Source organism: Muntiacus reevesi, chromosome 2 (genome assembly GCF_963930625.1).
Source record: "Muntiacus reevesi chromosome 2, mMunRee1.1, whole genome shotgun sequence".
Lineage (NCBI taxonomy): Eukaryota > Metazoa > Chordata > Mammalia > Artiodactyla > Cervidae > Muntiacus > Muntiacus reevesi.
The window spans coordinates 139052389-139124477 of NC_089250.1; the positions used below are offsets into that span (position 1 = coordinate 139052389).

General features: G+C 37.4%; 1 protein-coding gene across 4 annotated transcripts; it reads left to right on the forward strand.

The window, feature by feature from the left end:
* Nucleotides 1-22260: 22260 nt before the first annotated feature.
* LOC136158245 (cytochrome P450 2C9-like) lies at nucleotides 22261-56261 on the forward strand. 4 transcript variants are annotated; one of them, XM_065920034.1, is made up of 9 exons: nucleotides 22261-22344; nucleotides 35438-35600; nucleotides 35807-35956; nucleotides 40920-41080; nucleotides 42239-42415; nucleotides 49366-49507; nucleotides 52302-52489; nucleotides 55198-55339; nucleotides 56080-56261. In XM_065920034.1, exons 1-9 carry the CDS (start codon nucleotides 22294-22296, stop codon nucleotides 56259-56261), a joined length of 1356 nt encoding a protein of 451 aa, XP_065776106.1. In that variant the 5' UTR covers nucleotides 22261-22293. The 4 variants fall into 4 exon arrangements, with proteins under 4 accessions (XP_065776106.1, XP_065776103.1, XP_065776104.1 ...); XM_065920031.1 differs by lacking the exon at nucleotides 22261-22344 and adding an exon at nucleotides 33795-33962; XM_065920032.1 differs by lacking the exons at nucleotides 22261-22344; nucleotides 42239-42415 and adding an exon at nucleotides 33795-33962.
* Nucleotides 56262-72089: the final 15828 nt, after the last annotated feature.

The following is a 72089-nucleotide window of genomic DNA, read 5'->3' on the forward strand; positions in this document are numbered from 1 at the left end:
ACTGTAATGGTGTTTATCTTTCTGGCTTACTTCACTCTGTATAACGGGCTCCAGCTTCATCCACCTCATTAGAACTGATTCAAATGTATTCTCTTTAATGACTGATTAATATTCCATTGTGTATATGTACCATAGCTTTCTTATCCATTCATCTGCTGATGGGCATCTAGGTTGCTTCCATGTCCTGGCTATTATAAACAGTGCTGCGATCAACATTGGGATACTCGTGTCTCTTTCAGATCTGGTTTCCTTGGTGTGTATGCCCAGAAGTGGGATTGCTGGGTCATATTTCCAGGTTTTAAAGCAATCTCCACACTGTTCTCCATAGCGGCTGTGCATTCCCACCAACAGTGTAAGAGGGTTCCCTTTTCTCCACACCCTCTCCAGCATTTATTGCTTGTAGACTTTTGGATAGCAGCCATTCTGGCTGGCGTGTAGTGGTACCTCATTGTGGTTTTGATTTACATTTCTCTGATAATGAGTGATGTTGAGCATCTTTTCATGTGTTTGTTAGCCATCTGTATGTCTTTTTTGGAGAAATGTCTGTTCAGTTCTTTGACCCATTTTTTGATTGGTCGTTTATTTTTCTGGAATTGAGCTGCAGGATTTGCTTGTATATTTTTGAGAGTAATCCTTTGCCTGTTTCTTCATTTGCTATTATTTTCTCCCATTCAGAAGGCTGTCTTTTCACTTTGCTTATAGTTTCCTTTATTGGGCAAAAGCTTTTAAGTTTAATTAGGTCCCATTTGTCTATTTTTGCTTTTATTTGCAATATTCTGGGAAGTGGGTCATAGAGGATTGTGCTGGGATTTATGTTGGAGAGTGTTTTGCCTATGTTCTACTCTAGAAGTTTTTATAGTTTCTGGTCTTACATTTAGATCTTTAATCCATTTTCAGTTTATTTTTGTATATGGTGTTAGAAAGTGTTCTAGTGTCATTCCTTTACAAGTGGTTGACCAGTTTTCCCAGCACCACTTGTTAAAGAGGTTGTCTTTTTTCCATTGTGTATTCTCGCCTCCTTTCTCCAAGATAAGCTGTCCATAGGTATGTGGATTTATCTCTGAGCTTTCTATTTTGTTCCATTGATCTATATTTCTGTCTTTGTGCCAGTATCACACTGTCTTGATGACTGTGACTTTGTAGTAGAGACTGACGTCAGGCAGGTTGATTCCTCCAGTTCCATTCTTCTTCCTCAAGATTGCTTTGGCTATTCGAGGTTTTTTGTATTTCCATACAATTTGTGAAATTATTTGCTCTAGTCTGTGAAAAATACCGTTGGTAGTTTGATAGGGATTGCAGTGAATCAATAGATTGCTTTGAGTAGTATACTCATTTTCACAATATTGATTCATCCAATCCATGAACACGGTATATTTCTCCATCTGTTTGTGTCCTCTTTGATTTCTTTCATCAGTGCTTTATAGTTTTCTATATATAGGTCTTTTGTTTCTTTAGGCAGATGTACTCCTAGGTATTTTATTCTTTTTGTTGCAATGGTGAATGGTATTGTTTCCTCAATTTCTCCTTCTGTTTTCTCATTGTTAGTGTATAGGGAATGCAAGGGATTTCATTGTGTGTTAATTTTATATCCTCCAACTTTACTATATTCACTGACTTGTAATTTTCTGGAGTCTTTAGAGTTTTCTATGTCGTGGATCATGTCATCTGCAAACAGTGAGAGTTTTACTTCTTCTTTTTCTATCTGGATTCCTTTTATTTCTTTTTCTGCTCTGATTGCTATGGCCAAAACTTCCAAAACTATGTTGAATAGTAGTGGTGAGAATGGGCACCCTTGTCTTATTCTTGACTTAGTGGAAATGCTTTCAATTTTTCACCATTGAGGAAAATGTTTGTTGTGCCTTTGTCATATATAGCTTTTATTCTGTTGAGGTATGTTCCTTCTATTCTTGCTTTCTGGAGAATTTTTTATCATAAATGGCTGTTGAATTTTATCAGAGGCTTTCTCTGCATCTATTGATATAATCATATCATTTTTATCTTTCAATTTGTTAATGTGGTGTATTAAGTTGTTTGATTTGCAGATATTGAAGAATCTTTGCAACCCTGGGATAAACTCCACTTGGTTATGATGTATGATCTTTTCAATATGTTGTTGGATTCTGTTTGCTAGAATTTTGTTAAGGATTTTTGCATCTATGTTCATCAGTGATATTGGCCTGTAGCTTTCTTTTTCTGTGGCATCTTTGTCAGGATTTGGTATTAGGGTGATGGTGGCCTGATAGAATGAGTTTGGAAGTTTACCTTCCTCTGCAATTTTCTGGAAGAGTTTGAGTAAGATAGGTTTAACCATACACTCAATTTTTGGTAGAATTCAGCTGTGAAGCCATCTGGTCCTGGGCTTTTGTTTACTGGAAGATTTCTGATCACAGTTTCGATTTCCGTGCTTGTGATGGGTCTGTTAAGATTTCCTCTTTCTTCCTGGTTCAGTTTTGGAAAGTATACTTTTCTAAGAATTTGTCCATTTCCTCCAAGTTGTCCATTTTATTGGCATATAGCTGCTGATAGTAGTTTCTTATGATCCTTTGTATTTCAGTGTTGTCTGTTGTGATCTTTCCATTTTCATTTCTAATTTTGTTAATTTGGTTCTTCTCCCTTTGTTTCTTGATGAGTCTGGCTAATGGTTTGTCAGTTTTTTTACCTTTTCAAAAAACCAGCTTTTAGCTTTGTTGATTTTTGCTATGCTTTCATTTGTTTCTTTTGCATATATTTATGCCTTAATTTTTAAGGTTGCTTTCCTTCTACTAACCCTGGGATTCTTCATTTCTTCCTTCTCTAGTTGCTTTAGGTGTACAGTTAGGTTATTTATTTGATTTTTTTCTTGTTTCTTGAGATAAGCCTATAATGCTAAGAACCTTCCCCTTAGCACTGCTTTTACAGTGTCCCATAGGATTTGGGTTGTTGTGTTTTCATTTTCATTCATTTCTATGCATATTTTGATTTCTTCTATGATTTATTGGTTATTCAGAAGTGTGTTATTTAGCCGCCATATGTTTGATTTTTTAATAGTTTTTTTCCCTGTAATTTAGATTTAATCTTACTGCATTGTGATCAGAAAAGATGACTGGAATGATTTGAATTTTTTTGAATTTACCAAGGCTAGATTTATGGCCCAGGATGTGATCTATTCTGGAGAAGGTTCCGTGTACACTTGAGAAAATGGTGAAATTGATTGTTTCGGGGTGAAATGTCCTATAGATATCAATTATGTCTAGCTGGTGCATTGTGTCATTTAAAGTTTGTGTTTCCTTGTTAATTTTCTGTTTAGTTGATCTATCCGGAGGTGTGAGTGGGATATTAAAGTCACCAGTATTATTGTGTTATTGTTAATTCCCCCTTTCATACTTGTTAGCAGTTGCCTTATATATAGTGGTGCTCCTATGTTGGGTGCATATATATTTATAATTGTTATATATTCTTCTCGAATTGATCCTTTGATCATTATGTAGTGTCCTTCTTTGTCTCTTTTCACAGCCTTTATTTTAAAGTCTATTTTATCTGAAATGAGTATTGCAACTCCTGCTTTCTTTTGTTCTCTGTTTGCATGAAATATTTTTTTTTCCAGACCTTCAGTTTCAGTCTGTATGTGTCCCTTGTTTTGAGGTGGGTCTCTTGTAGACAGCATATAATAGTCTTGCTTTTGTATGCATTCAGCCAGTCTTTGTCTTTTGATTGGAATATTCAACCCATTTACATTTAAGGTAGTTATTGATAAGTACGGTCCCGTTGCCATTTGCTTTGTTGTTTTGGGTTCACATTCATACAATCTTTCTGTGTTTCTTGTCTAGAGAAGATCCTTTAGCATTTGTTGAAGAGCTGGTTTGGTGGTGCTGAATTTTCTGAGCTTTTGCTTGTCTGTAAAGCATTTGAATTCTCCTTCATATCTGAATGAGATCCTTACTGAGTAGAGTAATCTGGGTTGTAGGTTATTGTCTTTCATTACTTTAAGCATATCCTGCCATTCCCTTCTGGCCTGAAGTGTTTCTATTGAAAGATCAGCTGTTATCCTTATGGGAATCCTCTTGTGTGTTATATGTTGTTTCTCCATTGCTGTTTTTAATACTTGTTCTTTGTGTTTGATCTTTGTTAATTTGATTAATATGTGTCTTGGGGTGTTTCATCTTGGGTCTATCCTGTTTGGTACTCTTTGCATTTCTTGGACTTGTATGACTATTTCCTTCCCCATTTTAGGGAAGTTTTCAGCTACTATCTCCTCGAGTATTTTCTCATGGATTGTCTTTTTGTCTTCTTATTCTGGGACTCCTATGATTCGAATGTTGGGGCATTTCACATTATCCCAGAGGTCCCTGAGGTTGTCCTCATTTCTTCTGATTCTTTTTTCTTTTTTCCTTTCTGCTTCACTTATTTCCACCATTTTATCTTCTACCTCACTTATCCTATCATTTGCCTCTGTTATTTTACTGTTGGTTCACTCCAGAGTGTTTTTGATCTCATTGATTGCATTTTTCATTTTTTTTTAAAATATTATTTTATTAGTTGGAGGCCAATCACTTCACAACTTTTCAGTGGGTTTTGTCATACACTGACATGAATTAGCCATAGAGTTACACGTATTCCCCATCCCGATCCCCCCCTCCCACCTCCCTCTCCACCCGACTCCTCAGGGTCCTCCGAGTGCACCAGGCCCGAGCACTTGATTCATGCATCCCACCTGGGCTGGTGATTTGTTTCACCATAGATAATATACATGCTGTTCTTTCAAAACATCCCACCCTCACGTTCTCCCCCAGAGTTCAAAAGTCTGTTCTGTACTTCTGTGTCTCTTTTTCTGTTTTGCATATAGGGTTATCGCTACCGTCTATCTACATTCCATATATATGTGTTAGTATACTGTAATGTTCTTTATCTTTCTGGCTTACTTCACTCTGTATAATGGGCTCCAGTTTCATCCATCTCATTAGAACTGATTCAAATGAATTTTTTTTAACGGCTGAGTAATATTCCATGGTGTATATGTACCATAGCTTCCTTATCCATTCATCTCCTGATGGGCATCTAGGTTGCTTCCATGTCCTGGCTATTATAAACAGTGCTGCAATGAACATTGGGGTGTACGTGTCTCTTTCAAATCTGGATTCCGCAGTGTGTATGCCCAGAAGTGGTATTGCTGGGTCATATGGCAGTTCTATTTCCAGTTTGCATTTTTCATTTTTAATTGACTCTTTTTTATTTCTTTTAGGTCCTTGTTAAACATTTCTTGCATCTTCTCAATCCTTGTTTCCAAGCTATTTATCTGTAACTCCTTTTTGTTTTCAAGATTTTGGATCATTTTTATTATCGTTATTCTAAATTCTTTTTCAGGTAGATTCCCTATCTCCTCCTATTTTGTTTGGCTTGGTGGGCATTTTTCATGTTGCTTTAGCTGTTGGGTATTTCTCTGCCTTTTCATCTTATTTAGGTTACTGTGTTTGGGGTGGCCTTTCTGTATTCTGGTAGTCTGTGGTTCCTTTTTATTGTGGAGGTTTCCCCCAGTGGGTGGGTTTGGACAATTGGCTTATCAAGGTTTCCTGGTTAGGGAAGCTTGTGTTGGTGTTGTGATGGGTGAAGCTGGATTTGTTCACTCTGGAGTGCAATGGAATGTCCAGTAGTGGGCTTTGAGATTGGTCAATGCGTTTGGTGTGACTTTGGGCAGCCTGTATATTGACTCTCAGGGCTATATTCCTGCATTGCTGGAGAATTTGCATGGTATGTCTTGCCCTGGAACTTGTTGACTCTTGGATGGTGCTTGGTTTCAGTGTAGGTTTGGAGGCTTTTGGATGATCTCTTATTAATTAATGTTCCTGTAGTCGGGAGTTCTCTGGTGTTCTCAGGTTTTGGGCTTAAGCCTCTTGCCTCTTGTTTTCAGTCATTCTTCCAGTAGCCTCAAGACTTCTCCATCCATACAGCAGTGATAATAAAACTTCTAGGTTAATGGTGAAAAGATTCTCCACAGTGAGGGACACCCAGAGAGGTTCACAGAGTTATATGAAGAAGAGGAGAGGGAAGAAGGAGATAGAGATGAGCAGGAGGAGCAAAAGCAGGATTCAAGAGAAGAGAGACAGATCTAGGCAGTACTCTGTTCCCTAAGTGTTCTCTGCAGCCCAGAACACCCACAGAGATTCACAGAATTGGATTGAGAAGAGAAGGGGGAGGGAGGAAATAGAGATGATCTGGGGGAGAAAAAGGAGAGTCAAGAAAGGGGAGAGAGTAATCAAACCAGTAATCACACTCCTGAGTAAAAATGGGTACTGAAGGTTCAATTCTTAAATGTCCAAAATTGATATCAAATACTGAAAACAAAGATTAAAAATCTAGAGTAGAGGTTATACTCTTAAAAATACAATATTAAGTCACAAAGAGTTGGACACGACTGAGCAACTGAACTGAACTGAACTGAATACTTCAATAAAAATAAATAAAAAAGAAAAAAAATACAATATTAAAAAAACACAAAAATATTTGAGAAATATATATGAAGTTTGCTTTAAAAATAGGGTCCCCTCCCTTTTTTTTGCAAGGATATAGTGGGTTATAAAAATGAAAATTAAGGAGTAATAGAGGACTAATAGAGGACTTCAAAAAAGAAAAAAATTTTAAATAAAAAAAAATAATAGTAAAAATATATCCAGGAATTTCTCTGAAGCTGTTGTGGGCAGTGTGGGTTCAGTTCAGTTTCAGATAGCTCCTTATTCCAGCTTACACTTCTCGATATCTATAGGCCCCTTCCAGTGTATTTGGTGTTAACTACAGGGGTTTTAATCTGTTGCTCTTGTCACTTCTAAAGTGGTTCCATTTGTTTATTTGGCTTCTGTTTGCAGGTCTCTTCAGTGTCTAATTTCTGCCCTGACACAAGTGGGCGGAGGTGGTCTCTTGTTTAGGTTCGCTTGTTCAGTCGTGCTGTGGGGAGGGAGGGGCTCTGCAGACAAATATCACTGGTGTGTGGGGGGAGTACTCGCAGTGTTCTGGCCACACTAGGTTTGCCCCCACTCACAGCGTGTGTGCTTTCCCCGTCTACACTGCTCAGGCTCCAGGCTGCTCTACAGGGAGTGGGCCCTGAATTGCGTGCACTTCCCAGGCCTAAGTCACTCAGGTTCAGGTTTTTGGGTACTCCACAAAGGCACAGCCTCGGTTGGGCCTGCGTTTTGTGCCTTCCCTGTCCGAGCAGCTCAGGGAATCAGGGGCTTGACTAGCGCACTCTCCCCAGGTGCAGCATGATTTCACCCCTCCCCATCCCCGTCTCAGTTTCAGAGTGCACCAGTCTGGTGCGCCTTGTGTCTCTTCTGGGGAGCTGATCTCTTGCTGCGACCCTCCCAGCGGATGTCAACCATCCAGAATCTCAGGAAGTCTTTGGTTAGAGATTGGAAGCCAGTTTGCAGTTTGGTAGGGTATGCTGTCTCTGAGGCAGAGTTTGCCCCTTTCCCCTCCCCCTGCCCCCGGAGGCAGATGGGCCAGTCTGCAGTCAGTTAGCTCTTCTCTGGAATTGCTCAGTCCTTCCTTTCTTCTGCAAATGGCCAGCATTGCCTTTGGTTAGGGCTTTTCACAGGTTAATTCTCTCTCTCTCTCTCTCTCTTGCTATCCCACAGTTTAAGCTGCTATCTCATGCTAGCTCCCTCAGATTGCCCTCAGGGCTTTCTGGCCCGGTCCTTACCCTAAGCAATTCTGCCCACTCCTCTCCTTTCAGCCCCAACTTGCTTGTGGTGAATGAGAGCGTCTGGGGTACTTTTCTGCTGGGAGTTGCTTTTAGGCATGTAATCTGTGGGTTTTATTTATTTTTCCTCCCGGTTAGGTTGCCCTCTGAGATTCGAAAACTTCCCCTAGACCTGCCTGGTGAGAAGTTTTCCTGGTGTTTGGAAACTTTCTTTATTAGGACTCCCTTCCCTGGATGGATCTCCATCCCTAACTCAATTGTCTCTCTTTTTATCTTTTATATTTTGTCCTACCTCCTTTCAAAGACAATGGGCTGCTTTTCTGGCTGCCTGATGTCCTCTGCTAGCGATCAGAAGTTGTTTTGTGGAGTTTGCTCAGCGTTCAAATGATCTTTCGATGAATTTGTGGGGGAGAAAGTGGTCTCCCCGTCCTACTCCTCTGCCATCTTAGCTCCTCTCGCATTTTTCTTTTAAATAAAATAGAAAATTAAAAGCAGGTTTTGTATTAGAATATGATAATATTAACTTTTATATTTACCTACATGGTTATTTTTAACAAGGAACTTAGTCTGGCTTTGAATTATCATCTGGTGGCTTTTGCTTTTAACTGGGAAGATGATTACCATTAGCATTTCTTGTAGGGTCAATCTATTAGTCAGGAACCCCCTTAGCTTTTATTTTGGGAATGTCTTATATCTTCTATTTTCTGGAGAGATAATTGTGCAGATACAGACTTCTTGGTTGATATTTTTACATCCAGGATTTAAACTATATCTTTCCACTGATTACTGGTCTCCATTTGTATAGAAAATGAACTGCTATCCTATTACAAACCTTTGCATATGATGAAGGATTTCTCTGTTGATGCTTTAAACTTTCTCTCTTTTGCCTTGGCTTTTGACAGTTTGATCAAAATGTGTCTTGTTGAGACTCTATTTGAGTTTATAATTCTTGAAGCTTATTTAACTTCTTGGATTCATTGGTTCATGTATTTCACCAAATTCTGAAAGTTTTCAGCAACTCTTTTATTTTTTTTATAAAGATTTTTTGATGTGGACAATTTTAAAAGTCTATTTAATTTGTTACAACAATGCTTCTGTTTTGTGAGTTTTTTTGTTTTGTTTTTTTTTACTGGGAGTCATGTGGGATCTTAGCTCCCTGACCAGGGATTAAACTCTCACCTTCTGCATTGGAAGGTGGAGTCTTAACCATTAGACCAACAGGAAAGTTGCCATTCTTTTTTTTAATATTTATTTTTTATTCCTTTGCTCTCTCTTTTCTCAGATTCCCATTAAATGGATGGTGTACACTTGACTGAATTCCATATGTCTCTTCAGTTCAGTTCAGTTCAGTTCAGTTCAGTCACTCAGTCGTGTCCAACTCTTTGGGACCCCATGAACTGCAGCAGGACAGTCCTCCCTGTCCATCACCAACTCCCGGAGTTCACCCAACGTCATGTCTGTTGAGTTGGTGATGCCATCCAATCATCTCATCCTCTGCAGGCCCCTTCTCCACCTGTCCTCAATCTTTCCCAGCATCAGGGTCTTTTCCAATGAATCAACTCTTGCCATCAGGTGGCCAAAGTACAGGAGTTTCAGCTTCAGCATCAGTCCTTCCAATGAATATTCAGGATTGATCTCCTTTAGGATGAACTGGTTGGATCTCCTTGCAGTTCAAGGGACTCTCAATAATCTTCTCCAACACCACAGTTCAAAAGCATCAATTCTTCAGTGCTCAGCTTTCTTTATAGTTCAACTCTCACATCTATACGTGACTACTGGAAAAATCATAGCCTTGACTAGACGGACCTTTGTTGGTAAAGCAATGTCTCTGCTTTTTACTATGATGTCTAGGTTGGTCATAACTTTCCTTCCAAGGAGTAAGCGTCTTTTAATTTCGTGGCTGCAGTCACCATCTGCAGTGATTTTGGAGCCCCCAAAATAAAATCAGTCACTGTTCCCACTGTTTCCTCATCTATTTGCCATGAAGTAATGGGACCAAATGCCATGATCTTAGTTTTCTGAATGTTTAGCTTTAAGCCAGCTTTTTCACTCTCCTCTTTCACTTAGTCAAGAGGCTCTTTACCTCTTCTTCACTTTCTTCCATAAAGGTAGTGTCATCTGCATATCTGAGGTTATTTATATTGCTCTCATCAATCTTGATGTGCCCTGTGCTTCATCCAGCCCAGCGTATCTTCTGATGTACTCTGCATATAAGTTAAATAAGCAGGGTGACAATATATAGCCTTGACGTACTCTTTTTCCAATTTGGAACCAGTCTGTTGTTCCATGGCTAGTTCTAACTGAGGCTTCCTGACCTGCATACAGGTTTCTCAAGAGGCAGGTCAGGTGGTCTGGTATTCCCATCTCTTTCAGAATTTTCCACAGTTTATTGTGATCCACACAGTCGAAGGCTTTGGCATAGTCAATAAAGCAGAAATGGATGTCTTTCTGGAACTCTCTTGCTTTTTTGATGATCCAGAGAATGTTGGGAATTTGATCTCTGGTTTGTCTGCCTTTTCTAAAACCAGCTTGAACATCTGCAAGTTGATGGTTCATGTATTGCTGAAGCCTCGCTTGGAGAATTTGGAGCATTAATTTACTGACGTGTGAGAAGAGTGCAATTGTGTGGGAGTTTGACCATTCTTTGGGATTGCCTTTCTTAGGGATTGTAATGAAAACAGACCTTTTCCAGTCCTGTGGCCACTGCTGAGTTTTCCAAATTTGCTGGCATACTGACTGCAGCACTTTCACAGCATCATCTTTCAGGATTTGAAATAGCTTAACTGGAATTTCATCACCTCCACTAGCTTTGTCCATCGTGATGCTTTCTAAGGCCCATTTGACTTCACATTCCAGGATATCTGACTCTAGGTGAGTGATAACACCATCGCGATTATTTGGGTCATGAAGATCTTTTTTGTACAGTTCTTCTGTGTATTCTTTCCACCTCTTCTTAATGTTTTCTGCTTTTGTTAGGTTCATACCATTTATGTCCTTTATTGAGCCCATCTTTGCATGAAATATTCCCTTGGTATCTCTAATTTTCTTGAAGAGCTCTCTAGTCTTTCCCATTCTATTGCTTTCCTTTTTTTTTTTTTTTTTTTGGCATTGTTCACTGTCTCTTAGGTACTGTTAATTTGTTTTGTTAATTTGTTCTGTTACTATGTCTCTTAGGTTCTGTTAATTTTTCTTTTTTAAAAAATTTAAATTTATTTATTTTAATGGGAGGCTCATTACTTTAGAATATTGTATTGACTAGCAGTGGGATTGCTGGGTCATATGGCAGTTCTATTTCCAGGTTTTTAAGAAATCTCCACACTGTTCTCAATAGTGGCTCTAGTAGTTTACATTCCCATCAACAGTGTAAGAGGGTTCCCTTTTCCCCATATCCTCTCCAGCATTTATTGCTTGTAGACTTTTGGGTAGCAGCCATCCTGACTGGTGTGTAATGATATCTCATTGTGGCTTTGATTTGCATTTCTCTGATAATGAGTGATGTTGAGCATCTTTTCATGTGTTTGTTAGCCATCTGTATGTCTTCTTTGGAGAAATGTCTGTTTAGTTCTTTGGCCCATTTTTTGATTGTGTCGTTTATTTTCCTGGAATTGAGCTGCAGGAGTTGCTTGTATATTTTTGAGAGTAATTCTTTATCCATTGTTTTGTTTGCTATTATTTTCTCCCATTTAGAAGGCTGTCTTTTCACTTTGCTTATAGGTTCCTTTGTTGTGCAGAAGCTTTTAAGTTTAATTAGGTCCCATTTGTTTATTTTTGCTTTTATTTATTTCCTATACACTGGGAGGTGGGTCATAGAGGATCCTGCTGTGATTTATGTCAGAGAGTGTTTTGCCTGTGTTTTCCTCTAGGAGTTTTATAGTTTCTGGTCTTACATTTAGATCTTTAATCCATTTTCAGTTTATTTGTTTGTGGTGTTAGAAAGTGTTCTAGTTTCATACTTTTACAAGTGGTTGTCCAGTTTTTTTCAACACCACTTGTTAAAGAGTGTCTTTTCTCCATTTTATATTTCTGCCTCCTTTGTTGAAGATACAGTGTCCATAGGTGTGTGATTTATCTCTGGGCTCTCTATTTTGTTCCACTGATCTATATTTCTGTCCTTGTGCCAGTACCATACTGTCTTGATGGCTGTGGCTTTGTAGTAGAGACTGATGTCAGGCAGGTTGATTCCTCCAGTTCCATTCTTCTTTCTCAAGATTGCTTTGGCTATTCGAGGTTTTTTGCATATCCATACAAATTGTGAAGTTATTTGTTCTAGTCTGTGAAAAATACTGTTGGTACCTTGATAGGGATTGCATTGAATCTATAGATTGCTCTGGGTAGTATACTCATTTTCACTATATTGATTCTTCCATTCCATGAACAAGTCTCCATCTGTTTGTGTCCTCTTTGATTTCTTTCACCAGTGTTTTATAGTTTTCTATATATAGATCTTTTGTTTCTTTAGGTAAATATATTCCTAAATATTTATTCTTTTTGTTGCAATGGTGAATGGAATTGTTTCCTCAATTTCTCTTTCTGTTTTCTCTTTGTTAGCGTATAGGAATGCAAGGGATTTCATTGTGTGTTAATTTTATATCCTCCAACTTTACTATATTCACTGACTAGCTTTAGTAATTTTTGGTGGAATCTTTAGGGTTTTCTATGTAGAGGATCTTGTCATCTGCAAACAGCGAGAGTTTTACTTCTCTTTCTTTCTGATTTCCTTTCATTTCTTTTTCTGCTCTGATTGCTGTGGCCAAAACTTCCAAAACTATGTTGAATAATAGTGGTGAGAGTAGGCACCCTTGTCTTGTTCCTGACTTTAGTGGAAGTACTTTCAATTTTTCACCATTGAGGATAATGTTTGCTGTTCCTTTGTCATATATAGCTTTTATTCTGTTGAGGTATATTCCTTCTATTCCTTCTTTCTGGAGGATTTTTATCATAAATGGCTGTTGAATTTTATCAGAGGCTTTCTCTGCATCTATTGATATAATCATATGGTTCTTATCTTTCAGTTTGTTAATGTGGTGTATTATGTTGATTGATTTGCAGATATTGAAGAATCTTTGCATCCCTGGAATAAACCCCACTTGGTCATGGTGTATGATCTTTTTAATATGTTGTTGGATTCTGTTTGCTAGAATTTTGTTAAGGATTTTTGCATCTATGTTCATCAGTGATATTGGCCTGTAGCTTTCTTTTTCTGTGGCATCTTTGTCAGGATTTGGTATTAGGGTGATGGTGGCCTGATAGAGTGAGTTTGGAAGTTTACCTTCCTCTGCAATTTTCTGGAAGAGTTTGAGTAAGATAGGTTTAACCATACACTCAATTTTTGGTAGAATTCAGCTGTGAAGCCATCTGGTCCTGGGCTTTTGTTTGTGGGATGATTTTTTATAACAGTTTCAATTTCCATGCTTGTGATGGGTCTGTTAAGATTTTTTATTTCTTCCTGGTTCAGTTTTGGAAAGTTGTACTTTTCTAAGAATTTGTCCACTTCTTCCAAGTCGTCCATTTTATTTGCGTATAGTTGCTGATAGTAGTCTCTAATGATCCTTTGTATTTCTGTGTTAATGTTGTGATTTCTCCATTTTCATTTCTAATTTTGTTGATTTGGTTCTTCTCCCTTTGTTTCTTGACGAGTCTGGCTAATGATTTGTCAATAGCTGCTTTTAGCTTTGTTGGCTTTTGCTATGGTCTCTTTTGTTTCTTTTGCATTTATTTCTGCCTTAATTTTTAAGATTTCTTTCCTTCTACTAACCCTGAGGTTCTTCAGTTCTTCCTTTTCTAGTTGCTTTAGGTGTAGAATTAGGTTGCTTATTTGACTTTTTTCTTGTTTCTTGAGGTAAACCTGTATTGCTCTGAAGCTTCCCCTTAGTACTGCATTTACAGTGTCCCATAGGTTTTGGGTTGTTGTGCTTTCATTTTCATTTGTTATTATGCATATTTTCGTTTCTATTTTTATTTCTTCAGTGATTTGTTGATTACTCAGCAGTTTGTTGTTCAGCCTCCATATGTTGCAATTTTTAATAGTTCTCTTTTAATTGACATCTAATCTTACTGCATTGTGGTCAGAAAAGATGCTTGAAATCATTTCAATTTTTTTGAATTTACCAAGGATAGGTTTATGACCCAGGATGTGATCTATCCTGGAGAAGGTTCTATGCACACCTGAGAAAAAGGTGAAATTCATTGTTTTCAGGTGAAATGTCCTGTAGATATCAATTAGGTCTAACTGGTCTATTGTATCATTTAAAGTTTGTGTTTCCTTGTTAATTTTCTGTTTAGTTCTATCCATAGGTGTGAGTGGGGTATTAAAGTCTCCCACTATTGTTGTTTTATTGTTAATTTTCCCATTCATACTTGTTAGCATTTGCCTTACATATTGCAGTGCTCCTATGTTGGGTACATATATATTTATAATTGTTATATCTTCTTCTTGGATTGATCCTTTGATCATTATGTAGTTCTCTTCTCTGTCTCTTTTCATGGCCTTTATCTCAAAGTCTATTCTATCTAATATGAGTATTGCCACTCCTGTTTTCTTTTGGTCTCCATTTGTGTGGAATATCTTTTTTCACCCTTCACTTTCAGTCTATATATGTCTCTTGTTTTGAGGTGGATCTCTTGTCAGTTCAGTTCAGTTCAGTAACTCAGTCGTGTCCGACTCTTTGCGACCCCATGAATCACAGCACACCAGGCCTCCCTGTCCATCACAAACTCCCAGAGTTTACTCAAACTCATGTCCATTGAGTCTGTGATACGATCCAGCCATCTCATCCTCTATCGTCCCCTTCTCCTCCTGCCCCCAGTCCCTCCCAGCATCAGGGTCTTTGCCAATGAGTCAACTCCTCGCATGAGGTGGCCAAAGTACTGGAGTTTCAGCTGCAGCATCAGTCCTTCCAATGAACACCCAGGACTGACCTCCTTTAAGATGGACTTGTTGGATCTCCTTGCAGTCCAAGGGACTCTCAAGAGTCTTCTCCAACACCACAGTTCAAGAGCATCAATTTCTTGGCGCTCAGCTTTCTTCACAGTCCAACTCTCACATCCATACATGACCACTGGAAAAACCATAGCCGTCCAAGAAAATATCAAATATGATGTGTAATCATAATTGTCTTACCAGGGAGGATTGTTTATTTAGTCAAAATGATGTTAAAATGAATATTCTAACAGCCAAATTTGTGGTGTAAATATATTGGGGAAATGGACTAAGGGGATTTGTGTGTGAATGTGTGCGTGATTTTGTATGAGGGGGGATGCAGATGTAAATTCTTATCTTTCATACCAGGACATCACATATTGCTTAAAAATCTGTAAGTAAGAAAGAGAAACGGAGAGTCATTATTCAGAAGTAGGACAAGAATTTCAGAAGAAATTGCTAGAGCTTTGAAAGTGTGTCATTTGGCAATTGGAGAATGAAGAGTAGCTTTACGAATTGCACACATATTTCACAAATACAATAAAACGCATTTATTATAATTTAACTTTACAACCCACACTCTTATGTATTATGACAAGTACTTTTATTTCAGTAGTAAGATAGTTTCCAAAAAGAAAAAGAGCTAAGTTTCTTACAAGCAAAAGTTTTTTAAAATGTGTATAGTTTTCTTTTTCTACCCACTCACCGTTTTCCCAGTGAATGTTACAAAGAATTGTCAAGTATCTTATTAAACATATAATATACCATCGTTATCATAATGCCTAGTGATCCTGCATTAAAACATAATTCAAAAAAAGTGCTATTACCATAATTACAATGAAATAGTTTTCCTTATCATTTCAATATCAGTTATTACTGTACTATAATTACAGCCCAATAGCTCAGTTGAAAAATAAAATCCGCCTGTAATTCAGGAGACCCCATTTCAATTCCTGGGTCGGGAAGATCTGGTCCAGAAGGGATAGCCTACCCACTACAGTGTTCATGGGCTTCCCTTGTGGCTCAGCAGGTAAAGAATCCACCTGCAATGTGGGAGACCTGGGTTCGATCCCTGGGTTAGGAAGATCCCCTGAAGAAGGAAAAGGCTTCCACTCCAGTATTCTGGCCTGGAGAATTGCATGAACTAAATAGTCCTTGGGGTCCCAAAGAGTTGGACATGACTGAGTGACTTTCACTATCACTACTATATGTGTGTGTGTGTGTGCATAATTTTGATACAAAATCAATATTAGATTTCTGTTTTCTTTTTGCAAGGACTACAGTTTCTTGTGTTTTTGTTCTGTTTATATTTTGAAACATTTCATCATTTCTGTATTTATTACTATGTATGCCACGCTTAGTCGCTCAGTCACGTCTGACTCTTTGCAACCCCATGGACTGTAGACGACCAGGCTCCTCTGTCCATGAGGATTCTCCAGGTGATAATACTGGAGTGGGTTGCCATTCCTTTCTCCCGGGGATCCTTCCCAACCCAGGAATGGAACCCAGGTCTCCTGCATTGCAGGTGTATTCTGTACCATCTGAGCCACCAATATAGAGATATTTATTGATATATTCTAAGCCTAGCTTGTAGGAGTCTTACGCTGTCTCTATATTATAGCCTTTCCCTTTATATATTTAGGTGCATTCCTAGGCATATAATTGATGTTTAAAATGATATTGGGATTTCTTCATAATGCCCATTTATCTCTGAATTTGTATGGAAATGTGGTGTGCCTTTTTCTTTTTCCATCAGTCTGAATCGTCTCTTATCAGCTAAGGTCCAGGAAGAGACTGACTGTGTGGCTGGCAGACACTGGAGTCTCTGCATGCAGAACAGGGGCTACATACCCTACATGTATGCTGTGATCCACAAGATCCAGAGATAAGTTGACCTGACTCCCATCAGTCTGCCCCATGCGGTGACCCATGACATTAATGTCAGAAACTACCTCATCCCCAAGGTAAGATTGATTTCTCTTATACTGGCCTCAGTGGTAAATTTCTCCTTTTAAGTATGGGTGCAATTTTCTATGACTACAATATGAGAGAAGTTAAAAAAAAAAAAACACCCATATTTGTGGCAGCTTAATGGGTTCTGTGCTGTTTTTAGTTTAGTCTATACAACTTTAGAACAGGTTTTGATGGCTGGTGGTATAAATATTCCAAATTTATTCTGCCTCTTTAATCATGTTTGGCTAATCTTAGCTGTTGACATTTCCAAATGAATGTTAGTATCAGTTTGTAATTTATCAGAACACTCTGCTGGGATTTTTAATCAGAGTGACAGAAGATGAAATTGGAAAGATTTATGACATGTTGAATCTTTCAACTAATGAATTTGATAAATGCCCCCAATTTTGAAGGGGTTCCTTTAATTTTTTCAGTAATGGTTTTCTTTTGGTGATGTGACTTGCAAATCTTACATTTATTTTTAATTGCTACCTGTTATTGTTGCTATAAATTTTTTAAAAGGCCTCTTCCAGTCTTTTATCTAAAATCTAAAATTATAACAAGTGTTATGATTTTGATGACTTATCTGTAGCAACCTTGCTAAATTTAATATCATTGCCAAAAGTTTCTCTCTAGATTAATTGCAATTTCTCTATACATTGTCCTGCTTTGTGGATTAATACCTTTGTTTTGTCCTTGTTTCGTTTCTAATCTGCAGTAGAGCAGAGGTAACATCTCACTACTGAGAATGATTTTTATATACATTTTGTTATAAATTTAAAAATCAGATTAGGGAAACCTACCTTCTCATTTTTAATGCTTTCTTTTAGTCATGAACATGTATGTAGTTTTTTCACTTGACAATTTTATCTACTGGTATGTGTGAAGATATTGGCCTCATATTCCCACTAAATACACGTATTGTAAGTATATACAGCTGGATTCGATATGCCACATTTGTTCAGTACTTCTCTGTTTACAGTCATTAGAAATTTTGGTTCCACAATTTTTCTTCCTCAAAATTTTCTTGTCATATTTCTGTTATCAAGGTAATTCTGGTATCATAAAATTAGATGAGAAATATTCCATAATATGGGTGTATTTTTATTGTCTTCCCCTCTTCTACTTATGGTCAATTAGTTGTGTCTCCAAAATGCTTGGTTACTTTTGGTTAAATATCCATTATTATAAACAAAAAAATGCTTGGTTTTGGATGGTATTTATTTTCTTCCAGAAAGGGTTCATCCCTCTTCTCCTTGGCAGACAGAATGATACAACCTCTCCCATTTTGAGTAAAATTTGGAGATTGACACACACTAAAATTAACTTTAGGTGTCAGCTTACTTCTCTGAGATTCTCCCAAATATGGATTATTGAGATGGATTTTTGTCTTAGCAGATTTCTAATGCTTTCTAACATACAATTTCTGTATACATTCAGACTTTCTAGTTGGTGTGCTGAAAACTACTCTATTCCACTTGAAGCCAAGACATGTTGGTATTCATATTAGAATAGGTTATAACCAAAATTTATATTTTGTTGGGGAATATAAGTAATAAGATTGGTAAGGCTGCAAGTACTAATGCCAATTTTTGGAGAAGACAGACTTGCTGATTTACCAAGAAGTTATGGGACTTGTCTCAGTGACCACCAGTTTTGTACAAGGGTTAGGACTTCAGGTCAACTGTTTTTTCACCAAAGGATATAATAAGAAAAGACTTTTTAAAAAATATTGAGTTTAAGGTAATAAATAGTCAAATTTGGTTTTTCTTTTATTTCCAAGTAAATGGGAAACTATACACTAGAAATCAGAATGGAATGACTCATCTTTCACATCTATTGTAATAGGAAATAACCAATATATTGTCTCATGTATAGTCCCAAGTGTACATTGAAAATGACCTTTCCCTTCTGTATGGCCATCTCAGAATATTGGCAGGCTGATTTTACTTTTTTACCAATCAGATAAGTGATTTCTTTTATCCAAGGTTGGAGCCACCGAGATAATTGTCTAAGACAGGAGTTGGTAAACTTTTTCTCAAGTATACCACAGTGTAAATATTTCAGACTTTGGGGCCTTGGACTATCTGATTCCAGTATTCACTTCTGCAGCTGCAGCACGGAAGCAGTCACAGACATATTGAAACAAATGTGAATGGCTGTATTCCAGTCTTTATGGAAACTGAATTTGAGATTTCATATAATGTTCATGCGTATCAAAATGTTTTTCTTCATTGATGTTTTTCAATTTAAAATATACAGCTTATTGTACAAAAACAGATGGTAGGGTATATTTGCACGTGGGTTGTCAGCATCTAAGAGTGTCTGTCTAATAGAACACTTTGCAGTGCTATGAGATTGGTTTGTAATAGTTTTGTTTGGGTTTTTTGTTTGTTTGTTTGTTTCTCTAAAGAACATTTCCTAGCTCAGGGTCCCAAAGATTTACTCTTAACTATTGCTAAAACTTTATAATCTTAGTTTATACGTTTAGATTATTGAGTCAGGGCTTCCCAGGTGGTGCTAGTGGTAAAGAACCTGCCTGCCAATGCAGGAGACATAGATTATTGATTCATTCAGTTAATTTTTATTCGTGATGGGAAATAATGATTATGTTTCCCTTTTAATGAACATGAATCTTATCCAATTTCTGGAGCAACATTTGAAGAGAGTATATTGGTTTTTGTATCTTTTAAAAAGATTTTATTCATTTATTTATATATGACTGTGCTGGGTCTTTGTTGCGACAAGGATTTTTCTCTGGTTGCAGCCAGCGGGGGCTACTGTCTAGTTACTGTGTGTGGGCTTTTCTTTACAGTGGCTTTTCTTGTTGCAGAGCATTGGCTCTAAGACGCTTGGACTTGAGTAGTTGTGGCAAGTGGGCTCAGTAGCTGTCGCTCCTGGTCTCTAGAGCACAAGCTCAGTAGTTGCAACACATGGACTTAGTTGCTCCACAGCACATAGGATCTTTCTGGATCAGGGGTCTATCCCGTTGGTGTCTCCTGCATTTGCAGTGGATTTTTACCCCTAAGCCACCAGAGAAGCCTCTTTTTTTGTACCTTATAAAAATATACAAGGGAATAATAAAAGAGTTGCAGACCTTTTATATAATAAAATTAGGGGATGGAAGCCTTCCCCAAGTTTGCATTAATTATTTTTTAAACATGAAAAACCTGTTTTATGTATATGTAGTACATGAATTTGTATGTATATCTGCTTTGCAATGTCAGTGGAAATCATCAATAAACAATCTCTAATAGGAAGAGAAAAGATTTTTGAGTCAAACTGAGGGCTATAAACGAGAAGGCAACCTCAGATAACTCTGAGGAACTGCTCTGAATTTTCCACACAGTTTTATACCTTGTCAGAACGAAGGACATCAAGAAGTCAGGGATACATTCTTTTTTTTTTTTTTTTTTTTTTAATTTTTTTTTTATTAGTTGGAGGCTAATTACTTCACAACATCTCAGTGGGTTTTGTCATACATTGACATGAATCAGCCATAGAGTTACACGTATTCCCCATCCCGATCCCCTCTCCCACCTCCCTTTCCACCCGACTCCTCTGGGTCCTCCCAGTGCACCAGGCCCATGCACTTGTCTCATGCATCACACCTGGGCTGGTAATCTGTTTCACCATAGATAATATACATGCTGTTCTTTCGAAATATCCCACCCTCACCTTCTCCCACAGAGTTCAAAAGTCTGTTCTGTACTTCTATGTCTCTTTTTCTGTTTTGCATATAGGGTTATCGTTACCATCTTTCTAAAATCCATATATATGTGTTAGTATGCTGTAATGTTCTCTATCTTTCTGGCTTACTTCACTCTGTATAATGGGCTCCAGTTTCATCCATCTCATTAGAACTGATTCAAATGAATTCTTTTTAACGGCTGAGTAATATTCCATGGTGTATATGTACCACAGCTTCCTTATCCATTCATCTGCTGATGGGCATCTAGGTTGCTTCCATGTCCTGGCTATTATAAACAGTGCCGCGATGAACATTGGGGTGCATGTGTCTCTTTCAGAGGGATACGTTCTTTGAGGTTTAAAACAACACCAACAAAATATCAGCATTGACACAGAGAGTTAAAATGTCTTTGGCGGCTGGGAGGGGAGACTCATCATAGGAGTTCCAGCATTGGTGTCCCAGGAACAGGACATTTAATCTTTATATTTAGTATGGACATTTCTGGTCAGTGCATCTTTTTCTTCAATGATTAAACAAATGTACAGTGTGTTTGATAGCCTACAAACTGTTTTTATTTTAGTTAACATAATATTCAAGTTAAACTATGTATAAGCCAGAATGACTTCCCCATACCTCAATATGTGAAAATTTCTTCCATTAGTATCCATTTAACAATCTGTTCATTTACACATCATTACCTCCCTACTTCAGTATGTATTCCTCAATAATTTTTATATACAGAGCAGTAATAGCATGTATACATAAGAGTTGTCACTGATTCAACAATATTATCTAATATATAAGTTATATGTAAAATTTCCCAGTTTTCCTCAAATAACATTTTTTTCTTTTTTAAAAAGATTTTCTTTATTGATTTTTTTGGGGGGAATAACCTTTATAACTTTTTTTTTTCATTGCAAATCAATATCCAGCCAGGAACAAGCCTAACATTTGGTTATCGTTCCCTGTTTTCTCATGTTATCAGTTCTCTTTGCCTTGTTTGTTTTCTTTTAGTACATTTAACTTTGTGAAGAGTTCAGTTTAGTAGTCATGTAAAATTTTCCTCAGGCTGGTTTTATGTGATTGTTTTCTGGACACAGATTCCAGTTATGACTTGGTAAGAGAATTACATGGGTGCGTTGTGTGTCCCACTGAAATTCATTAGGGAGGTGGAGCATGCCGCGTCACTTATCCCATTGTTAGTTATGCAATGTGTTGTTCACATGATAAAGTGGTATCTGCCAGATTTCTCTACGGCAGAAGTGTTTTTTATATTCAATTAACTGAATGTTTCTTTATGGCTTTCTGAATATCTGCTTCTTATTCATTTACCTAGCAGTTTTTAGCATTAATAGATACAATTTGCTTTAATTAATGATCCTATGTTGAATCGCTTTAAAATAATTTTTCTAATTTTGTCATCCTTCCTGAATTTCAAAGCTAGGATTAATCTGCAATAAAGTCTACTCTATATTTTAAAATTAAGACAAATAATTTGTGTGGCAGTGGTAAACACTAATATTTATTACTGTGCTCAGTGTTGTTATCACAAAAGAGGTTATAACTCCAGATATTTCAAATTAACAATAATGATTTGTTTTAAATCATAAACCACATATGAGATTAAGTCATAAACCACATATGAGATGAGTGAAAATTGGCATAATAAAATAAAGCAGCTGGTGGGGACTTATACCAGTATGATAAGTAGATTGGATTAATAAGGTCTGACACCCTAGGACCCAGGTACTGAGTATTTCAGATGTTGTTGAAGTTCATGTTAGCAACATCACTGCCACTTGTCTTAAACTTATCCTTGTTTGCTACCTGTTTCTTCTGCCTCAAAATGCCACTGCTCTTCTTTGGACCTAAGATCATTCATCTATATCATAAGACTGGAGTAAATAATTTGCAACATTTCTTCCAGCTCCATGATTCTTCATAGTTCAGTGTGTCTTCATCTGTTCTTTCCAGGGTACAGATGTATTAACATCCCTGGCTTCTGTGCTACATGATGACAAAGAATCACCAACTCAGAAGTGTTTGAACCTGACCACTTCCTGGATGAGAGTAGAAACTTTAAGAAGACTGACTTCTTCATGGCTTTCTCAGCAGGTAACTTAAATTTATTTTCTTCACTACTTCAGAGGACAAGATTAACTTTTGGTGATCAGTGGGAACTTACATAGTTCTCACTCTGGGGCTGGTAAAAATGTTCTTTGTCTATGGTAAGGGGCAGCAGTCCCAGGGCCACACACTTTCACTGCTCATGATACATCCTCATTCTTGGGCTAGGTTACCGGAACTTTGGAAAGGTGACCCAGTTATTTCAAACTCAGAAGGAAAATTTGAGCTGGGTACTGAAAATGTCCAAGAAGTTAATCTTAACCAAAAGGAACCATGTATTATAAAACTTGAAACTTCAAGGTGTTTTGGAGGTTGATGAAGAGTAGATATACTTACAGCAGAGAAAAGGCTGTGAAGAAATAAAAGTAACTTATTGGGACCATCAAGCCAAGAACAAAAATACAACCAAGGTATGAGTGTTTCTAGAAAAAAATTTATGAAAACTTGAAAATATTAAATTGCAGCTATAATGTATGGATACTTGGTATAGTGCTGATACTCAGTAAATATTTGTTGAAAGAAGGATGCCTGTTAAGGTAAAATGTTACATGGATAACATGTGTGTCCACTTTTGTCCATCTGTCTATCCCGCCTTCCATCCATCCACTCAAACATTCATCAAATGGTTACTACATAGTCTCTTTCTGACAACCCGCAACGCAGTGTTCAAGAAGTATGTGCTCACTATGTTTGTTATTTTCAGGAAAACAGATTCGTGGGTGAGAGTACCTGGCATGGTGCTGTTTTTATTCCTGAGCACAATTTTAGAAAAAATTTACCTTTAAATCTGTAGTTGACCCAAGGGACATTGATACCACCCCAATTGCCAGTGGGTTTGCTTCTCTGCTGCCTCCTTACCAGCTCTGCTTCATTCCTGGGTGAGGAATGTGTTAGATCATTTGACTTCTGTTGTGTTGTCTTCAACTCTCTCTTATCTTGGGCATCCTTCACCTGTTTCTCATCAAGCTTTCCTGAGAATAGCTTCTCTGACATCTCCTCATTCATTGTACAGTCAGAAATGTGTCTGCTGTTCTTCATATTCTGTAACATTTGTATTGGAGACCATATATACAAATACTTATCTAACACTGTGTAGTATTCCAAACGTGGGCTTTCCCAGGGGGTGCTAGTGGTAAAGAATCCGCCTACCAATGCAGGAGACTTAAGAAACGTGGGTTTGATCCCTGGGTTGGGAAGATTTGCTGGAGAAGGAAATGGCAACCCACTCAAGTATTCTTGCCTGGAGAATCCCATGGACATAGGAGCCTTGCAGGCTACAGTCTATAGGATTGCAAAGTGTTGGACATGAATGAAGAGACTTAACACAAACATGCACACTCCATACTTCATACTAGCTGCACACATGCGAAGTCACTTCAGTCCAAATATTTGCAACCATACGGTCTGGAGCCCACCAGGCTCCTCTGTCTGTGGGATTATCCAGGCAAGAATACTGGAATGGGTTGCCATGACCTCCTTCAGGGTATCTTTCCAACCCAGGGATTGAACCCAAGTTTCTTACATGTCTTGGATTGGTAGGTGGGTTCTTTAACACAAGCAACAACTGGGAAGTCCACATAGTACTAGGCACTCCAGATAAAATAAGGTGATTAGTGTATATCAATGCAGATCCATTTCTCCTGTATATGTTCCTAGTGAAAAGCAGAGCTTGATAAGTCATTTCTCAGATTTGTGCACACTGTAGGTAAGAAAAGAAAGGAAAAAGTGCAAAGATATCATGCTGGGTTGCCATGCCCTCCTCTAAGTGATCTTTCCAACCCAGGGACCGAACCCAGGTCTCCCGCATTGCAGGCGGAGTCTTTATTGTCTAAGCCACCAGGGAAGCCCTGGTTGCATGTTCCCTAGAGTTAATTCTTTCTGGGTTTGATGTGGCTGGATTCACATTCACTAAGGGTGTAGAAGTCTTTCAACTAGGTTTTGGATTATTTTTACAAAGAGAAGTGCTCCACATGTTGCTCTGAATCAGTGTGGCCATTGGGGGATGAAAAGTTCAGAGCTTCCTATTATGGCATGTTACTAATGTTATATCCTCTTGTGTGAGTTTCAGCGGATTGTATGCTTACAAATTGACCCATTTCAACTAAGCTATCAAATTCATGGATGTACAGCTGTTAATAATACTATTTTATTATGCTTTGAATGTCCATGGCATCAAAGGAATGACCCCCCATTTTAACTACAATTTGTTTAATTTGTGTCTTCTTGACTTAGCAGGTGAGGGTAGCCCTGGGTATAGGTGTATCAATTCTATTCTAAAGAACCACCTTTGGTTTCATGGATTTTTTTTTTCCTGGTGATTTCTTATACACAATCTCATTAATTTTTATTCTGATTTTCATATGTAGTTTCCTGTGGCTTAGTTTGAATTTGAATTTCTCACCATTACTGATCTCAATATCCCTACCCGGGAAAACTGCCCCTGGAAGCAATTGTTCTCCCTTTCAAATGCAAACCTCAGTTAACCTTTGGTTGCATGTTACCTAGAGTTAATATAGTAGTAGAAATTCTTCCTGAAGCATTTGATGAGGCTAGTATTTTATGAAGCTAGTATTTCATGAGGCTAGTATTACCCTAGTTCAGACAAAGGCATTACAAAAGAGGAAAAGCACAGACCAATATTTCTCATAAACATAGATGCAAAATTCCTCAGCAAAATATTAACAACCCAAATCCAACAATGTCCAATAAGATTTATTTAAGGTGTCCATGACTGGTTCATGCACTGGTTCAGTATTTGAAAACCAATCAGTGTAAACCGTCACTTCAACAAATTAAAGACTAGAAATCACAAAATTGCATTTTTGTTTATGTGTAAAAATCATCTGACAAAATCCAAAACCCACTCATGATAGAAACTCTCAGCAAACTAGGAATGGAGGTGCAACTTCCTTAACTTGAGAAAAAACATCTGCAAATTAGTCACAGCTAACATCATTGTCATTGGTGAGAAACTAGAAGCTTTCCTGCTAAAATGAGGGGTAAGGCAAGGTATCCTCTCTCATCATTCCTATTTGATCTTGTAGTAAGACAGGAAATGGAAATAAGAGGAGTATGCAGACAGAAAGAAACAAAACTGTCTTTATCTCAGACAATGTGATTTTCTGTGTAGAAAATCACCCAAAAGTTTTTTCAAAAACTCCAGGAACTACTACTAATAAGCAATTTTAGCATGGTTTCAGTATATAATATTGTAAAGTGAAATTTCTCAGTGGTGTCTGACTCTCCATGCCTGAATACTGGAATTCTCCAGGCCAGAATACTGGAGTGTGAAACTTTTCCCTTCTTCTGTGGATCTTCCCAACCCATGAATCAAACCCACGTCTTCCACATTGCAGGCAGATTCTTTACCTGCTGAACCACAAGAGAAGTCCATAGTGTTAACATAGAGCCATCAGTTTCTTTCCTATATACTAGCAACTAACAATTGGAATTTGACATTAAAAACACAATATTATGTACATTAAAACAAAATTGAACTACTTAAATCTAAATCTGACAATACCTCTACAAGTTCTATTCAAATAAAACTATAATACTCTGATTAAAGAAACCAAAGAGGCCCTAAATAATAGGAAGTATATTCCATGTCCAGCAAATAGGAGGTCTCAGAATTGTGTACTATTTAGTTCTCCCCAATTTAGTGTTCTTCCCTGGTGACTCAGTTGGTAAAGAATCTGCCTACAATACAAGAGAATCAGGTTTGACCTCTAGGTGGGAAATATCACCTGGAGAAGGAAATGGCAACCCACTCAAGTATTCTTGCCTGGAAAATCCCATGGACAGAGGAACCTGGTAGGTTACAGTCCATGGGGTCGCAAAGAGTCAGACACGATTGAACATCTGAGCAATTTAGTATAAGATTCAATGCTATCCTAATCAAAATCTCAGCAAGATTTTTGTTAAGATATGGACAGTCTTTTCTAAAATCTGTGTGAACAGTTTAAAGACCCAGAATAGCCAACACAATATTGAAGAAAAAGAACAAGGACAGAGCACTGATACTATCTGACTTAAGACTTACTGGAAGCTACAGTGTTTAAGACAGTGTGGTATTGATGAAAGCATAGAGATATGGATCAGTGGAACAGAAGAGGGAGGCTAGTTATTGTTGTTGTTTATAGTTACTCAGTCATGTCTGACTCATTGTGACTCCACGGACTGTAGTCCACCAGGCTCACTACTGTCCATGGGAATGTCCAGGCAAGAATACTGCAGTGGATTTCCACTTCCTAGATATAAATATAGAAAACTGAGCTTTGACAAAAGAGCCAAGCAATCCAATGGAAAAATATAGAGGCTAGTTTTTTCAGCAAAGGTTTCTCCCAATATGGAATATTCTCTCCCCCAATCCCGTCTCTCTTTTCCACACACACACAAGATCTTATACCCTTTGCAAAAGTTAACTCAAGTAGATCATAGCCTTAACTGTAAAGAAGATATATTCAGTGGAATATTACTCAACCATGAAAAAGAATGAAATAATGCCATTTGTAGCAACATGGATGGACTTAGAGATTATCATACTAAAAATGAAGTCAAACAGACAACAACAAATATATGATATTGGTTATGTGTGACATCTTAAAAAAATGATACAAGTGAACTTACATACAAAACAGAAATAGACTCACAGACAGAGAAAACAAATATGGTTTTCCAAGGGGAAGGGAGACAGAGGAATAAACTAGGAGTCTGAAATGAACATATATATCACACTGTATATAAAATAGATAATCAACAAGGATCTACTATATAGCAGAGGGACCTATATCAGTATTTTGTAATAACCTATAACTGAAAATAATCTAAAAAGGATATATATATATATATATATATATATAAATGAATCACTTTACTGTACATCTGAAACATAATACAGCATTGTAAATCAACTGTACTTCAATTTAATATAAATAAATATCTGTACATGAATCTTTATAATTGCTTTATTCATAATTGCCAAAACTCAGAAGAAACCAAGATGTCCTTCAATAGGTGAATGGATAAGCAAACTGTAGTATATGCAAACAATTGAATATTGCTTTTTTCCCTTAGAAAAGACCTATCACGCCATGAAAACACATGGAAGAACTTAATGAGAATTACTGAGAGAAATCAATCTGAAAGCTACATTGCAAAATTATGAATACAGTGAAAAGATCATCAGTTGCCAGGGGCGTGGTGGAGGGAGGGACTAATAAGTGTATCACAGGGTACTTTTAAGGTAATGCTGTTGTTCTGTATGATACTACAGCATTAGAGTTATCATACAGAATAGCAGAGACATGACTCTGCCGACAAAGATCCATATAGTCAAGGTTGTGGTCTCCCCAGTGGTCATGTATGGTTGTGAGAGCTGGACTGTAAAGAAGGCAGAATGCCAAAGAATAGATGCGTTTGAACTCTGGTACTGGAGAAGACTCCCGAAAGTCCCTTGGACAGCAAAGAAATCAAACCAGTCAATCTTAAGGGAAATTAACCCTGAATGCTCGCTGGAAGGACTGATGCTGAAGCTGAAGCTCCAGTATTTTGGTCATCTGATGTGAACAGCCGACTCAATGGAAAAGTTCATGATGCTGGGAAAGATTGAAGGCAGAGGAGCAGAAGGCATCAGAGGATGAGATGGCTGGATGGCATCACCGATGCAATGGACACGAACTTGAGCAAACCTCAGGAGTAGGTGAAGGACAGGGAGACCTGGCGTGCTGCAGTCCATGGGATCACAAAGAGTAGGACACGACTGTGCAACTGAACAACACGACTATATACCAGAAAGAAAATGAAAACACTAATTCAAAATGATAAATGCACCCCAGTGTTCATAGTAGCACTACTTACACTTGCCAAGATAAGGAAGCATCTCATGTGTCCATCAATAGATGACCAGTAAAGAAGATGTGTCTGTATATTTATACTGGAATATAATATAATTTTCAATAAAATAACTACTCAACCATTAAAAAGAATGAACTTCCACCAGCTGCAACAAAGTGGATAGTCCTAGAAAATATTATGCATAGTGAAATATGTCAGACAGATAAAAAATTATTGTATGATCACTTATATCAGGAATTGAAAATCTAATGAAAATGAATGTATATGCAAAACAGAAACAGGCTCACAAATATAGAAAACTAAGTAGTGCTTACTAGATGGGTGAAGGGAGGGGTGTGTGGCAAGTGAAGAGTATTAAGAGATACAAACTACTATATATAAAATAGATTAGTAATAAGGATATATTGTACTGCACAGTCAATTATAGCCATTATCTTTTAGTAACAGTGGAGTATAATTTGTAAAAATACTGAGTCACTAGGTTGTACACCTGAAGCTAATATAATATTAGAAACCAATTGCATTGTGCTTCAATAAAAAATAAAATAATTTCTATTAATTAAAAAAAAACACTAATTCACAACTCTAGCCAAACTGAAGTTTGCATTATTCAATGACAATGAAGGAGTTAATGATGATGACCTCCTGATCATTAGGACAGTCAGAAAAATGCTATTTGATGTGAGACTGTATTGAATTGGGAGATGGAAAACTTGGATTTTCACTCAAGGCTTTGAACTAATGCAATGAGGAAACATCATCCAAGTTGATTTTCTAATTGCCCCTTAGAAAAAAGAAAGACTGGACTAATTGATCTCAGAGATTCCTTGAATCTTTAAATTATCTTTGTTTCTATTATTCTATAAAAAGCAATGAGCTTTTAACAGAAGGAAAGTGGAACAAAGCAGGCACACTCATTTCTCAAAGAATAAAAGGGAAGCTCTAAAGAAAGTGACCAAATAGATTTCATCCACAATAAACTGTTCAGTTATTTTAGGGTTTAGAGCTACCTGAGTTAGGCAGCAAATTACTGCTTCTCTTTGTTGTAAATAAAAGCTACTCTGAGTCTTAGACTCAATCAAGTTCACAGGTTAGAAAACTAAACTCTTCTGACCCCCATTTTAATCAACTGGTACACTAATTATTAACCAAGTCAACATATTTGGAAATTCACTGATTAGGATGAATCACAAAATATTGAATCATGCCACATACACAGGTAGTGGGGTGACCCTGGTGAACTGAATATTTGGTTTGGGGGAAGCACACATGATTTAAGAGATGTGAGTTCCAGTCTCACCTCTACCACATGCAGATACTGTGTCCTTGGCACAAGTATTGATTCTCCAAGGCCCAGTTTCTTCATTCCCCAAATGGAAATAGTTTTACCTTCAGCTAAGGTAATTGAGAGAAAATCATGGGTGTGAAAATCCTATTACATGGTGAGTAAAACATGAATCCATGTAAACATGAGGGATAAAGGATGAATGGAAGAAGATAGATAGCCCCAAAATAAACTCATGCAGTTTTGGTCAATTAATCGGCAACAAAGAGGGCAAGAATGGACAATGGAGTAAAGACAGTCATTCCAATAAGTGGTTCTGGGAAAACTGGACAGCTGCATGTAAAAGAATAAAATTAGAACATTCTCTAACACCATATACAAAAATAAACTCAGATGGATTAAAGACCTAAGTGTAGGACCAGATACTATAAAACTCTTAACACATAGGCAAAACACTCTTTGAGATAAATCGCAACAATATCTTTGTGGATCCACCTCCTTGAGTAATGAAAATTTTAAAAAGTAAGTAAATAGGACCTGAATAGTTTTTGCATGGCAAAGGCAACCATATACAAAATGAACACACAACCCACAGAATGGGAGAAAATATTTGCAAATGATGCAACTCACAGGGGATTAATCTCCAAAATATACAAACAACTCATGCAGCCCATTACTAAAAAAAAAAAAAAAAAAAAAACCAAGCATCTCAAGCTAAAAGTGGGCACAAAATAGAAAAAAATAGAAATAGACATCCCTCCAAAGAAGAGGTATAGATGGCCAAAAAGCACATGAAAAGATGCCCAAAGTCACTAATTATTAGAAAAATGCATAGCAAAACTCCAATGAGAAATCACCTCACACCATACTGAATGGCCACCATCAGAAAGTCTACAAACAGTAAATGCTGGAGAGGGTGTGGAGAGAAGGTAACCTTCCTGCACTATTAGTAGGAATGTAAATTGGTACAGCTACTGTGGAAAACAGTATGGAGGTTCCTTAAAAAACTAAAAATAGAGTTACCATATGATCCAACAGTCCCACTCCTGGGCTTATATCTGGAGAAAAACATACTTCGAGATAATACATGCACCCCATTGTTCACTGCAGCACTATTTACAAAAGCCAAGACATGGAGTAGATCTAAGTGTTTATTGACAGATGAATAGACGAAGAAGGTGTGGTACATATGACAATGGAATGCTACTCAACCTAAAAAATGAAGGAAATAATGTCATTTCTAGCAACAAGAATAGACATAGAGATTATCATAGCAAGTGAAGTCAAAAACAAATATCATATGATATCACTTACATGTGAAATCTAAAACGTGATACAAATGACTCATTTACAAAACAGAAACAGACTCAAAGTTATGGCTACCAAAGGGGAAAGGGGGAGGGGGAGATAAACTAGAAGGTGGGAATAACCTACACACACTACTGTATAAAAACAGATAGTAAACAAGGACGTACTGTATAAGACAAGGAACTCTACTCACTATTCTGTAGTAACCCATATGGGAAAATAATCTGAAAAAAAATAGGTATGTGTATAACGAAATCGCTTTGCTGTACACCTGACAGAGAAGACAATGGCGCCCACTCCAGTGTTCTTGCCTGAGAATCCCAGGGGCGGGGGAGCCGGTGGGCTGCCGCCCATTGGGTCGCACAGAGTCGGACACGACTGAGGTGAATCAGCAGCATCAGTACATCTGAACTTAACACAACACTGTAAATCAACTATGTTCCAATATACTCCAATATAAACTATTGGAGTAGTTTATATAGTAGTTATATATACTCCAATATAAACAATATACTCAACTATACTCCAATATAAAATAAAATTTTTAAAAAGTTAAAAAAAATTTTGTAATTGGGTCTTGACAAAAACTTATTTCTCCCTGCAAAAAGATCTTAGAAATAACTGCACTAGTCAATCTAAACAAATAGGATATCTTTGTAGAATATGTGATTGTAAAGGACTGCTATTAGTGATCTAGTGATGTTCACCCCTTCAGTGATATTTAGATCATCATGACCACTAACTGTCTTCTGTTTGGATCTGCATGTACTGGTGGTTCTGGGTTTAATAAGTCTATGCCTCTGATCCTCCACTGAATCCACACCTGTTGTTCTGTGTAAAATCTTCCTTGCTCTTGATGACAAATTGGAAATATACTGGAGTAATCACAGTTCAGACATACAAAAGTGGAGTCAGCAGGCCATTGAGGATCCAGTCTCAGGGTTGTCTCCACACCTCTGAGAACTTGGTGTTTCTTTGACCTGTACCAGACCCAAGGAGAGGGCTAGCCCTATTCAGAGAACACTTACCAGCACATCCTTATATTCTCAAGGTCTCCCATTGTAACTGTGCAACCATTTTGGACCCCAGCCAACGATTACTTAATAGGAACCCTTACTTGCCAGCTCCAACAGTGATTCTTGACAAACACTTTTTGTAATTTTGTGAATTTTGCCCTCATAAGCCTCCATATTTTTGTAGTCCAGCAGAGTGTGATTCAGTTGTTTCTTGAATCTCTGTCTCTTGGGCTGCAGTCCTAACAAACTCCCAGTAAACACCTTTTTATATCAGTCAAGTCTGCATTTTCCGTGTATTCTTAATTTCATTATTTCTGACAAAGACAGACTCCAAAAGGCAACAGAAACCATTGTGTCTGGAGGCAAGTAGGAGGCTTGAGTCATAGTTTCTCAAGCCTTCCCCACTAAATTCTGGAGACTGTCTATTCCCTCCATTGCCTGAGCAAGTTTTGCTCTTTGATGTTGGAGAAGGGTGAATATCTTTTTAGAATTTCTTGTCTTAAGAAGCTATAACTTTTCCCCTCGAAGTCCAGGGACATGTGTATCCTGTGATGCCTGTTATTTATGAACAATCAATGAACAATCAGTGGGGTGCATATTCAGAGTAATATTTTAGGCTATTTGGTTTTGTTTTTCTAAAATTGTTCTTGAGGCAGCTGAGGTATATATGAGAATGCATCACAATGGGAGTCAGATCTCAGTTTAAATCCTAATTTTATTTATTATGAGCCTTGTGATGCTGGACAGTTCTCTTGTCTCAGAATCACCTTTTCCCTCATATAAAAAATATCAAATTACTATCTCTTCCTTCCTTTTTTTTTTTTTTGCTAAAGTAGATGTGAGATTTCAAGGTAAAAATCATGTAAATTTACTTAGATAATTACTGTATATGTCTTTGGTCATTTAAGAGGTTTGAATTATGTTAATGTTAAGCATGAATTCCAAGAATGACGATCTGGTTAAAATCAAGAGGTGTTTATTTGGACCTTGATAGGACTGTAGCTCAGGAAGCACAGATCCAAGAAGGTCTTAAATGATGTTCTTCTAGGCTACAAAATGGGGAATTTAATAAAGACAAGAAATCACAAGAGTAGGTGAAGTTTTTGTCAAGAACTAGACTTGTAAGCAAAATTGGTTGGACTTAGAAATGACTACAGAGTTGTGAAGGAGTGGATGCAGGGATGGGGGATCAGAGGCAGGAGAGTCTGGAGAGGACTTTGAAAATACAAAATTGTAGCAAGTACCTGCTAACATATATTGTTTTGAAAATGGTTGGTGGAGTCCTTGAGTTTGACACAGAAAAGAATTCAAGTTCTCAATGATACAGGAACACTTATGTCTAAAAACCACATCCACAATGACCACCAAACTTCATTTTGGATGCCAGAACCATAGTTACTCTATTCTGATTTTTAAACTATCTGAAATATGTCATAATTAATTATTTTTTAATAACTGTAATGGTAGTGCAGTACATTACAAATTTTAAACACATACATTTTTAAGGACAAATTATCCTATATTGCATTACAAGATAATTTTTTTTTTTTAAATAAAAAAAGGCACAGAATACACCGATTTCCCTCAAAGTCATACATTTGCAACTGGTCATTGACTAGAATCCAGAGTTTTGAGCTGTTTGGGGCATCAAGTTATTTATTTTAGTGGTTCTAATTCTTGGCTGCACAATGGAAATACTTTTTATTTGTTGTTGTTAGCAAACCTGATCCCAACCCAGTGCAATTAAATGACAGTCTCTACAGTCGTCATTGAACAGAAGGAAAACAAGACTAAAGGACACTTTAATTTTATCTTTATCAATGGCCAAAGTCCATTCAGAATAGAGTACAAAGTGGATGTGATTGAATGGTATCTTTATTCCTCAGGGAGGCCCAAGTTGAATTAGCAGGGCCTGTTACAAAAGCTCTCGATTTCAGGTTCACAGTTGTCTTGAGTAAGAAGAGACGGCGTCAATGGATCTGGTTGTGGCCCTGGTGCTCTGTCTCTGCTCTCTGCTTCTCCTCTCACTCTGGAAACAGAGCTCTGGGAAAGGGAAGCTCCCGCCGGGCCCCACACCTCTCCTGATTCTTGGAAACATCCTACAGTTAGATGTTAAGGACATCAGCAAATCTTTAACCAATGTAAGTAGGTTTTATGTTCCTCCAGCGTCTTGTAAAAGGTAAGTAAAATAAGCCCAATTTAAAAAATAATATATATTCTTATGAGCACACTGTTAAAGCAGGTCAGTTTGAAGCAAATTACTCCCTGTAAATTTGATATTTTTCTTGCCTTTTCAGGCCTGTTATTATCATAAATAGAGGAACAAATTAATGTGTTTTGTGAGTAGAGAAGTGTTTATGTCTTTGTAAGGTAGAATCAAAATAATTAAGTTTTAAAAGCTGGGAGTGTTACCTCCTTTCTTTATTTCACATGGGACTGAAAGTAAAGGGTAAGTAAAATGTTTTGTGATTAGTGATTTCTTCCCAGAAATAATTTACTATATTGTTGATCAGTCGCTCAGTTGTGTCCGACTGTTTGTGACCCCATGGACTGTAGCACGCCAGGCTTCCCTGTCCTTTACCCCCTCCCAGAACTTGCTCAAACTCAGTTCCACTGAAGTCAGTGATGCCATCCAGCTATCTCATCTTCTGTCGTCCTCTTCTCCTGCCTTCAATCTTCCCCAGCATCAGAGTCTTTTCTAATGAGTTGGCAGCTTCAGCATGTGATTAGCGATTTCTTTCCTGAAATCATTGACTATATAAGTTGTGTGTTTTGTTCATATGACCAGGAAAACAGAACTTTTCTGAAGAAGAGCATTGTGCCTGGTGTTAAGGAATTAATTTAGGATTAGGATGATCACGGAGGAATGAAAGAAACAAATCATCAGTTAGAGTCCCACTGGTGGCAGCAGCATTCATTTGGATTCTGCAGGAAACTGCCGTCTGTACCCTGTGAATGCTGCCGCATAGAAGGTGTTGTTCTTCCATGAGATGCTGCATGTCCTGGCACTGCCTCTATGATGCTTCCTCTCTTTCTGTGTTAGTGATACCAGAGGATCTCAAACTAGGCTGGGCCTTAGAGTTATATGAACTTATTTTTTAAATTATCAATTTCTAGTATTCATCATAGGGCTACAGAATCAGAATTCTAATGACTGCTCCATGGGTGATTCTGAAGCAGCGAGCTGGCTGTTGGTCCAAAAGGTGGGCCTTGAGGATTGCTACATTGCTCTCAAGGATCAGAGGGTGACTATGATCTTCAAATTTGAATCGTCTACATATTAGCCCTGGGGTGCTGGACATGGAACAGAATTCTGCAACCTCAGTTTCCTTATTTATAGTGGGGAAAATAAACCCACTAAAAGTGCTGATCTGAGGATTAATTATAATCTGTGCACCAGCTACTTGGGCCATTACCCAGCATTTCAGGTCATCTGTAAGTAGAACCTATAACAATTACCACCATATTTATGCATTAAATTCTGAATTTAATACATAATTAGGCTCTCTCTGGCAGAATAAAAACATAATAGCAGGATGATAATACATTCAGCATCAGGCACAGCATAGTATCTCATATTGACTTCTTTTGTTGTTACATGCCTCTTCATTCCCAGCTCTCAAAAGTCTACGGCCCTGTGTTCACTCTGTATTTTGGCATGAAGCCCACTGTCGTCTTGCATGGATATGAAGTAGTGAAGGAAGCTCTGATTGACCTGGGAGAGGAGTTTTCTAGAAGAGGCAGTTACCCAGTGATTCAAAGAGCTTCTAAGGGATACGGTAGGTGTGTGTGTGTGGGTGTTCAGCATTGGCAAAGGGTAGGAGTGGTGAGGATGGAAAAGAGGAATTTGAAAACGCCGCCCCCCCACCCCCGCCCCCGCACCGTGGCTCCCCAGCAGATCGTGTTCCCTCTCTGAGGCTGCCATGTGTCAGCTCACTCCTCCCTCCCTAGAACTTCCCTCCTAGTTTGTTTCCCTTCCTGGTAGGAATCATTTTCAGCAATGGGAAAATATGGAAGGCGACCCGGCGCTTCTCCCTCATGACCCTGCGGAATTTCGGGATGGGGAAGAGGAGCATTGAGGACCGTGTTCAAGAGGAAGCACGCTGCCTGGTGGAGGAGTTGAGAAAAACCAACGGTGGGTGATTCTATTTTCTAAGTCTGACCTTAACAGGCTGCTCTCTCTCCAGTGACATCCTTGGAAATATTTCAGGGACGGCTGCATCTTTCATATGGGTATTGACTGTCAGCCCTCAGATGGGGGAGGGGATTATAAAGCATAGGCAGCCAAGGAGCCTTTGTGTATCTGTGCTTATTGTGTGTGTACTCCCATTACTGTGCACGCAGTGTGGGCATAAAGATCATTTAATCAAATTATCTCCTGAACGTTGTTTGTTTTCAAACCAGAAATCACAAAACATAGTTTTGAGTCATTTCCTAAAAATATTAAAGAACAGAGAAGGGTAGAGATAATGTGGTTGTCTATTCTGGAATATTTTACCAGGGAACACTTGTTAATTGGACAGGGTAGGAATAACCATTATGGGGCATGAAACAAGCAACATGTGTGTTCACTTAAGTGGGCTATATTTATATATTCAGCCTTACAGACACTTTTGAGGGTTACTTCCAGGGCTCAGGCCTACAATTCTGGCCAATAGTAATACCATTTATGGTTTTAATCATCTTGGTATATCTTAGTGCAATTCTCATCAATTATGCTTTCTCGGTAAAGACAGCACTCTTTAAAAAGTACCAGCATTCATTGTTTCTTGTTATTCAATACTAATTGTACTGATTTATATATTTTGAATAAATGTATGCTACATCTTAATTCTGTTAAAACACACATATACCAAATCAGTAAAGTTGAGTTCAGTCTCTTAGTCGTGCCTGACTCTTGTGACCCAATGAATTGCAACACACCAGGCCTCCCTGTCCATCACAAACTCCCGGACTTTACCCAAACCCATGTCCATTGAGTCGGTGATGCCATCCAACCATCTCATCCTCTGTCATCCCCTTCTCCTCTTGCCCTCAATCTTTCCCAGCATCAGGGTGTTTTCAAATGAGTCAGCTCTTTGCATCAGTTTTCCAAAGTATTGGAGTTTCAGCTTCTACATCAGTCCTTCCAATGAAAACCCAGGACTTATCTCCTTTAGGATGGACTGGTTGGATCTCCTTGCAGTCCAAGGGACTCTCAAGAGTCTTCTCCCCATTCCCATCCCCCCTCCCAGAAAAAAAGAAAAGAAAAGAAAATATTAAAAAAAAAAAAAGTTTCCAGCACTACAGTTGAAAAGCATCAATTCTTCTTTGCTCAGCTTTCTTTATCATCCAACTCTCACATCCATACATGACTACTGGGAAAACCATAGCCTTAACTAGATGGATCTTTATTGACAAAGTAATGGCTCTGTTTTTTAATATGCTGTCTAGGTTGATCATAACTTTCCTTCCAAGGAGTAAGTGTCTTTTAATTTCATGGCTGCATCACCATCTGCAGTGATTTTGGAGCTCCAAAAAATAAAGTCAGCCACTGTTTCCACTGTTTCCCCATCTATTTTCCATGAAGTGATGGGACCAGATGCCATAATCTTAGTTTACTGAATCTTGAGCTTTAAGACAACTTTTTCACTCTCATCTTTCACTTTCATCAAGAGGGTCTTTAGTTCTTCTTCATATTCTGCCACTAGAGTGGTGTCATATGTATATCTGAGGTTATTGATATTTCTCCCAACAATCTTGGTCCCAGCTTGTGCTTCCTCCAACCCAGGGTTTCTCATGATATACTCTGCATATAAGTTAAATAAGCAGGGTCACAATATACAGCCTTGACGTACTCCTTTTCCTATTTGGAACCAAGTCATGAAATATTTATTTAACTAAATTTTGACCTAAGCAACACCTGCTTATCTTATCTTCTGCAAGTAGAATTTGGTTCTGTTTTCAGTTTGCAAATTTTGCCCCATCATTTTTGGATTTTAGTAACAAATGTACAGTCTGCAATATATTTCTCTGTCGTCTCGTTTTGTCTAAATTTCTGTTTGTGGTCTCTGTTCCACAGGCTGCAGGATTGTAGTTCTTCTAGCTTGTCTTCCCCTTGGTGCTTGAGATTGGTCTTGGAGCTGTATAGGTTTCCTGGTGGGTGGGACTGAAAGCTGCTCATTGGTGGGTACAGCTGGGTCTTGTCCCACTTGTGGGCAGAGCTGTGTCACAGGGTATGTTTAGAGGAAGCGATTGGCTCAGGATAACTTTAGGCAGCCTAAAGTTAATAGGTAAAAGTCACCTTTTTGGTAGAAATATCAATAACTTCAGATATGCAGATGACACCACTCTTATGCAGAAAGCAAAGAGAGACTAAAGAGACTCTTGTTGAAAGTGAAAGAGAAGCATGAAAAAGCTGGCTTTAAACTCAACATTCACGAAAACTAAGGTCATGGAATTTTCCCCCCAACCCTATCACTTCATGGCAAATAGATCGGGAAACAGTGGAAACAGTGACAGACTTTATTTTCTTGGACTCCAAAATCACTGCAAATGGTGACTGCAGCCATGAAATTAAAAGATGCTTGCTCCTTGAAAGAAAAGTTATGACCAACCTAGACAGCATATTAAAAAGCAGAGACATCACTTTGCCAACAAAGGTCCAGATAGTCAAGCTATGGTTTCTCCAGTAGTGATGTACAAATGTGAGAGTTGGACCGTAAAGAAAGCTGAATGATGAAGAATTGATGCTTTTGAACTGTGGTGTTGGAGAAGACTTTTGAAAGTCCCTTGGACAGCAAGGAGATTAATCCAGTCAATGCTAAAAGAAATCAGTCCTGAGTATTCATTGGAAGCACTCATGCTAAAGCTCTAATACTTTAGTCATCTGATGTGAAGAACTGACTCTTTGGAAAGACCCTGATGCTGGGAAAGATTGATGACAGGAGGAGAAGGGGACAACAGGGGATGGGATGGTTGGATGGCATCACTGACCTGATGGACGTGACTTTGTGCAAACTCCTGGAGTTGGTGATGGACAGGGAAGCCTGGTGTGCTGCAGTCCATGGGGTCACAGAGGATCAGGACAGGACTGAGCAAGTGACCTGAACTGAATTGATTGATATTTCTCCTGGTATCTTGATTCCAGCTTGTGCTTCATCCAGCCTGGCATTTCACATGATGTACTTTGCATATAAGTTAAATAAGCAGGGTGACAATGTACAGCCTTGACATACTCCTTTTCCGTTTGGAAACCAGTTCATTGTTCCATGTCTGGTTCTAACTGTTTCATCTTGACCTGCATGCAGGTTTCTCGGGAGGCAGGTAAGGTGGTCCGTTATTCCCATATCTTTAAGAATTTTCCACAGTTTGTTGTGATCCACACAGTCAAAGGCTTTAGTGTAGCCAATGAGGCAAATTAGATGATTTTCTGGAAGTCCATTGCTTTTTCTGTACTACAACAGATGTTAGCAATTTGATCTTTCGTTCCTCTGCCTTTTCTAAATCCAACAGGTACATCTAGATGTTCTCAGTTCACATACTATAAGCAATATCATATGATAGTTATCATTTCTGGCTTACTTCACTCAATATAATAATTTCATATTGCTGAAAATGGCATTATTTCTTTATTTTAATGACTGAGTAATATTTATTGGGGGTTTTCTAGTGACAATAGTGGTAAAGAATCTGCCAGTCAATGCAGGAGATATGGGTTCAATCCTTGGATTGGAAAGATCTCCTCGAGAAGCAAATGGAAACCCACCCCAGTATTCCTCCCTGGGAAATCCCATGGACAGAGGGGCCTGACAGACTTAGTTCCGGGGTCACAAAGAATCAGACATGACTTAGAGACTAGACAACACAGCAATATTCATTACGTGTGTGTGTGTGTGTGTGTGTGTGTGTGTGTGTGTGTGTGTGTTTCACATCTTCGGCTTCCATGCATCTGCCGATGGACATTTAGGTTGTTTCCATGTCTTGTGCCAAGTCACTTCCATCATGTCCGACCCTTTGTGACCTCACGGACCGTAGCCCACCCGATTCCTCTTTCTATGGGATTCTCCAGGCACGAATATTGGAGTGGGTTGCTGTTGCCTCCTTGTCTTGGCTATTATAAATAGTGCTGACATGAAATCGGGATGCATGTATCTTTTTGAATTAGAGTTTTTATCTTTTCTGAATATACGCCCCGGAGTGGGATTGCTGAATCATATGGTAGCTCTATTTTTAGTTTTTTAAGGAACCTCCATACCGTTCTCTATAGTGGTTCCATCAATTTATATTCCCACCAACAGTATAGGAGTGTTTCCTTTTCTCCAGATCCTCTCTAGTCTTAATTCTAAATGTATTAATTTTAATGGCCATAGTAAATGAGGGACATTAATTCTTAAAAAAGAAGAAATTTTAAACATGGAAACAAAATTAAGGGAATTCCACTCATCAAGTTATCCTTTTTGTTTCACTTATCCGGGGGTTTATGTTTGAAATTAAAATTTTGCATTTTATATTACTTTAGACAAAATCCAATTTATAATAATTCATTAATTGTTCAGTTGTTTCTTAGTTTTTCTCCTCATATAGCATGGATACTTTGTGTTTTATTACACTTATTTCTTCAAATGCATGACTTCAACTACAGTCTCTCTCACTTTAGCTTTTCCTTCCTGATTCTGCACATGAGTTTTTCAACTATTCATTTTGAGTTCCCTAACAATTTTCTTTCTTTCTGTCAGTGTTTAATTTGCAGACAGATGATATTCAACATTGATAACTTTCATTATTAAATCATACAAAATGGCCTTTTTAAATGTTCTTATCATTTTCCCTTCGAGTTAATAGGCACCTTGATTGAAAAGGGTACAAGTAAAGGTGGGAGGAGTAAATTGAATATTTCTAAAAACCCGTTATTTAACTAGCTGTGCTGAAATATCCTACTCAGGTTAAGGTAAAGTGATGTGTTGATTTTATGCATGCTGAATATTTATTTTTAAAGGAAATTTGTTGGTGAGATATCACTTCAGAGTTTCTAAAATTACCTTTATCTGTTATCTCAAACACCAAGTGTCTCTTGTGTGTGTTTTAATGGTGTGTTCAAATTGTTTGTTATTCTCTAGGGTTGCCCTGTGATCCCACTTTCATACTGGGCTGTGCTCCCTGCAATGTGATCTGCTCCATTATTTTCCGGAATCGTTTTGATTATAAAGATCAGATTTTTCTAGATCTAATGGAAAGACTGAATGAAAACGTCAGAATTCTGGGCTCTCCATGGCTGCAGGTGAGGCCAAAGTCCTTTCTTCTCAAGGAATCATTTTGGCTCTTTTCTCCATGAGATCCAGATCTCTCTGGGCACCAAGCTGTGAGGTGAATATGTGAACAACACAGCCCTGCCCAGAGCTTAGCATCATGGCGTACTCATCTGGGGATGACTGCAGAGCCCTTAATGATAGACAGGAAAATACATGCCCAGAATACAGAACTGCAGTTCAGTCCCACTGACCTTGTTCAGTGGTTTTTCCACCAAGATCCAAAGACCAATTTCTGTAAACTACTTTGGTAACTTCCCCAAAGCATGACCACAGCAGTGGTCCTACTGGAAAGGCTTCCATTGCCCACAAGTCTTGTCCCCAATCTCTACTCATGGATTCTTCAGCATGTTAGCTGACAGATATATCTGTTTGGGAAGAAAGAGAGTATTTCCTTCAAGGGGCTCCCAGGGGACACTGAATATGATAGGAGAGTTTGATGCTTCAGTTGGTATCGTAACTGACAAAATAATTGCTTTGAGGATGACAAAATGATGATTTTTTAGTGTAGGAACCATAAACCAACATCACTGGTGTACCCTGTGTTGAGCTAAATGTTCTGTCCTCTGCCTAAAAGACAATGGTGTGACCTTATAGAGGTCACTTAATTGCTGTGGTTCCCAGTTACTTTATCCATAAAATGTTGAGTTGTGTTTCATGGTGTCTTTAGGACCCTTTTAGTCCTAAAATACCAAATTTATGATTGAGGTCACTAAACAGAAATAGAAATGTCAGGGATCAGCTTGTTTTCTATATCAGATTACCTAAACTCCCATAATCTGATGTCATCTATAAAAGGTGAATCATTGTGTTTCATGCTATCTCTTATTACATAATTGTGAGGAGAATTGATGCAGAAAACAAAAGAATTGATACAAAGATGCCTTTATACTGTAAACATGATGTATGAGTATAGGAGATGAATACCATCGTTGATCCCTGGTTATAATTTTCTCCCTGAAATACATCTATCAGCATAGAAAACTATGTATTTGTGAAGTTAAAAAGTCCCATCTATATAGTGACTGAATTATTTTAATATTTATAGTTCATTTTCTAACCAGGGCTTGGCATATAATATTTAAATCTTTGTTAAGTGTTTTCTTTTAATGAACAATTTTTTTTTCTAGCTCTGCAGTTCTTTCCCTGCTCTCATGGATTATATCCCAGGGAAACATAAAAAATTCTTTGAAAATTATGCTTGTATGAAAAGTTTTGTTTTGGAAAAAACAAGGGAACACCAAGCATCCCTGGACATTAACAACCCTCGGGACTTTATTGATTGTTTCCTGACCAAGATGGAACAGGTAAAATGTTAATGACAGCTCAATTATTTGATTGCTTGTTTTCTGACAAATGGAACAGGTAAAAGTTAATGACACCTCGATTATTTGATTGCTTGTGCATTTTTAGGGCTGTTGAATTTACCAGTGATGTTTCAGTGGTTTGGCCAGCAATGTTGACAAACATTTTAAGTACATGATGTAGGTCCAAATCTATAGTATGCATTATGGAAGATATAATGTTTAATTGTTAAATTAGTTGAATATGTTGATTCTACTCTTTACCTACTAGTAATCTTCCTACAGAGAAGGATAGAATGACACTTCAGATGAAATGGAGACAATTAGAAACAAGTTAGAAAATACAAAATATCATGGAATAATATGAAGCTGAACATGATTATTGTACACACTGTATGAGGGAATGGAAAAGAATGGCTTAATCTAGCTGGACTTCCTGCATACCAAGTGGTTGGAAATAAATCTTAAAAAATTTGCAGTGAAGGACAGGGGAAGGAATTTTAGATGGTGAATACTGTATATATTATATACAGTATGCATAGGCCTGTGATGAGGAAGAGTAGGTGGATGGAAGAGAGAGAGCACTTTGAGTGTGAAGTAAAAATGAGTTGGTATGAATGAAATGAAATGAAATGGAATGGAATGAAATGAAATGATATGGAGCTGGAATTACATGTCTGTGGGCATGAAGTCTATACCATGTGTTGAAAAGACACCCTTTTTCCCTCTTGGCCCCCTTTGTTCAAAAATCAGGGCACTCAAAATTTGACCCTTTATTTGTGTAAGTAAGTAAGTAAGTGTTAGCCACTCAGTCGTGCCCGACTCTTTCCGACCCCATGGACTGCAGCCCACCAGGCTCCTCTGTCCATGAGATTTTCCAGGCAAGGATACTGGAGTGGGTTGCCATTTCCTTCTCCAGGGTATCATCCCAACTAGGGATTGAACCCGGGTCTCCTGCACTGCAGGCAGATTCTTTACTGACTGAGCTACAAGGGAAGCCCTAGATTATTTGTGTAATCTGACATCTATTCCATTAATCTAAATGTCAGTCCTTATACTAGTAGCATATCATCTGGTCATCTTAATTATTAGTTTTGTATTTAGCTTTGAAGTTGAGAAATGTGAACCCTCTAATTTTGTTGTTAATTTTTAAAAGTGTTTTGGCTATTCTGAATGCTTTGAATTTTCAGGTTAATTATAGGATAAACTAGTCAATTTATGCAAAGAAATTAATGATTTTTATAGGGATTACAGGAAATCAGTTGATCAATCTATGGAGTGACATCATTTTAAAATATAAGTAAAATTCATATGACATGCAATTCACTGTTTTAAAGTATATGATTTAGTTGTATATACTTGCATTCACAATGTTGTGTGATCACTAGTTCTCTTATTTCAAAACTTTCCTATCGCTCTCCAGAAACATACCATATCCATTAAATGATCACTCTCCATTCCCTCCACCCCATCATGTGTTAACCTCTTTTCTGCTTTATGTCTATGGATTTGTTTGTTATGAATATAGTATGGGACTACTTATGTGGTGCTAGGGGTAAAGAACCCTCCTGACAGTGCAGGAGACACAAGAGATGTGAGCTCAATCTCTGGCTTGGAAACATCCCTTGGAGGAGGGCATGGCAACCCACTCCAGTATTCTTGCCTGGAGAATCCCATGGATAGTGGAGCTTAGCAGGCTACAGTCCATGGAGTCACAAAGAGTCTGACACAACTGAAGCGACTTAGTATGCGTGCATTAATATAGCATATAAAAGAATTTATAGCATTGCCCCTTTTGTTTTTGGCTTCATCTAGTATAATGTTTTGGATTCTTGTCTAAGTTATAGTGTATATCAGTATTTGTTACCCTCTTGTATGGCTGCATGATATTCCATTTTAATATACATACCATGACTTTTTATACATTCATGTATTTGTGGACATTGGTGGTGTTTCCCTTTGGGTCGTAATGAACATTGTTGCCACAAATATTTGTGTACAAATTTCTTCATGGACATATTTTCATTTATGTTGAGTATATTCCTAGGAGTAAAATCTATGAGGCCTATGGTAATTTTAAGTCTGACATTTTGAGAAATAGCCAGACTTTCCCATGGTGACTGAAGCATTTATATTCCTACCAGCAATGTAAAGCATTCCTATTTTCCCACATAATTACCATGATTTATTTTCTAGTTTCTTGTAGTTTTTTTTTTAATTTTATTTTATTAGTTGGAGGCTAATTACTTCATGGAATATTACTCAGTCGTTAAAAAAATTCATTTGAATCAGTTCTAATAAGATGGATGAAACTGGAGCCCATTATACAGAGTGAAGTAAGCCAGAAAGATAAAGAACATTACAGCATACTAACACATATATATGGAATTTCTTGTAGTTATTAAAGCTAGTCTGGTTAATGTGAAGTGATCTCTCTTTGTGGCTTTAGTTTGCATTTCCTTAATGAACAATGATCTAGAATATATTTCATGTGTCATTACCCATTTTTATTTCTTCTTTGGAGAAATATTGTTATTCAAGTGTCCATTGCCCCTTTAAAATTAGGTTCCTTGTCTTTGTTGTTGAGCTTTGATATTTTGGTATTATAAAAATAAAGTAAGAATTGATATTTTTGGTATTATATCCTTACATATGTGCGTGCATGCATGCTCAGTCACTCAGTTGTGTCCGACTGGAGTTGGCAGCCCACCAGGCTTCTCTATCCATGGAATTTTCCAGGCAAGAATACTGGAGTGGGTTGCCATGCCATCCTCCAGGGGCTCTTCCCAACCCAGGGACTGAACCCAGGTCTCTAGCATTGCAGGTGGATTCTTTACTATCTGAGCCATGAGGGAAGTGCAAATTATTAGAGAAATACAAATAAAAACTACAAGGAGGTGCCACTTCACACTGGTCAGAGTGGCTGTCATCAGAAAGTCTACAAATATGGCTCAGTGGTGAAGAATCTGCCTGCCAATGCAGAAGCCACAGGAGATGTAGTGTTTGATCCCAGTCAGGAAGATTCCCTGGAGGAGGAAGTGTCAACCCACTCCAGCATTCCTGCTGGGATAATGCCATGGACAGACGAGTCTGTCAGGCTGTAGTCCATGGGGTCACAAAGAGTTGGACACAAATGAGTGACGAGGCATGCATGCAGTAAATGGTAGAGAGGATGCAGAGTAAAGGGAACCCTCCTACACTATTGGTGTGAATGTAAATTGGTGCTGCCATTATGGGGAACAGTATGAAGGTTTCTCTAAAAACTATTAATAGACTTCTCACATGATCAGCGATCCCACTCCTAGGTATACATCCAGAGAACACTGTAATTTGAAAAGTTATGCACCCCAGTGTTCATAATAGCACTATTTACAGTAGCCAAGACATGAAAGCAACCTAAGTATTGATCAACAGATGAATGGATAAACAGGATGTGATATACATATTCAATGAAATATTAAATGAATTAAATAATGCCATTTGAGCAATATGGATGGGCCTAGAGATTATCATACTAAGTGAAGGAAGACAGAGAAAGACAAATATTATATGATATCACTTATATGTGGAATATATATATATAAGTTAACTTATTTATAAAACAGAAATAGACTCAGACATAGTAAACAAACTTATGGTTAGGTAATAAAGGGAAAGGGGTGGTGAAATGGGAGTATGGGATTAATAGATACTCAACTACTATATGTAAAATAGATAATTACTGTAAAACACAAGGGACTGTATTCAATATCTTGTAATAACCTATAATGGAAAAGAATTCGAAAAAGTATATATCCTCTGCTGTATACCTAACACTAGCACAGTTTTAAAAATCAACTATACTTCATTTGATTATTTTTTCCTTTTGCCCTTCCTCTGCTGGAAACATGAGTGGATATTTCTCCAGTTGTACTGTCAGAATTTGCTCAAGCTCCTAGAATAAATATCAAAAAGTATGGTAGCTCCTGGGTGACTCAGTCATCCTGTGGAGTCATCCTTCTCTCAGTGTTTTCCACACTGAGCTTTTAGCAATTTCTCAAATATGATTCAGATTTTCCTACCCTAGCACTGAATTTCATTGTGATTTCCATTCATGAGCTCTTCTTTGGTAAGTCTGACTCCCAATTTCCCCCTTTCAACCTCTCCAATTTAGGGGGTAGTGGTTTTCCCTTTGTGTTCAATTCTCTTAGGAGTCTTAAAAGATTTGTTGATTTTAGTCTGTTTAGCTTTTCACTTGTTATTAGGAATGGAGTTGAAACTTCCAGGGTCTTTACATGTAGAGCTATCAGATTTATTTTTCTAAGTTTATGCAACTGTAAATTTTCATTCTGTTTTTTTTATTTCCATCCTCATTTTATTGTGGTCAGGGAAGATAGTTTGTATCATTTTTATCTTTTTCAATTTGTCAAGAATTGTTTATGACCTCACATATAGTTTACTGTGGAAAAAATTATATATACACTGGAGAAGATTGTACATTCTTCTGTTCTTGAGTGGAGTATTCTTTTATGTCTGTGAGAATAATTGACTCTAAGGTTGTTCAAGTCTTATATATTTACTCATTGATCTTTTGCCTAGGTGTACTATACATTATTGAAAGCTGAGTTTTGAAATCTCCCACTGTTATTGTAGAACTCTCCATTTATCCTTTCAGTTCTATAAATGTTTGCTTCATATATTTTGGGGGCTCTGTTGCTTGATGAAAGTGTGTTTATAATTACATGACTTGATGAATTCACCTTTCTTAGTCCAGTATAAAACACCCCATTCTTATTTGGTCCCTTTAAACTATTTTTGATAAAAAAATTTTTCTAACATTATTATAGCCAGTTTTGCTTTATTTGGCTACTCATAATTTGCAAAATCTCCTTCCCTCTTTCTCATTCAATGTATTTGTGTTTTGGCATCTCAAATGTACAACATCTTGTACCACATACAAGGTTTTTTGTTGAGAACAGTTGACATATAACATATTAGTTATATAATGTCACATGATGATTCAATATATGCATATATTAAAAATGATGACTCCAATGTATATAATTAACATTTATTATCACACATAGTTACAGATTTTTTCTTGTAAATCTTAGGATTTGCTCTCTTAACAATTCAAATAGGGAATATGTCATTAACTATAGTCATCATGCTGTATATTACATCACCAGGACTTATTTATTTTATAACTGGACTATTTGCACTTTTGATTCCCTTCATTCATTTTTATCTCTCCTCCCAACTCTCACAGCCACCAATGTATCCTCTCTATTTATAAGATCAAGTTTTTAAAATATTTCACATATAAATTTGATCATATGGTAATTTGTCTTTGTCTGTCTCATTTATTTCACTTAGCATAACTTCAAGGCCCATCCATGTTGTCACAGACATCAGGATTTCCTTCTTTTATGGCTAAATTATATTCTATAATTGTATAGATATATTATGAATATGTAGTAGAATATTTAGATACACAGTTTAGAATCTTATTCCTTCAATATCTGTCTTAAACCATGAGTTTCAATTGATTAATTATTCATATTGAAGAATTTATTTCTGCCCTGTAATTTTTTGCTCTAATGTATTTTATAAATTCTGTTTCTTAGTTCCCTCAATATGGCCTTATTTTTGTCTGATCTTTTTATAACGTACCATTTTTTTATTTCCATCCAAATTTTTTGTGTGTTTTAAAATTAATTTCTTAGTACTTATAAAAGAAATTACTGTTAACATTCTAAATTCATAGCAATTCAGTATGAGCTGATTCCTCAATAGCTTAAAATCGTGTACATTAACTCTGCTCCCATCCAGCTTCATCCCCCCTTTATTTCGTTGGTGTCACAAAATCACATCTTTGTATTTTGTGCCTAGAATCATATAATGATTGTTTCATGATTTTTTTCTTTTAAATAATATGGGAAATGAAATGAGGCTTTTATATTAGAATACAGTAGTTTTTGCTTTTCCATTTACCTACATAGTTATTTTTAACAAGGAACTTTGTTTGTCAATCTGGCTTTGAATTATCATCTTCTTGTCCTTTGGTTTGGTTAACTGGAACCCCGTAGCTTTTAATTTGAGGATGTCTTGTGTCTCCTAATTTATGGAGGGATGGTTTTGCCAAATACAAAATTCTTGGTTGACGTATTTACATTTAAGATTTTAAATGTATCTTTCCATTGATATTTGGCCTCTACAGTGTCTGTGGAAAAAATGAGTGGTTATCCTAATGATGATCCCTTGTGCATGACGAGTTACTATTCTCTTGATGCTTTGAACATTCTCTCTTTTGCTTTGGCTTTTCACAGTCTGATTAAAATATGCCTGACAGTGAGTCTGCTTGGTTTCATTCCTCTTGGAGTTTAGCTTTTTTGATTTCTAGATTCATGTACTTCACAAAATGTTGGAAGTTTTCAGTCATTCTTATTCAAATACTTATTTTCTGTTCTTTCGCTAACTCTTTTCTGGTTTCTCATAAGGTGGATGTTAGTACAATTGATTGAGTGCCTTGGGTCCTTAGGTTCTATTCATTTTTCTTTATTCCTTTTTCTTTCTGATAATCACACTGGAAATTTTTATTCTGCTTCAGATCTGCTGTTTCTTGGATTTCCCATAGTTTACTGTTCAAACTTTCCGGTAAATTTTAAAATGTTCAGGTAGTGTGATTTTTAGCTCCAAAATTCTGTTTGATTTATTTCTATAGTAACTTTCTTGTTATTCTATACTTGTTCATAAACTTTTTTGGATTTTCTTTAGTTCTTGATGATTTTCATTAGCTATTTAAGCATATTAAAGACATGTATCTTAAAGATTTTGTTTAGTAAGTCCATATCTGGACTTCCTCAGGAATGATTTGTGTCAACTTTTTTTTTTTTTTTTTTTTTTTGCTATTACTGGTCCATACTTCCTCCTTTTTTGTATGCTTTGTAACTTTTAAATTAAACTATTCCTAGGAAAAGCACAATCAAGAACTGGAGTATACGGCTGAAAACTTGGCAAACACTGTATTGGATTTGTTTGCAGCTGGGACAGAGACGACGAGCACCACACTGAGATATGGGCTCCTCCTGCTGCTGAAACACCCTGAGGTCACAGGTATGATAACATGGTGGGCGGGGTGACTGCAGAAGAGATGAGAGAAAGATGCTTGAATGTACTCTACCTTGTTTCTCTTAGAGAATTACTTAAATCTCTGACTACTGAGCAGCTTAATTTTTTCCCCCAGATTTAATGAAGGGATAGTAACAAGATGTCTTTACATAATATGTGAAGATATTAAGCACCTGAATTTCATGGGTGGTCATATGTAGCAAGCACTGCCAACATGAATTGGCCTTGAGCTGCATATTGGTTTTGATTATGGAAAAACCACTCTGATGTCCCCACATGCTGAAAATGCAGTATTCTAGAGCCATGGTCCAAGGACTTCCTCAATAGTCTAGTGGTTACAATGCAATCTCCAATGCAGGGAGTATGATTCAAACCCAGATCAGGAAACTAAGATCCCACATGCTATGGACAGAGCTGCCAAAAATCAAAAAAAGAAAGAAAGAAACCAGGGTTGGGAAACTGGAAGCTCTCCTTATTAAAGAGATTGGAAATCATAGAAATTTAGTGAGGCCACCTGATGCAATTTCAACAGTCTAAGAAGTCCTCTAAAGAGTTAGATTGACAATAAATTAGCTTAAGATAGGAGGCGGGAGTGGGGATTGGTAAGGGGAACACATGTAAATCCATGGCTGATTCATGTCAATGTAAGGCAAAAAACACTACAATTTTGTAAAGTAATTAGCCTCCAACTAATAAAAATAAATGGGAAAAAAATGAATAAAATAAAATATGTAAAAAAAAAAGATACGTATGTAAAGAAATTGTATTAATCCATAAGTTTGTTTCCAGAAAAATGCTTGTTGCCAAAATACACATTTTGAGGGGTCAAGAATTTTATCTTTCAAAAAGAACTTTTTGTTAGAAATTAACTTTTTAAAAAATTAATTTATTTATTTTACTTTACAATATTGTATTGGTTTTGCCATACATTGACTTGAATCTGCCATAGGTGTACATGTGTTCCCCACTCTGAACCCCCTCCCACCTCCCTCCCCATCCCATCCCTCTGGGTCATCCCATTGCACCATCCCCTAGCACCCTGTATCATGCACTGAACCTGGACTGGCGATTCATTTCACATATGATAATTTGCATGTTTCAATGCCAATCTCTCATATTATCCCACCCTCGCCCTCTCCCACAGAGTCCAAAAGACTGTTCAATACATCTGTGTCTCTTTTGCTGTCTCATATACAGGGATATCGTTACCATCTTTCTAAATTCCATATATATGCATTAGTATACTGTATTGGTGTTTTTCTTTCTGGCTTACTTCACTCTGTATAATAGGCTCCAGTTTCATCCACCTCATTAGAACTGATTCAAATGTATTCTTTTTAATGGCTGAGTAATATTCCATTGTGTATATATACCACACTTATCCATTCATCTGCTGATGGACATCTAGGTTGCTTCCATGTCCTGGCTATTATAAACAATGCCGCAATGAACACTGGGGTGCATGTGTCTCTTTCAATTCTGGTTTCCTCACTGTGTATGCCCAGCAGTGGGATTGCTGGGTCATATGGCAGTTCTATTTCCAGTTTTTTAAGGAATCTCCACACTGTTCTCTATAGTGGCTGTACTAGTTTGCATTCCCACCAACAGTCTAAGAGGGTTTCCTTTTCTCCACACCCTCTCCAGCATTTATTGCTTGTAGACTTTTGGATAGCAGCCATTCTGACTGGCGTGAAATGGTACCTCATTGTGGTTTTGATTTGCATTTCTCTGATAATGAGTGATGTTGAGCATCTTTTCATGTGTTTGTTAGCCATCTGTATTTCTTCTTTGGAGAAATGTTTATTTAGTTCTTTGGCTCACTGTTTGATTGGGTCTTTTTATTTTCTGGAATTGAGCCTCACGAGTTGCTTGTATATTTTTGAGATTAATTCTTTGTCCATTGCTTTGTTTGCTATTATTTTCTCCCATTCTGATGGCTGTCTTTTCACCTTGCTTATAGTTTTCTTTGTTGTGCAGAAGCTTTTAGTTTTAATTAGGTCCCATTTGTTTATTTTTGCTTTTATTTCCAATATTCTTGGAGGTTGGTAGTAGAGGATCCTGCTGTGGTTTATGTCGGAGAGTGTTTTGCCTATGTTTTCCTCTAGGAGCTTAATAGTTTCTCGTCTTCTGGGAGACAGATTAAGGGGGTGCATGTGTGTGTGTGATTTTGTATGAGGAAGGATGGAGATGTAAATTCTCAACTCTCATACCAAGATGTCAGATATTGTTTAAGAATCTGTGAGTGAGAAATGAAAATTGAGAGTCATTATTTAGAAATAGGACATGAATTTCAGAAGAAACTGCTAGAATGCTGAAAGTGGTGGCATTTGACAGCTGGAGAATGACCTGAGTACCACTGCAAATTGCACATGCATAACACACAAATACACAAAACACAAATATTATATTTTAACTTTTCAATCCATATAATTCTGATATAAAATTAATATTTGATTCTTGTTTCTTTCTTCAAGGACTATAATTTCTTGACTTTATATTCTGTTTATATTTGAAACATTTCATCATTTCTCTTTGTTTTATCATGTATGCTAATATAGAAGGATGTATAGACGTATCTTAAGCCAGGCTTGTAAGAGACTTTTATGTGTCTGTATAATGGCCATTATCTCGCTCAGTTTAGTTCAACTTCTGGTCTTAGAGTTTATGTGCAAAATGATACTGGGACACAATCATAGTGCCTCATGTATCCCTGAATTGTTGTGGAACATGGTGTGAATTTTCCTCTTTCTCCATCAATCTTCCTTACCTTCCTTATCAGCTAAGGTCCAGGAAGAGATTGACCATGTCATTGGCAGACACCGGAGCCCCTGCATGCAGGACAGAAGCCACATGCCCTACACGGATGCTGTGATTCACGAGATCCAGAGATACATTGACCTGGTCCCCACCAACCTGCCCCATGCTGTGACCTGTGACATTAAATTCAGAAACTACCTTATCCCCAAGGTAAGATTGTTTTCTCTTTTACTGACCTCATTGGTCTTGAAGTTCTCATTTACACGGTATGCGTGCAACTGTCGATGAACACAAGATGAGAGAAGTAAAAATAGTCATGTGTGTGGTGGCTTGATGGGTTGTGTCTTGTTTCCAGTTTAGTCTGTAAAGCTTTATAACAGATTTTGACAGGTAGCAGTGCAAGACTTCCAAATTTGTTCTGCTTCTCTTATGTTATTGGGCTAACCATAGCTGTCCACATTTCCAGATGAACATTAGTATCAATTTGTCAATTTACCAGAACACTCTGCTGGGATTTTTTATCAGAGTGGCATGCTAGATAAGTTTGGAAAGACTTAATATCATGACACATTGAATTTTTCATTTCTTGGGTATGATATAGTCTTTCTATTTTAAAGGGCTTTCTTTAATTTCTTCAGGCAGTGATTTGCATATTATTTATCTTTCCAAGACGTTTATTATTGTTATAAGCATTTTAAAATGCATTTTCCATTTTTACATGAAATATCAAAATATAATTGATTTTATCATTTTGATGACCTTATATGTAACAACCTTGCTAAATTTAAAGTCATTTTGAAAATATCTCTAGTTAATAGCAATTTCTATATACACTATCCTGCTATCTGGGCTAATATCTTCATGTCATCCTTGTTTCATTTCTGATATGAAGGGAAGTGGAAGTTAACATCTCACTATTGGGAATGATGTTTTATGTATATTTGTTAGAATTTTTTTTTTTTATCAGATTAGAGAAGTTTCCCTGTGGCTCAGTGATAAAAGAATCCACCTGCCAATATAGGAGATGCAGGAGATACCATTTCAAGCCCTGAGTCAGGACGATCTCCTGGAGGAGGAAATGGCAACCCATTCCAGTATTCTTGCCTGGAAAATCTCATAGACAGAGGAGCCTGGTGGTTACAGTCCATGGAGTCAAAAAGAGTTGGACATGACTGAGCAGGAGCACGGACAACGTATATTTGATAGACCATAACAGGATGTTTTAATTAATACAGAATTCAAGTTAAATCATTTATAAAACAGAACGACTTCACTATATGGCAATATGTGAAAATTTCTTCCATTAATAAATGCTTATCTATCCGTATCCAACTATCCATTAAAAGCTCCCTGCTTCAGTATGCATACCTCAATAACAGTGATTATTGTATGCAGAAGAATAATAGCATGTGTACACAGGAGTTATCACTGAAACAATAATAATATTTAATGTACAGGCTATACTTAAAATTTCCTAATTTTCTTAGTATAACCTTTATAGTTTCTTTTTCCTCATAAACCAGGTGAAGGTTTATACTGTCATTTACCCCATTATTATCGGTTATGCAGTGTTGTTCACATGATAAAGTAGTACCTGCCAGATTTCTCCAGGGAACAGGTCCTTTTTTTACAGTTAATACATAAAAATCTATTGCATGGTACATTAGAGCTTTGAGAGAATAGCACTTCTTAATCATTCACCCAACAGTTTTAGCTTTGCTAATAAAACTTGTTTAAATTAATGATACTAAGCTGAATTGGTGTAAAATGATGTTTCTAGTTTTATCATACTTCCTGTGTTTCAAATCTAAGGTTAATCTATAATGAAAGCTACCACATATTTTTTTTTAAATAATTTTATTTCTTTATCTTTGGCTGTGGCTCTGTCTTTATTGCTACCTGTGGGCTTTTCTCTAGCTGTGGTGAGTGGGGGTTGATCCTCCTTGCAGTGCACTGGCTTCTCACTTTGCCTGACTTCTCCTGTTGTGTAACACATGCTTTAGGGCACTAGTTGCAGTGCGTGGGCTCAACAGTTGTGGTTCCCAGGTTCTAGAGCAAAGGCTCAGTATTTGTAGTGCTTGGGCTTAGCTGCTCCACAGCATGTGGGATCTTCCCAGGGCAGGGATTGAACCCGTGTCCCTGCATTGACAGGTGGATTCTTTACCACTGAGCTACTAGGGAAGCCCTACCGTATATTATTAAATAAAGACAGTCTTCATGGCAACGGTAAACACTAATATTTGTTACCATGCATGCAAGCCAAGTTGCTTCAGTTGTGTCTGACTCTGTGACCCTGTGGACTGTAGCTCACTAGGCTCCTCTGTCCATGGGATAACTCCAGGCAAGAATACTGGGATGGATTGCCATGCCCTCCTCCAGGGCATCTTCCAGACCCAAGGATTGAACCTGTGTCTAAGTCTCCTGCTTTGGCAGGTGAGTTCTGTACCACTGAGCCACCTGGGAAGCCCCCTTTGTTGCCATACTTACTATCATAGAAGATCATAATCCATTTACAAAAACACTATGAACAGATAACTCCAGACCTTTCAAGTCCAATAGAGACTTCCCATATTCAACCATAATCCACATATAAGATGAGTGAAAATTGAAATAATAAAGTACAGCAGCTGGAGGGTCAGACACCACTGTCCAAATGTGATAAGCAGAATGATTCATATGGTTTGACACCCTAGAAATACCTAGTATTTCAGAGGCTGTTCACTTAGCAGCATCATTGCCACTATTCTTAAACTTATTCTTCTTTATTGCTTGGTCTTTCTGCCTCAAAATGTCACTGTCCTTTTTTGGACTGAGGATTCTTCATTATTGATCATAAGATTGTACTAAATGATTTGCAGCAGTTCTTGCAACTCTGTGACTTTTTCATAGTTCAGTTTATCTTCATCTGTTCTTTCCAGGGCACAGATATATTAACATCACTGACTTCTGTGCTACATGATGACAAAGAATTTCCCAACCCAGAGGTGTTTGACCCTGGCCACTTTCTGGATGAGAGTGGCAACTTTAGGAAGAGTGACTATTTCATGGCTTTCTCAACAGGTAATAATTTTTTTTCCTCCATTCAGTACTTTAGAGGACAGGATACCTTCTAAGGATCAGTTGAGAGTTATATAGTACCCTGGGGCTGGTAGAAATGCTCTTTGTTCATGTTGAGGGGCAGCAGCCCAATACCAATGCACTTTCCCTCCCCATGAAACATCCTCATTATTGGGCTAGATTACTGGAGCTTTGGAGAGGTGACCCAGTTCTTTCCATTTAGAAATAAAACTTGAGCTGGGAACTGAAAATATCAGAGAACTACAACTTAGCCAAAGAGAACCTTGTGTTATAAAACTTGAATGTTCAAGGTGTGTTAGAGTTTGGTGAAGAATAGGTATACTTAGAGCAGAGAACAGAGGTTGTGAAGAATGAAAAGAAACATGTGGGACTACTAGACTAGGATCAGAAAATACACCCAATATATGTGAGTTTCTAGAAAATGATGGGTAGAAATTTGAAAATATGAAATTACAATTATATTCATAATGCATGAATAATTTAATCAAGTGCTTGGAATAGTCAGTAAATATTTCTTGATGAATGATATTTTATCAAGGAATGATATTTGTTATGATAAGATGTTAGGTGGATAGCATATGTGTTCACCCTTTTCCCATCTGTCCATCCAGTCATTCCATCCATCCATTCAAACTTTTGTCAAATGGATACTACATAGTCTCTTTCTGACAGCCAGAAAGACAGAGTTCAAGGAGTATGTACCCTCTGTTTGTTGTTTCCAGGGAAACGGATTTGTGTGGGAGAGGGCCTGGCCCGCATGGAGCTGTTTTTATTCCTGACCACAATTTTACAAAAATTTACCTTGAAATCTGTGGTTGACCCAAAGGACCTTGACACCACCCCAGTTGTCAATGGGTTAGTTTCTGTGCCACCTTTTTACCAGCTCTGTTTCATTCCTGTGTGAGGAATGGTAGATCCTCTGATTTCTTCAGTGATGTTGTCTTCAACTCCCTCTCATCTGCAGCATCATTCACCTGCTTCCCATCATCTTTTCTGAGAGTGCCTGCTCTGACCTCTCCTCACACAATTTATTGTGTAATTTCACTGCAGAAATATATCTGCTGTTCTTCATACTCTGTAACATCCATACTGGCCACCAGAGTTTCAAATAATTATATAATATCGAGTAGTTCTATGTGCATAGTACTATGAGCTCCATACAATATAGAACAAGATGATTACTGTGTGTACAATATAGAGCTATTTCTGCTATGCATATTCCTAATAAAACACATAATTTGATAAGCCAGTTCTCAAGCTTTCCTTCTTTTGTGCATATTGCCTATAAGGGAGGAAAGAAAGAAGGCAAAGATGTCACGTGGTCCTCATATGCACAGAGGACAGAGGGAATGAGAGTAGAAAAGCTCTCTGGGCTGCATGTTAAAATGAGTTACCTGAGGTTTGGATTTGAAGGTGGAGGAATTGTTTTCAGGAGCAGTTTCATCCTGTAGGAAATATTGAGATCAGTGATTGTTGTCATTTAATCGCTCAGCCATGTCCAACTCTTCTGCGATCTCATAGCCTGTCACCCACCAGGCTCCTCTGTCCATGGGATTTCTCAGGCCAGAATTCTGGAGTGTGTTGCCCTGCCCTCCTCCACGGGATCTTCTCAACCCAGAGATTGAACCTACACCTTTTAGGACCCCTCATTGGCAGGCAGGTTTTTTACCATTAGCACCACCTGGGAAGCCCATTCAATGTGTACTAAGAACTCCAAAACTCAACATTCAGAAATATAACAAGCCATTTTAAAAATGGGCAAATGACTTCCCAGGTGGTCCACTGGTTAAGACTCTGAGCTTTCACCTCAGCGGGTAGGAGTCTGATCCCTGGTTGAGTAAGTTTCATTGGACAGCACAGTGCAGTCAGAAGAAAAAAGAGCTAGTGATCTGAATGGATACCTCACCAAAGTAGATATATGCATGGCAAATAAGCATGTGGAAATGCTCAACATGATATATCACTAGGGACTTGCAAAAAATAACAGTAATGAGATACCATTACACCCAGATAACAATTAGTAAAGTCCAAATCACTGACAAAGCCAAATATTGGTGATGACGTGGAAGCAACAAGGACTATTATTGTTGTGTACAATTCTGCACGATATAGCCACTTTGGAAGTCAGTTGATAGTTTTTTTTTTTTTTTTTCAGTTGATAGTTTTTACAAAACTAAATATACAATTATGAAATGATCCAGCAATCACACTCCTTGGTATTAACCCAATGAGTTGAAAACTTTTGTCCACATAAAAACCCTCACATGAATTTTCATAGTTACTTTATTCATAATTACCAAAACCTGGAAGCTACAAAGAATCCTTCAGTAGGTGAATGCATAAACTGCAGCACATCCATGCAACTGAACGTTATTTTGTTCTTAGAAATGAGCTGACAAACCATGAAAACTCATGGAAAAACCTTATGAGAATTACTTTGTGAGAGAAACCATCTGAAGACTACATACTATGATTTCTACCATACAACATTATGAAAAAGGCAAAATTATGGAGACAGTGAAAAAAATCAGTGCTTGCCAGGAGTTTGGTAGGAGGGAAGAATGAAGAAGTGAATCACAGATTTTTAGGGTAATGGAACTATTCTGTTTGATACTACAATGATCTATTCAAGTTATTATGGTTTTGTCAAAAAATATAGAACACAACGCAGAAGATGAAACTTTTAGAAACCATGGAGTTTGGCTGATAATGCTGTGCCAGTTCATTGAGTGAAACAAATATACCAAACAGGTGAAGGCTGCTGATAGGAGAGGTTTTTGGGTATGGTAATGGACATGTGGGAATTGTATACATTTCACCTAGTTTGGGTGAGAACCTAAAACTTTTCTAAAAATAGCTTCTAGTATTTAAAAGAAAAAATCCAACTCTACTTCACAACTCTTGTCAAGGCAAGGTGCATTCATCTATGGTTGTGCAGACTTTAGTGCTGATGCCCTCCTGATCATTTGGACATCAATTTGAATTTCAGTTGATGTGTGATATCACTAAATTCGGAACAAAAAATGCTGAATTCTCAGATAGGTTCTGGTATTGATGAATTGATGACAGTTTGATTTCATGGTTGCAGTCACCATCTGCAGTGATCGTTCACTTGAAAAAATTAAGATCAGGTGAGTTGATCTCAGAGCTCCAATTATTTGTCATTCTTTCATACCATAAGAAAAATTGCCATTCATAAACCCTGGCAAGAAGATGGAGATACAGAGCAAGACACTCCTTTCTCAAAGAATAAAATAGTTGCTAAAGGAGAATGACTGAGCTTATTTTATTCAAAATAAACTGATTTAGCTCTGTCAGAGTTAGAGCCATTTGAGCTAGGCAACAAATCAGTGCTTAGGTTTGTCCTGATTAAAGTGGTCATGGAGACCTAGGTTTACTCAGCTCAAAAGATTACAAAACCAAAGTTTTCTGACCTCCAATTAAATAAACAGGTTCTATAATTATTAACTGTATTAATATTTACTTTGAAAGTCACTGATTAGGGTGCATTATGAACCCTAATGATACACTAAATATCTGTGTACCTAGTTGCACTGAATGTTTTGCTGGAAGGAAAAGTCCAGGACTAAGTATGTGGATTCCAATGTGAGCCCTAATACCTGTGGTCTGTATGTCTTTGTCTTAAGTACTGACTCTCAGAGAACCTGTCTCTTCACACTTAAGTTGAGAGCAGTTTACATTAAGCAAAGTTATTTGAGAAAGTCTGAAGAGATATGATGGTATGGAAATTGTGTGAATTGTCAATCTCCCAAAAATATCAGGGGTAAAACATTTTTTAACAGGGGCCTTGACAAAACTTAATTTTTCCTTAAGAGCTTAGAAACAATTGGACTAAAATTTGGGCTTCCCTCGTAGCTCAGCTTCCTGGAGAAGGAGATAGCAACCCACTCCAGTATTCTTGCCTGGAGAATCCCATGGACAGAGGAGCCTGGCAGGCTACAGTCCACGGGATCGCAAGAGTCAGACACGATTTAGCGACTAAACCACCACAACAATAGCTCAGTTGGTAAATCATTTGCCTGCAATGCAGGAGACCTGGGTTGGATTCCTGGGTCAGGAAGATCCCCTGGAGAAGGAAATGGCAAGCCACTTCATTATTCTTGACTGAAGAATTCCATGGACAGAGGAGCCTGGCAGACTACAGTCCACAGGATTGCAGGAGTCCGACACGATTTAGCGACTAAACTACCATGTTGACATTTGTACATATTTTCATTTGTGCAGACTTTTTCACTAGTGATCTAGTAATTATGTCTTTCCAGGGATACTTAGATCTTCATGACCAGTACATGTCGTCTGTGTTTAGCTGTGTGTACTGTGGTGCTTCTGGCTGTGGGTGCATTTAATGAAGTCCCAGCCTTCTCTCCTGTACTGAATCTTCAATGGTTGCTCTTTCTATAATTTCACTTTCCTGGTGTGCATCCTTGAGTCCATTATTTCTGACAATGACAGACTAAAAAGCGACAGAAGAAGCTATGTCTCAAAGTGACTGAGAGGTGGGGAAGGACATGGTATCTCAAACTTTCCCAATAAATTATTTATCAGTTACACTGATATTTTCAGATTGTGTCTTTATCAGTTGAAGTGAAGTCACTCAACCGTGTCCAACTCTTTGCGACCCCATGGACTGTAGCCCACCAGGCTCCTCTATTCATGGAATTTTCCAGGCAAGTGTACTGGAGTGGGTTGCCATTTCCTTCTCCAGGGGATCTTCCTGACCCAGGGATTGAACCAGGTCTCCCGCATTGCAGTCAGATGCTTTACCGTCTGAGCTACCAGGGAAGCCCGTCTTTGTCACTTACACTGAGGAAATTTTAACTCTTCAGTGATGGAAAGGGAAACCATGCGTTTTTCTTTTTCTTCTTTTATTGTAATATAATTGATTTACAATATTATATTAGTTTCATATATACAACATAGTAATTCAATATTTTATGTACTATATTTTCTTTAAAGTTATTACAAAATAGCGACTTAATTTTCCCATGTTGTATAATATATTCATGTTGCTTATTTATTCTATACATAAAAGTTTGTTTCTTAATCCCATCCCCTGTTACGCCCCCTCTCTATTTGTTTCTCTCTGCTGGTGACTACTAGTTTGTTCTCTACCTCTGTGAGTCTGTTTTGTTACATACATTCATATTATTTTTCAGATTTCACATGTGTGTTGACATAAAATACTTGCCTTTCTCTTTCAGACTTTACTCACTAAGCATAATGCTCTCTAAGTTCACTAATGTTATTGCAAATGGAAAAATTTCATTCTTTTTATGGCTGAGTAATATTTCAAAGCATATGTGTATACCATTTTTCTTTATCCATTTATCTGTTGATGTTCACTTAGGCTGTCTCCATATCTTGGCTACTGTAAATGATGCTGCTATGACCATTAGGATGCATGTATCTTTTCAAAACAATGCATTTGTGATCTTTAGATATATAACCAACCTTGGAATTGCTGGATCATATGGTAGTCCTATTTTTATATTTTTAAAAACTTGCATACTGTTTTCATTAGTGGTTGTACCAGTTTACAACCCCACCAACAGTGTATTAGGGTTTCCCTTTTTCACATCCTGTCCAATGTTTGTGCTCTTTTTGATGATAGCCATTCTGGTAGGTGTAAAGTGGTATCTCATTATGATTTTTATTTACATTTCTCTTATAATTGCCAGTGTTGAGCATTTTTCTTGTCCCAGTTAGTCTCCTATATATCTTCTTTGGAGAAATATCTATTCAGGTCTTCTGCCCATTTTTAAATGTTTGCTTGGATTTTCTTGATATTGAGTTGTATGAGCTGTTGATACATTTTGCACTTTAATGCCTACTTGAACAAGTAATTTGTACATATTTTCATTTATTTGAGAGGTTGTCCTTTCATTTTGTTGATGATTTCCTTTTCTGTGTGATAGCTTTTAAGCATAGTTAGGTCCTATTTGTTTATTTATCCTGTGTTTCCTTTCCTTAGAAGATAGATCCAAAAAATTACTTCTATGATTTATGTCAGAGTGTTCTGACTATGTTTTCTTTTAGGAATTTAATGGTTGCATTCTTACATTTATATCTTTATTCCATTTTGAGTTTACTTTAGTATATTGTCTCAGAAAAAAATAATGGAAGGTAACATAGCGATTTCATTTTTGTTGTTCTTAGTTGATCTAACAGAATAGTCTATTTGAAAATATAGCAATAATGTATTTTGTGAATATATCTTGTGGATAAGTGGGATAAATGACAACAGTGGTATTAGTCAGGGGAGAAACACCTTAGATACACTTTTATAAGGTGCTTACACTTCATATGAAACAGTATTGGATTTTTTAAAAAATAGACTTGGATTAGCTATAAACATATATTGAAAACTCTAGGTAAATAATCAGAAAAGGGAACCCCCTCGCACTGTTGGTGGGGATGTAAATTGATACACCACTTTGGAGAACAGTATGGAGATGCCTTAAAAAGCTAGGAATAAAACTACCATGTGTGCATGTGCTAAGTCGCTTCGGTCATGTCCAACTCTTTGAAACACTATGGACTGTAGCCTTCCAGACTCCTCTGTTCGTGGGAATTCTTCAGGCAAGAATACTTGAGTGGGTTGCCATGACCTCTTCCAGGGAATTTTCCCCTACCCAGGGATTGAACCTACATCTTTTAAGTCTTCTCCATTGGCAGAGAGGTTCTTTACCACTAGTGCCATCTGAAACCCCTAAAACTACCATATGACCCAGCAATCACAGTACTGGGCATATACCCCGAGAAAACTGTAATCGAAAAAGACACATGTATCCCACTGTTCACAGCAGCACTGTTTACAATACCTGGACATGGAAGCAACCTAGATGTCCATCGACAGAAGAACGGGTAAAGATGTGGTACACATATACAGTAGGTTATTACTCAGCCATAAAAAAAAAGAATGGATTTGAGTCACTTCTATGAGGTGGATGAATCTAGAGTCTGATATACAGAGGAAGTAAGTCAGAAGGAGAAAAACAATTATATATTAACACCTATATATGGAATCTAGAAAAATGGTATTGATGAACCTATTTGCAGGGATGGAATGGAGATGCAGATATCGAGAACAGACTTCTGGACACAGTGGGGGAAGGAGAGAGTGGGAAGAATGGAGAAAGTAGCAAAGATGTACATACACTGCCATGTGTGAAATAGATGGCCGGTGAGAAGTTGCTGTACAGCACAGGGAGCCCAGCCTGGTGCTTTTTGATGATCTAGAGAGTGGGATGGGGGAGGGGAGAAGGTTCAAGGGGGAGCCTATAGTTATAGCTGATTTTCATTTTTGTACAACATAAACCATCACAACATGGTAAAGCTGTTTTCTTCCAATTAAAAAACAAAAAATTTAAAAATGGGAAAAAAATCTGAACAAACACCTCATGAAAGAAGATATACAGATAACAATAAAGCATCTGAAAAATGCTTAACATCATATATCATTCAGAACTTGGAAACAAAATTAACAAATAGACACCACTACCCAAGTATAAAATGGCTAAAATCCAAATAATGGAGAAAGCAAAGTATTATCAAGGCTACAAAGCATATCTGAAAAGTTTCCCCCATTTTGTAGCTCAGGAAAGCACAATTCAAGACACAATTCTGAAATCTCCCTGGCTACAGTACTAACAAACCTCCAGTAAACATCTTTTTATTTCAATCAGGTCTTGGTTTTCTAAAATTTTGGTTAGCAATGTGCATACTTTATTTCATTATTTCTTACAAATACAAACTCCAAAACAGAACAGAAGCAGTTGTTTCTGGAGGCAACTAGGAGGTTTGAGCCATAGATTCTCAAGCCTTCCCCACTAAAATCTTGAGATTGGCTCTTCCCTCAGTTCCCTGAGCAAATCTCACCTCTGCAGTGCTGGAGAGGGGAGAATCCCTATCTTTTATTTTCTCTCTTGAGAATCAATGATGCTTTAATCCTTGGAGTCAAGGGACATCTATTTAATATGAAGCCTATTATTTTTTGAATAGCCAGTCAGATGTACATTCAGAGTAACATGTTGGGAGATGATTGAAGAAATCTTCATTTATTAAGATGCAAGGAAGTCATTCAGCTTACACATGATTTAACCTGAAATTTATGATAACTAGAACAGCCTGTCTTATGGCCTTAAGTTATCATATATTGTGCAGGCATGCTCAGTTGCTCAGTCATGTCCAACTCTTTGCAATCCCGTGGAGATAGCCTGTCAGGCTCCTCTTCCCATGGGATTTCCAGGCAAGAATGCTGGAGTGGGTTGCCATTTCCTCCTCCAGGTATCATACGTATACATCTACTTTAAGCATTAAAAGATAAATTATCCAGAAGTAAGAATGTCCATTTAGAAAATAGGGATAAGTTACCTCCTTTGCTATGGTACTCATAATAGTAGTCCATTGAAGATAAGGTTTCCTTCTCAGATGTAAAGGTCACACTACCTCATTGTGTACATGCTAATCTGTCTCTTTTGAAACTTTGTCATGCTTGATCTATGACCTTTGCTCTGAGGAGACATAAAACTGATGAAAACCATGCTTCTCTGGAGAAGTTTCTCAAGGCTATTAAGAGACTGTCTCCTGGACTACAGTTCTCAGTTTGGCTCAGATAAAACTCTCTTCTATTCCTTATTATAGACTGCTTATTCATTATTTGTGTTGCCAGCATTTTAGTTTGGTTTTGCTAAAGTTTTCCTTCTGTAATAATAAGTAAGTGCGCTAAATGTACATCAGAGGATCTCAGTTTCAATCTTAGTTTTAATTATCATCTGTGTGACCCTGTGAAGTTCTCCTGCTTTCTCAAAAGCTCCCTTTCCCCATTTGAAAAATACAAAATGATAATCTCTGTTTTCCAGTGTATTTTTTTTTTTTTTTTTTGGTTGGGGAGGGAGAAGAACTATTTCATGGTAAAAGACATATAAATTTAATTATCTAATTACTTAATTTGTGTTTGGTCATTCAAGATGCTTGAATTATGTTAGTGTTCAACCAAGAATTATAAGAACAGAGACCTGATTGAAATAAAGAGGTTTTAATTGAACTTTACTACAACTGCAGTCCAGGAGACAAAGCTCCAAGAAGCACTTGAATTGTATTCTGCTTGACTACAAAACAAGGGAAACATAAAGATAAAAACACAAGGTTACATAAATTGTTTGTCAAGAATTACCATCAAAGTAAAAAAAAAAAGAAAAAAAAAAGAGTTACACTTGCTGGGAATTCCCTCTCAGTCCAATAAATAGGTCTCCATGCTTCCACTACAGGGGCATGGGTTCCATCCCTGATTGAGGATCTAAGATTCTGCATGCCATGTGGCACAGCCAAAACAATACAGAAGAATTAATATTGGAATTGACAAGGAGGTGCTTTTGTTAAGAAAATATGTGATTGAAATTTGAAATGATCTCTTTCTTCTGAGGTTAGGAGGGGTGGACATTGGTGTCTTTGAAACTTCAAGATTTCAGCTAGCTGCTGCTAGCATATATTGTTTAAAAAATGACCAGTGGTATCCTTGAATTTGATACAGTTCAGAACATTCCAATTCTGAGTGATACAGAAACATGTCCATATTCAACAATGACTACTCATTTCCATTTTGTGTGCCTGAACCATAATTACTCCATCTTGATATTTGAATGATCTTAAACATCTCAATCAAAAAAAGAGATGGGAATACCAGACCACCTGACCTGCCTCCTGAAAAATCTGTGTGCAGGTCAAGAAGCAATAGTTAGAACTGAACATGGAAAAGCAGACTGGTTTCAAATCAGGAAAGGAGTATGTCAAGGCTGTATATTGTCACCCTGCTTATTTAACTTATATGCAGAGTACATCATGTGAAATGCCTAGCTCAATGAAGCACAAGCTGGAATCAAGATTTCTGGGAGAAATATCAATAACCTCAGATACACAGATGATACCACCCTAATGGAAGAAAGTTAAGAACTAAAGAACCTCTTGATGAAAGTGGAAAGGGAGAGTGAAAAAATTCACTTAAAACTCAAAATTCAGAAAACTAAGATCATGGCATCCGGTCCCATCACCTCATGTCAAATAGATGAGGAAACAATGGAAACAGTGAGAGACTTTATTTTGGGGGCTCCAAAATCACTGCAGATGGTGACTGTGGCCATGAAATTAATAAATGCTTGCTCCTTGGAAGGAAAGCTGTGATCAACCTAGACAACATATTAAAAAGCAGAGACATTACTTTGCCAACAAAGTTCCATCTAGGCAAAGCTATGGCTTTTCCAGTAGTCATGTGTGGATGTGAGAGTTGGGCTATATAGAAAGCTGAGAACCAAAGAATTGATACTTTTGAACTGTGGTGTTGGAGAAGACTCTTGAGTCTTTTGGACAGCAAGGAGATCCAACCAGTCCATCCTAAAAAAAAAAATCAGTCCTGAATATTCATTGGAAGGACTGATATTGAAGCTGAAACTCTAATACTTTGGCCACCTGATGGGAAGAAGTGATTCCTTTCAAAAGATCCTGATGCTGGGGAAGATTGAAGGTGGGAGGAGAAGGGGATGACAGAGGATGAGATGGTTGGATGGCATCACCGACATGATGGACATGAGTTTGAATAGGCTCTGGGAGTTGTTGATGGACAGAGAAGCCTGGGGTGCTGCAGTCCATGGGGTTGCAAAGAGTTGGACATAACTGAACGACTGAACTGACTGAACTGAAACATCATCATTAGCTATTTTATGTAGATGTAGCTGTAACTGTAGCCTGGTACATTAAAATATTTTAAAACCTTTCATGTTCAAGGATAACATATCCTAGTGTTAAATATATCACAAGAAAAACTCTTTATATATAAGTGGCAGATAAACTCATGCACCTATGGTCTCCTAATCTATGATGAAGAAGGCAAAAATATACGAATGAAGAAAAGACAGTATCTTCATAAGTGGTTCTGGGACAACTAAACAGTTACGTGTAAAAGAATGAAATTAGAATACTTCCTAACCCCATACACAAAAATAAACTCAAAATGGATTAAAGACCTAAATGTAAGGCCAGAACTTACATTAAAACTTTCCTATAACACTTTTAAAGGAAAATATAGGAAGAACACTTTTTGACATAAATTGCAGTAAATTTTTTTTGATTCATATTCTAGAACACTGAATTTTTTTTATTCACATTCTAGAGTACTGAAAATAAAAATAAAACAAAACAAAAAACAAATGGGACCTAATTAAACTTGAACCCTTTGCACAGAAAAGGAGACCATAAAGAAGACGAAAAGACAACTCTCAGAATGAGAGAAAATATTTGCAAATGAAACAACTGACAGAGAATTAATCTCCTATATATACAAGCAGCTCATGCAGCTGAGTATCAAAAAAAAAGCAAACAAGCCAATCAAAAAATAGGTAGAAGACCGAAACATACATTTCTCCAAAGAAGACATACAGATGGCAAACACATGAAAAGATGCTCAGATTGCACATTATAAAAGAAATACAAATCAAAACTACAATGAGGTATTACCTCACACCAGTAGAATGGCCATCTTGAAAAAATCTACACACAACAGAATGTAAATTGATACAATCAGTATGCAGAACAGAATGGAAGTTCCTTAAAACAGCTAAAAATAGAAATACCATCAGTTCAGTTCACTCCCTCAGTCATGTCCGACTTTTACGACCCCATGGACTGCAGCATGCCAGAGTTCCCTGTCCATCACCAACTCCTGGAACTACCATGTGACCTTGCAATCCTACTCCTAGGCATGTATTGGAGAGAAACGTGGCCTGAAAGGATTCACGCACCCCAATGTTCATTGCAACACTGTTTACAATAGCCAAGGCATGGAAGCCACCTAAATGTCCTTCGACAGAGGAATAGATAAAAAAGATGTGGCACATATATACAATAGAATTGTTGTTATTTAGTTGCTCAGTTGTGTCTGACTCTTTGCAACCCCATGGACTCCTCTTTCCATGGGGATTTTCAGGCAAGAATACTAGAGTGGGTTGCCATTTCCTACTCCAGGGGATCTTCCTGACTCAGAGATCAAAGCTGAGTCTCCTACATTTTTTAAAATTTATTTTTTTATTGAAGCATAATTGCTTTACAGAATTCTGTTGTTTTCTTTCAAATTTAGACATGAATCAGCCATCGGTATACATATATCCCCTCCCTTTTGAACAACCCTCCCATCTCCTGCTCCATCCCACACCTCCAGTTTGATACAGAGCCCTTGTTTGAGTTTCCTGAGCCATACAGTAAATTCCTGTTGGCTATCTATTTTACATGTGGTAATGGAAGTTTCCATGTTACTCTTTCCATACATCTTACCCTCTCTGCCACTTCCCCAAGTCCATAAGTCTGTTCTCTATATCTGTTTCTCCATTGCTGCCCTGTAAAGAAATTTTTCAGTACCATTTTTCTAGATTCTTATATAAGGGTTAGAATACGATATTTATGATTCTCTTTCTGAGTCACTTCACTCTGTATAATAGGTTCTAGGTTCATCCACCTCATCAGAACTGACTCAAATGTGTTTCTTTTTATTGCTGAGCAATATTCCATTGTGTATATATATCACAAATTTTTTATCCATTCAACTGTCGATGGACATTGAGGTTGTTTCCATGTTCTAGCTATTGGAAATAGTGCTTCAATGAACAATGGGATAAATATGTCTTTTTCATTTTTGGATTCCTCAGAGTATGTGCCTAGGAGTGGGATTGCTGGGTCATATGGTGGTTTTATTCCTAGTTTTTTTAAGGAATCTCCATACTGTCTTCCACATTGGCTGTATCAGTTGATATTCCCACCAACAGTGCAAGAGCATTCCCTTTTCTCCACACCCTCTCCAGCATTTATCGTTTGTAGACATTTTGATGATGGCCCCTCTCAGCGGTGTGAGGTGAAATCTCATTGTAGTTTTGATTTTCATTTCTCTAATAATGAACAATGTTGAGCATCTTTTAATGTGTTTGTTAGCCATCTGTATGTCCTCTTTGGAGAAATGTCTATTTAGGCCTTTCCCCCACTTTTAGATTGAGTTGTTTCTTTCTCTGGCATTGAGTTGTATGAGTTGTTTATGTATTTTGGAAATTAATCCTTTGTCAGTTGTTTCATTTGCTATTATTTTCTCCCATTCTGAGGATTGTCTTTTAACCTTGCTTATAGTTTCCTTTGTTGTGCAAAAGCTTTTAAGTTTAATCAGGTCCCACTTGTTTACTTTTGCTTTTATTTCCATTATTCTAGGAGGTGGGTCATAGAGGATCTTGCTTTGATTTATGTCATCGAGTGTTCTGTCTATGTTTTCCTCTAAGAGTTTTATAGTTTCTGGTCTTACATTTAGGTCTTTAATCCATTTTGAGTTTATCTTTGTGTGTGGTTTTAGGAAGTATTCTAGTTTCATTCCTTTACATGTAACTGTCTAGTTTTCCCAGCACCATTTATTGAAGAGGCTTTCTTTGCCTGATTGCATATTCTTGCCTCCTTTGTCAAAAATAAGGTACCCATAGGTGGATGGGTTTATTTCTGGGCTTTCTATCTTATTCCATTGGTCTATATTTCTGTTTTTGTACCAGTACCATACTGCCTTGATGACTGTAGCTTTGTAGTATTATCTGAAGTCAGGAACGTTGATTCTTCCAACTCCATTCTTCTTTCTCAGGACTGCTTTGACTATTCGGGGTCTTTTGTGTTTCCATATGAATTGTAAAATTTTTTGTTCTGGCTCTGTGAAAAATGCCATTGGGAGTTTGATAGGGATCACATTGAATCTATAGATTACATCTGGTAGTATAGCCATTTTCACAATACTGATTCTTCCTACCCAGGAACATGGACTATCACTCCATCTATTTGTGTCATCTTTGATTTCTCTCATTAGTGTCTTATAATTTTCTGGGTACAGTTCTTCTGTCTCCTTAGGTAAGTTTATTCCTAGATATTTAATTCCTTTTTTTGCATTGGTGAATGGGATTGTTTCCTTAATTTCTCTTTCTGATTTTTCATTGTTAGTATCTATAAATGCAAATGATTTCTGTGTATGGATTTTGTATCCTGCAACTTTGCTAAATTCACTGATTAGCTCTAGTAATTTTCTGATATTATCTTTAGAGTTTTCTATGTACAGTATCATGTCATCTACATACAGTGAGAGCTATACTTCTTTTCTGATCTGGATTCCTTTTATTTCTTTTTCTTCTCTGATTGCTGTAGCTAAGACTTCCAGAACTATGTTGATTAATAGTGGTGAAAGTGGACACCCCTGTCTTGTTCCTGATCTTAGGGGGAATGCTTTTAATTTTTCACCATTGAGAATAATGTTTGCTGTAGGCTTATCATATATGGCCTTTACTATGTTGAGGTACCTTCCTTCTATGCCCATTTTTTGAAGAGTTTTAATCATAAATGGGTGCTGAATTTTGTCAAAAGCTTTTTATGCATCTATCGAGGTGATCATAATGTTTTGATCTTTCAATTTGTTAATATGGTGTATCACATTGATTGATTTGCATATATTAAAAAATCCTTGCATTCCTGGAATAAACCCAACTTGATCATGTTGTATGAGCTTTTTGATGTGTTGCTGAATTCTGCTTGCCCAAATTTTGTTGAGGATTTTTGCGTCTATATTCATCAGTGATATTGGCCTCTAGTTTTCTTTTTTGTTGTTGTTGTCTTTGTCTGGCTTTGGTATCAAGGAGATGGTGGCTTCATAGAATGATGTTGGAAGTGTTCTGTCCTCTGCAGTTTTTTGAAAGAGTTTTAGAAGGATAGGCATTAGCTCTTCTCTAAATGTCTGACGTGAAGCCATCTGGTCCTGGGCTTTTGTTTTGGGGGCGATTTTTGATCACAGCTTCAATTTCAGTGCTTATAATTGGGTTGTTCATGATTTCTATTTCTTCCTGGTTCAGTCTTGGAAGATCAAATTTTTCTAAGAATCTTTCCATTTTTTCCAGGTTATCCATTTTATTGCCATATAGTTGTTCATAACATTCTTTTATAATCCTTTGTATTTCTGCATTGTCTGTTGTAACCTCTCCTTTTTCATTTCTAATTTTGTTGATTTGGTTCTTCTCTCTCTCTCTCTCTCTTTTTTTCTTGATGAGCCTTCTCAAAGAACCAGATTTTAGTTTTATTCATCTTTACTATTGTTTCTTTCATTTCTTTTTCACTTATTCCTGCTTGGATCTTTATGATTTCTTTCCTTCTACTAATTTTGGAATACTTTTGTTCTACTTTTTCCAGTTGTTTTAGGTGTAAAGTTAGGTTGTCTATTCAGTGTTTTTCTTGTTTCTTGAAGTAGGATTGTATTGCTATAAACTTCCCTCTTAGAACTGCTGTTACTGCATCCCATAGGTTTTGAGTTGTCATGTTTTCATTGTCATTTGTTTCTAGAAATTTTTTGTTTTCCCTTTTGATTTCTTCAGTAACCTGTTGGTTATTTAGAAACGTGTTGTTTAATCTCCATGTGTTTGTGTTTCTTACAGTTTTTTTCTTGTAATTGATATCTAGTCGCATAGCGTTGTGCTCAGAGAAGATGCTTGACACGATTTCAATTTTCTTAAATTTACTGAGGTTAGATTTCTTACCCAAGATGTGGTCTATCCTGGAGAATGTTCCATGTGCACTTGAGAAGGTGTATTCTTTTCCATTTGAGTGGAATATCCTGAAGATATCAATAAGATCCATCTCATCTTATATATCACTTAAGACTTGTGTTTCCTTATTAATTTTCTGTTTTGATGATCTGTCCATTGGTGTGAATGGGGCGTTAAAGTCTCCTACTATTATTGTGTTACTGTCAATTTCTCCTTTTATGTCTGTTAGTGTTTGTCTTATGTATTGAGGTGCTCCTAAGTTGGGTGCATAGATATTTACAATTGTTACACTTTTCTCTTGGATTGATCCCTTGATCATTATGCACTGTCCTTTTTTATCTCTTGTAATCTTTTTTATTTGAAGGTCTATTTCATCTGATATAAGGATTGCTACTCCAGCTTTCTTTTGTTTCCCATTTGAATGGAATATATTTTTGCATTTTCTCACTTTCAGTCCATATGTGTCTTGAGGTCTGAAGTGGGTTTCTTGTAGACAGTATATGAGAGAGTCAATTCCTAGGCAGATTGGTAAGAAGTCCAGGGGTCCCCAAGGAGAGAGGGGTCTGGAATTCTCAAGGAGGAAGAAAGGACAAACTTTTTTTGTCCCTCTACATTCCTTAGGATTATATAACAGTAATTATCCTGCTTGAGGACAGTCTCTGGGAAAAACCTTCTCCCTAATCCTGTTATCTTAAGGTGTAAATTATGGGAGAAGGTCTAGTGCGGACTTTACAACCTCCAGACATTCTTTTGATTCACTGTAATTGTTCTGCCCATAGTCCGAGTCCCCGGTCAGGAAAGAAGACTCCTCGAAATAACGCAACTCGCAATAGGGGAATTTATTACTGACTCGAGCCAGGGCCTCCCGCCCTCACCAGGTGTGTGACGACGAAAGGCCCCGAGCCCCAGTTCTCTCGGGTATTTATTAGGTCAAAATAAGCAGCAGGTAGTTGGCACAATCGGATTGGTTACACAGTGGGTAGTTGGCGCAAGTGGATTGGTTACGCAGTTGCAAGGTAATTTTTGTTGGCCCAACGTGGGGCTTTCAGCTTTCCCCCGATAGGTTCCCTTTTTTCTGGCTAGGCATATGTTGATTGGCTGACTCCAGGAGGCCTGATAAT

Bases quoted from the DNA above. Each gene is read 5' to 3' on its own strand.
- LOC136158245 (XM_065920031.1), top strand. From the start codon at position 33,795: ATGGATCTGGTTGTGGCCCTGGTGCTCTGTCTCTGCTCTCTGCTTCTC. The intron at 35,957-40,919 runs GTGGGTGATTCT...GTTATTCTCTAG, and splicing joins GGAGTTGAGAAAAACCAACG to GGTTGCCCTGTGATCCCACT. The intron at 41,081-42,238 runs GTGAGGCCAAAG...TTTTTTTTCTAG, and splicing joins TGGGCTCTCCATGGCTGCAG to CTCTGCAGTTCTTTCCCTGC.